Source organism: Microtus pennsylvanicus, chromosome 1 (genome assembly GCF_037038515.1).
Source record: "Microtus pennsylvanicus isolate mMicPen1 chromosome 1, mMicPen1.hap1, whole genome shotgun sequence".
In the NCBI taxonomy this organism is placed as follows: domain Eukaryota; kingdom Metazoa; phylum Chordata; class Mammalia; order Rodentia; family Cricetidae; genus Microtus; species Microtus pennsylvanicus.
In genome coordinates this window covers 80354090-80426178 of record NC_134579.1, presented here as the reverse complement: position 1 = coordinate 80426178, position 72089 = coordinate 80354090, and the positions used below count along the sequence as shown (strand labels likewise).

At 39.0% G+C, this 72089-nt stretch overlaps 1 pseudogene; it reads right to left on the bottom strand.

The window, feature by feature from the left end:
• Positions 1-11564: 11564 nt before the first annotated feature.
• Positions 11565-48456, bottom strand: LOC142845914 (vomeronasal type-2 receptor 116-like; annotated as a pseudogene).
• Positions 48457-72089: the final 23633 nt, after the last annotated feature.

Sequence of the window (72089 nt, the reverse complement as noted above, 5' to 3'; positions counted from 1 at the left end):
TATCAAAGTAACTCTTTTTTCAGACATATTTCTAGGTGTAGGGTGGAATGCTTGCTATGAAAATTGGGGTGGAGATATGTCATATGCAGAAAGCTAGAGTTAAGGGTAGGAAGTTTTTTCATAGAAGGTGCATTAGTTGGTCGTATCGGAATCGTGGGTAGGAGGCTCAGATTCATAGGAAAAAGGCTGTTAATATTAGGGTTTTTAATATGAAGTTTATGGTGTAGAGTTCTGGGTTGGTAAAATCATGGAATGGGCCCAAAAATACAATTGTTGAAAGGGCATTCATTAGGATAATATTTATGTATTCGGCTATGAAAAATAGGGTGAAAGGTCCAGCGGCATACTCTACGTTGAATCCCGAAACTAGTTCTGACTCTCCTTTTGTTAAGTCGAATGGGGCTTGGTTTGTTTCTGCTAGAGTTGAGATAAATCATATGATGGCCAATGTTCAGGCTGGGACTAGGAGTCATAATGGTTCTTGTGTATAGATAAGGGATTGGATTGAGAAGGACCCATTTATTAAGAGGACAGACAAGAGAATAATTGCTATTGTTACTTAGTATAAAATTGTTTGTGCAACTGCTCAGAGGGCCCCGAATATTGAGTATTTGGAGTTAGATGCTCAGCCTGATCATAGGATGGAGTATACTGAAAGGCTTGATGTGGCTAAAATAAATAGGATCCCTAGGTTTAGGTTAACTAGGGGATGTGGTATGGGGAGAGGGATTCATAGGCTTAAGGCCAGTGATAGAGATAATGTTGGGGCAGTAATGAATAGGGTTGTAGAAGTAGCTAGGGGCCGTAGGGGTTCATTAATGAATAATTTTATAGCGTCTGCAAATGGTTGAAGAATTCCGTAGGGTCCTACAATGTTTACGCCTTTTCGTAGTTGTATATAACCTAGGATTTTTCGTTCGACTAGGGTAAGGAATGCTATGGCAATCAGTACTGGAACTAGGAGTATAGGATATCGACGAAATACACTATTAGGGAGAGGATTTGAACCTCTGGGGACAAGGTTTTAAATCTTATGCAATTTCCTGGCTCTGCCACCCTAATAAAACCCTTGTCTAGGGTGTTGTTAAACAAACTTACTAAATTGAGATAATTTCATATATTAGTTTGAAGGCTCTTATATTAAGGAGGCCTCATTTCTTTTGTCCTTTCGTACTGGGAGAAATAGTTAATAGATAGAAACCGACCTGGATTACTCTGGTCTGAATTCAGATCACGTAGCTGCTGCACCATTGGGATCCAACATCGAGGTCGTAAACCCTAATTGTCGATATGGACTCTTGAATAGGATTGCGCTGTTATCCCTAGGGTAACTTGGTCCGTTGATCAAATAAATTGGGTCAATTGGATTTTTAGTACTTTGACTTGTAGGTCTTAGTTAAAATCATTCGGAGGTTGTTTTATTCTCCGAGGTCACCCCAACCGAAATTACTGGCTTACTTCTTTTTCTTTGGCCCATTAGGGTTGTTAACTGGATAATTAAGCTAGGAAATTAAAGCTCCATAGGGTCTTCTTGTCTTATTGTGGTATCCCTGCCTCTTCACGGGGTGGGGGGGTCAATTTCACTGATTAGAGGTAAGAGACAGTTGAATCCTCGTGAGGATTATTACGCAGTGGTAAAAAAAATGACATCTGGAAATTTGCATGCAAATGGATTGAACTAGAAAAACAATCCTGAGTGAGGTAACACAGACTTTATTCAAGGTAATCATGGTGTGTACTACCTCATAAGTGGATATAAGATGTAAGATAACCAGCCTATAGTCCATGGCCCAGAGAGGTTACGTAACAAGGTAAACCTTAAGAGAAACATACATAGATCACCCTGGGAAGGAGAAATAGACAAGGTCTCTTGAGAAAATTGGGAATGTGGGAGTGAAGGAGAAGGGAGGGCACAAGGGGGGGGAGGAAGAAAGAAGGGGAGCAAGAAGGAGAATATGAAGAAACAAAATGGTTGAGATGGGGAAAGGACAGGGAGGGAGAGCAAGGAAAGAGATATCTTGATTGATGGAGCCATTACGGGACAGGCAAGAAAGCTGGCACTAGGGAAATTCCCAGGAATCCAAAAGACAGCTAAGACCCTAAGCAGTATTGGGGAATGCCTGAACTAGCCTTGCCCTGTAGTCAGATTGATAATTATCTTAAATGTCACCATAAAACCTTAATCCAGCAACTGATGGAAGCAGTGTCAGAGAGCCACAACTGAGCACTGGGCTGAGCTCCTGAAGTCCAGTCAAACAGTGGAAAGAGTGAGAATATGAGCAAAGAGGTCCAGACCATGGTGGGGATACCCACTGAAAGTTTAACTGAGCTATAGGAGCTCACCAACTCTGGCAGGACAGGGAAGGAACCAGCATAGAACCAACTAGGACCTTAGAATGTTGGTGACAGTTGTATGGCTTTGTCAGACCTGGGGGAGGGGGCACTGACACTGTCAGCAGGATTTATCCCTACTGTTTGTACTGGCTTTTTAGAACCTGTTCTCTTTGGAGGAATACCTTGCTCAGTCTCGATATAGTAGGGAGGACCTTGGTCTTTCCTCAAATTAATGTGCCTTACTCTCTCTGAGCAGTGCATGGGGTGGGGTGTGGGAAAGAGAAGGGTATGGTAGGAAGGGAGGGAGTGGGAACTGGTTTTGGTATGTAAAATGAAAAAAGATAGTTTTTAATTAAAAAGTACAAAATGTTTTCTTGATTATTTTCTTGATTGGCATGTACTGTCCAACTTTATCTCCTTTCATTTATTCTAGTTTGAAATATTTTTTCTCAGATATGAGGATAGCAATGCTGATTTCTTCCAGGTCCTATTTGCTTGGAATATTTTTTCATCCTTTCACTTTGAGAAGATGTTTTCCCTTAGATCTGAGTTTCTTTTAGGCAACAAAATGATATATTTTGTTTCTTAATCCATTCAACTAATCTATGTCTTTTGAGTAAGAATTCAAGGCCACTAATATTTAAAGCTATTATTGAAAATTGTGTGCTGATTTCAGGCATTTTGTTGTAGTTTGTGTGCCTAGACTGTTTGTATTTCTATAGTTTTAGCTTTGTTTTCTTTCCACAGTCTCTTGCCTATATTTATTTCTCTCTTACACCAAATTTTTGCTTCCAGCATTCTCTACAGGGCTGGCTTGTTGCACATAAATTTATTTAATCTTTTGTATCATAGAAGTGTCTCCTATTGACATCAACTATGGTAGGTAGTTTTGCTGGGTATAGGAATCTAGGTTGGCAGTGTGTTTTACAATTTGAAGTACACTGCTTCAGGCTCTTCTGTCTTCCAAAGATTTATTTGAGAAATCAGCTGGTTTTCTGATGAGCGTTTTCTTTACTTGTGGCTTGTGTTTTTTCCTTCTGTAGTTTTCAATACTCTTTTTATGTTATGTATATTTAGTGTTATGCATATAGTAGAACTCGGGGAGTTTCTTATTTATTTTCATCTTGTCTATTTGGTATTCTGTGTATGGGCATGTCTTTCTTTAATTAGGGGAAGTTTTCTTCCATATTTTTTTTGATCTGGTCTATGCCATTGACCTGGACTACTCCCTTAGCAATGCTTATAATTTAAGTATTTTATATTTTCATAACGTCTAAAAATTCCTGCATACTTCTTTCTAGTATTTGAATTTTTTCATATTTACTTGTGTTGCCTAATTCCTCTACTTTGTAACATGATATTCTATCCTGTACTTGTAAGGTGTTTCCTGGTGTTCTGTTACTGGGATATTGAGTTTTCAATTCCATCTTCATTTCAGACTTAGCTCTCTTCACTGTTTGGTTTTCAAGTCCTGGATTGCTCTTTTATTTCATTCAGCCTTACATTTGTCTTTTCCTGGATATCAGTCAAGCATTATTCTCTTTAATTCTCTTTATTTGTGTCTTCTAAAAATTTATTTATTAATATGATTTAGTGTATGATAGTACTTTGAAAGATCTCTGTCCTGGGGTTTTAACTACATAATTCTCACTGGAGACCATTTCTAGAGGACAGGTGGGTTTGTGGACAGAGACATCCTGTTTTGACCTTTCATATTGTTTGTGTTTTTGTGAAGAGATTGAGTTATGTGTACTTTTTGTTGTTTGTGTGTCTGATGTGGACACAGCAAGCTGGGGCAGGAGCTGGGCTCCTCAGACTGTCCTGGGGTGTGGGATATGGTATTCTGGTTCCACTTTGAAGATTGTGGTGAGGGCAGGATTATGACTGTGAACTCAACAAGCTGGGCTAGACTTCAGGCCAGGGTCATCATGGAGGCAGGGTATGACATGGGGCATGACATGATAAGATCTGTAGGACAACAGTAGAAATACATATTTCATTTCTAACAGATATTAAACCATCTTTCTAATATCATGGGCAGGGTATTAATGGTAGTTACAAAGGTATAACTTTTATTTAGGGTAAGAATTAATTAAGTCCCTGGTATTTGGTCAGTTGATGAATTTTAGCTAGAGATAAATTTAATTTAGAATCTGCACTCTGTGATACAAAATCCAATTAAACTGCCTGTGTATTGTTTTTATATTTACATAATTAATTTTAGTTAATTTTGGATTTCCAAGGACCCATTCCTAGTATTTGGTTATTTTATCTCTATGTGTATGGTTCTATTTATCTTTATATTCACCACTTAGGAAGACAGATAAAGAGAGAAAGGAGACCACCACAGAAAGTTTGAATATAATTTAATATGAATTAATAATAACTTATACATGTAAACACAATAATTTATTTAGATTTTTATGTATATATGATCATATATGTATGTATGATCATATTTTGAAATAGTTCTTCCGTTATTTTTATTTTGAACCTTCATGGTTCTTATAGAACATATGGAGAAATAATTTTTGTACCTGCCTTGTACAAGCTTGAACTTACATTTTCTGCTGCTGGCAATGGTGCAGACACACTTGTCCCTGTCTGTTGTCTTTTCAGTTTGTGAAAACAGTATGGTATGTTGTTAGTTTTCTGGTTTCTGTCCATTCCCTTCTCATTTTAAGGATATCAGGAAGATGCAAGTTCACAGTTAGTGTTTTTGTATGATGCATTAGCTGTCACTCACATCATCAATTTACATCCTGTAAGGGCTGAGGGCCTTGTTTCATCTCAAAACACAGGACTGACAAAGTTCAAGTGTGTTTTGCTATATTTGAGTGTGATCAGTGCTGCTTGCCTTGTGGGTGAACTTGTTTTCCCAGCATGCTGGAAATCATATGTCTGGTTTAATTCATGTGCTCAGAGCACTTTTCTATGGATGCTTAATTTGTACTACAGCACCTTGTCCTCTATGGAGGCTCACAAGGCACAGAATAGGTGCAGAGGCTCCCACGAACTTCCCAAAGCGGTGGAGATCACTGGGTGCCTGACACAGCGTCATCCTTTTGCTGAACACAGACTCTTTAGCTGTAGTTTGCTCCTGTGGATGAGACTGGGATTATGCAGAGAACTCAGACAGATGTGGCTGGGAAGATGAGTTCCCACAGGGAAGAGGTGACAGTCCACCTGGGTCCTTCTATGTTGTTTTTTACAAACTAGGTAAGTTGAGTTTTCCCATTGGTAGCTCCCCCTTCTACATTCCCAGGCCAGGGCTGTCCTGGTGAAGAGCAGGACTTGACTAGCAGTGCAGTGGGGGAGGAGAGGATGGTGCACCCTCTATATAACCCTGCCTGGGGCCTCCCTTCACTTCATTCACAGAAAATTCTCAGGCTGCCTGGTGCTTATTTCTCTACTTCATTTTTATATTATACTTCCCCTTTTCCCTTCAGAAAGAGATACTTGAATCTAATCTCCTTCATTTAACTTTCTCTATGACTATAACCAGTAACAATTTGTAACCCTCCAAGTGATGACAAATATCCATAGCCCAACAAATGACCAAAAACACCCACTCCACCTCTTAGGAATGTAGGCATTGTGTTCTCTAAACTGCTTTTTGTTGCCTGTAGGTAATGGCATCTTTGGGGAATGAGAAAATAGGATAATGGTCAAATCCTGGTTAGAATAGTCTGTGAGGCTGGACCATCTCAGCCATCAGCCTTGAGGCTGTTCTGGATGCAGAATTCTGAGCAAATTGCAACAGAGGCACTTGGAGAGGTTGGATCACCTGGATCATTCATTTTCATTGGTGTCTTATCCCCTTGCTTTAAAAACACAAACTTTGTAAGGTAACATACATAACTGTATTAACACAAGGATGGGCTGTGTCTTGTATATAAACCTGCCAAAGATGTGTCTTCATTGTTTGTTCAAGCACGTAAAATATACGTTAACTATCTTGTAGTTATTTTAAGTTTATTTCTTTAAATCTGTAAGCAGACTTTCAGGGGGTCTTCACCTATCAAATTTGACATCTATCAAACTTAAGCAAATCCATAGCCTTTTGTTTTCTGTAGAAACAAAATCATAACCTCTTCCCCAAAGCAAGACTTTTTTGATTTTAATTTTAGAGTTAAGGCATTCTTAAAGTTTCCAGACTTGTTTATTTCAGAAATTCCTTTCATGGTCCTGTCTTGCAGCAGCTGTCATTTGCTTATAAGCAATAAAAAATTTAGACTGCACAGTAACAATAATAATAATACAGGATTAGACTCCCTGCATATTTCATATCTCTATGTGACTTATTCTTTCTTTAAAGAATTTTCTCTATTATTTTTAAATTACTTATTTTTTATAAGTGTCTATACCATTTTTTCCTTATGTCTACAAACATTTTTAAAGACACTGCATCTTGTTTAGAGGTTATTTTCCATCTGAACTTGTTTAATGCCTATATGTAACCTTTTTTGTCTTCAGGAGAAAAATCTTAGAATGTAGCTTCACTCATGGTGTGCTGGTAGCTAGCTCCACCTACTGAGTTTTATGAGATTCTAGCCTAATTGTGGAGGTACTGACCAGAGCCATGTTTACTGTCCCAACATTGGCAAGTTTTTGGGTCCACGCTGCTGCAAGCATTTCTACCTAGTCTCATGCCACCAAGTAGAGCGCTGCCTGATGCTCTACTTGGACCCCATTCAAGTGCTTAGTAGCAGAGCCTCTTAAAAGAGGCATGCCTCTGTAAACCACTAGTGCTGAGCCTATCTGAGAGACCATGGCTTCCAGGAGATCATGTTTGCAAGTTCTCTCTCTTTCTCTCTCTATCTCTCTTATTCTCTCTCACTGGAAAGTTATTTCCGGCCTTATGTAGATATACATGGCCCCACATTGGGTGCCATATGCTGCAAATCTTCCTCTGTCCTACCAGCCAGTTCCCATATCATGGCACGGAGACTTCTTATTAATTATGAAATCTTGGCTGATAGCTTAGACGTGTTTATTTTAATTAGTTCTTATAACTTAAATTAACCCATATCTTTTAATGAATGTTCATTATTGTGGCTTGGTTACCTTTACTTTGTGAAGCCCATGCTGCTTATTGTGCATCCCTGGTGTTTCCTCACAACTCTGCCATTCCTCTTCCTAGCATTTTCTCTGTACTGAAAATTCAACTTTTTCTTAAACCAATTATAGTGAAACATATTATGTACAAAAAGATTATTTTACAGCATTTTGAAGCCAGCCTGTGAAGGAGAACCAACCTAGAAAAGCAAAAACTTAGATTTTAAATTATAAATATTTGTGCATATGTATGTGTTTGCATTTATATGTTTATAGGTCATGAAAATATAAGGGATCATAAGAGAGAAGGAAATGATCTTAAAAGAGATGAAGAATGTAATGCATATGACATGGAAACAGAAGGGAAAAGAGAATCAACCAGAAGGAGACTGCATACAAAATGTGGAAAGGATGAGTAATGAGTGATTTAATAAGAATACTCATGGGTATGAAGATGCTGCAATAAACCCATTACTTTTTATGTAAATGTAAAAACAAAAAATGGGACCAACAAACTTTAAAAAACATACTGCCCTTACTAATATCCTTAGTACAGAGTAATGCTGGATTCTAAAAATGGGATTAGTTGTGATGGTTAACCTCCATTGTCAGCTTGTTGAGCTATAGAGTCAACTGAAAGATGGGTCTCTAGGCATACCTGTAAGGAGTATTTTGATTAGGTTAATTGAAGTGAGAAGACCTGCCCACTCTGGGTGGTATCATTCCCTGCTAAGAAGAATGTATATAGCCAAATATAATGGTTAATATTGATTGGATGGAATATTCTGTAGGAATATGCTAAGTCCATCTAATCTATGACATAGTTTAACTCTGGCACATCTTTGTTGACTTAGTTTGGATGACCTATCTAGTTTGGTATTGAATTCACTATTAATATCATATGAGGACTTGTTTTTCCATTTAATGTTTATTTTATGAAGTTGGAGTTCCAACATTTGGTGTGGTTGGTTTTAATGCTCTTGATAGAATGTCTTCTATCTTTTGATTTTATCAATGAGGTGTGTTTCTTGGAGACACTATAGAGTTGAATTTCATTTTTTCTTAAATATATGAATAGATTTTATTTTTATTTTATAAGGATTCTTTAGAGCTTGATGTTTACTAGAACACTGAGAGGAAGGCACAGAGGTTTCATTGTCCCCTTTCCCTATCAAGTGTAAGCCTCTCCCACTGTCAACATCCTCCATCACAGTGGTGTATTTGTTATAATCCACAATGACACATCCTCACCCAAAGTCTACACTTTAGTGTTCATATTTTCCATCTTATTCTTTTTTTAATTCAGGATTTTATCTGTATCCCAGATTACCCTTAAACTTGCCCTCCCATCAGTCTCCAAAATGCCACAAATACATGTGTTCATCGTCACACCAAACTAGGGTTCCTATTACTTTCAGTGGGTTTCCACCTGTGTTCACCACTGAAATACCATATAGAGTCATTTCACAGCCCCAAGTCCTCTACGTTCTTCTTAGTTGTACTTCCTCCTTCCCAACCCCTGTCAAGCAGTAACTTTACACCATTCTCCATATTCCTTTTACATTTTTTTTTGTTTTTTGAGACAGGGTTTCTCTGTGGTTTTGGAGCCTGTCCTGGAACTAGCTCTTGTAGACCAGGCTAGTCTTGAACTCACAGAGATCCCCCTGCCTCTGCCTCCCGAGTACTGGAATTAAAGGCGTGCACCACCACCGCCCAGCTTCCTTTTACATTTTTAATCCATCCATCTGGTCTGTAACATTATTGGTGAGTTGAGTCCATTACACAGAAATTATTGATGAGAAATAGCTATTAATTTCTGTTTTTTCCTGTCAGTTTGGTTATTGTCTGTTCTTTATGCCATCCCACATTCATATCTGGTTTATGTTGTTGGATATAATGGACTCCTTCCAGCTCACCTTTGTTCAGCTTGTCTGAACATGAAATCTATTCTTTCCTCTGAATTAGTGATTGAAATATCTTCCATTGCATATAGTATTCTTTTAGTGTCCTTTGCAGTGCTGGCGTGGTGTTACTGAACTCCCTCAGTTGTGTTTACCTTGAAATGTCCTTCTTTTTTCTCAAATTTAGAAGATACTTTCCTGGCATAGTAGTCCTGACTGGCAATTAATCTGCTTTTGGGACTTGAAAGATACCATTTCATGACTTTCTGGCTTTTAGTCTGCTAATATTACTCTGTTATTTGCTTTTGTAGGTGATTTGGTGTCTTTTCCTTGACAGCATTTAATATTGTTTCTTTGCTATGTATTTTTGACATCTTGACTGTCCTAGGCCATGGGAAGGTTGTTCTCTGGTCATGTCTGTTTGGGGTTCTAAATGTGTTTTGTGTTTGAATGTCTGAATGGTTTCTAGGCGTGGTATTTTTTTTGCTGTAATATTGTTGAGTGAATATCCTGCACCATTTGGGTTTATGTTACTCCTTCTAGTCCTGTGGGTTCTTGGGTTTGATCTCTCATGGACATTGTGGTCATGCTCATTTATTTTTCGATTCTTGGTATCTGCATTATTATATTTTCATCCTTCTCCATCTGGAAGTCTTTCTTTTGCTTCTTTGAGTCCATTGTTCATGCTTCCCACTCTGCTTTTTTTAATTTATTTTTTCATTTTCAATACTTTTGTTGTCCCTCCTCATCTCAGTGTCATTGTTGAAGTTTTCTCTCATGTTGCTGATTGTTTTCTGGTATATGAGGTACTTCTGTTTGTGTGTTGCTTTCATTGGTTAATTAATAAAGAAACTGCTTGGCCTGATAGGGCAGAACTTAGGTAGGCAGAGAAGACAGAACTGAATTCTGGGAGGAAGAAAGCAGAGAGAGAGAGCTGCCATGGAGCTACCAAGTCAGACATGTTAAATCTTTCCAGGTAAGCCATGACCTCATGGTAATACAGATTAATGGAAATGGGTTAAACTAAGACGTAAGAGTTAGCCAATAGAGGCTAGAGATAATGGGCCAGGCAGTGACTTAATTAATACAATTTCTGTGTGATTATTTTGGGGGTCAAACTAGCAGGGCACCCAGAACAAACAGCCTGTTCTTCCTGTTATAGTTTTCCTTTGTCTTGCTGCCATTTTCCTCTGTATTAATGACTTTCTTTATAGGTATTGAAGGTATGTATGGAATAAATCTGCCTATGGATATCCTCGTTCAGGTCTTTGATCTTTTGTTTTTTTTTTCAAGAAAAGTTCTGAAAAGTTCTGATCATTTACCTATTTCAGAATGTTGAGTTCACCAGTTGAACTTTTTCAGAAAATTATGTTGTCTTTCTTTGTTATGTTTCTTATATTTTGTGGTTATAGTCACAATGTGTAAGTTTGTACGTCTCTCCTGGATTTTGAAGAAGTGGTGGTGGTGAATTTCAGCAGCGGCTTAGATCATAGGGATAGTCAGCACCACAAGTTCACAGGTCTTCTTAGGAAGCTGATCCCACACCCCATTTTTTCCTTAATCAATTTTGTTACATGTTTAGTAGGATATTTGTACCACTGTAGAAAGCAGAGTAGAAGTTAGTAACAAAATTACAAAGAGAAGTACCATTCAATCCATCATACAACTCCTAGATATATAGACCCAGAAGGCATCTACAGAGATAATTGGACATCCACAATTATTGCTGTACTTTAGTTTTAGTAATAAAAGAAGCATGCAGATATCCATAAGCAGGTGAGTGGATAAAATAAATATGAAGCATATTCACAGTGGCATTTCTTCAGCCTTAAATAAGAGTAAAGCCATAACATTTAAAAGAAAAATTTTGGAACCGAAACTGTTTATTTGGTCACCTAAGCCATAGTCATAAGTATAAATACCACAAGGGGGGCTGGCATTCTCTCTCTCTCTCTCTCTCTCTCTCTCTCTCTCTCTCTCTCTCTCTCTCTCTCTCTCTCTCTCTTTCTTTCTCTTCCTTCATTCTTAAAGTGGAAGGATTCCAAGAAAGGAGTGGAAGTATGGAAGGTGGGAAGGGGCAGGGAGTAAAGAAACACACAAACATGAGTGTAAAAATGAGGATTGTTTTAAGATAAGGAAGAAACAGGAAGAGGTCAATAGAGGGGATGCAGTATCATTTTGTGAGACAGATGAATAGGAACAAATATATGTATGAAAATGTAATAATGAAATCTCCTTCATGTGCTAACTTGAAAGTTAATACTAAATTTATTAAGCCTTGTACCTATAATGTATTTTGTTCCTGAGACCCTGAATAGAGTTCATCTGTGGTCTGAACAAAATGATGTAGCACTTGGGGGCAAAGATACAACCTAGGAGCCCTGCGCTGGATGCCAAGATGGAGAAGACCTCCACAGCCACCATGACCTTCCCTTTGGTGCTGTGGTAGACAGGGAGGAAGGTGACCCAGACACTGCAGAACACCAGCATGCTGAATGTCAGGAACTTGGCTTCATTGAAGGTGTCAGGTAGGTTTCTGGCCAGGAAAGCCACAGTGAAGCTTCCCAAGGCCAGAGCTCCCAGATATCCCAGCACACAGTAGAAAGCAGTGACTGAGCCCTTGTTGCACAGGATGATAATGTGTTCACGCTCAGAGTGTGCATCTGTGTCAATGAAGGGGGAAGATTTTCCCAGCCAGACCCCACACAAGATAATCTGGAACGAGGTGCAGATGGGAACAATGAAGTTAGGTGCCCGTGTTACCAACAACCACCTGATTCTTCTTCCTGGAGCAGTGACCTTGTAGGCCAGAACCACAGTAATAGTTTTGGCTAAGACAGTGGAAACAGCCACAGTGAACAACACTCCAAATGTGGTCTGCTGCAGGATGCAAGTGGTTGTGTTGGGGTGGCCAATGAAGAGAAAAGAGCAGAGAAAACAGCAGTTAAGGGTGATGAGCAGGATGTAGCTGAGAGTGCGGTTATTTGCCTTCACGATGGGCGTGTCTTGCTGCTTCAGAAAGATCCCAAGAATGAGAGCTGACAGTGCAGAGAAGTACAAGGCTATGCATGACAGCCCTCTCCCCAGGGGATCGTCATAGTCCAGGAAGGTCGTAGATTTCTGGAGGCAATGGTTTCGGTCTGTGTTGGCATATTGATGATCTAGACACTTCACACACTGATCCGCATCTGGTGAAAGCATGTATATTTGTTATTTCAGGTTAGTTTTCTTTTGTCCTCTTTAACCACTCACTTGAGTAGTTTAGCCTAACAGACATCCCTTGTTACTTCAGACACCAAACGAAAGAATGCTTTATGGGGAATAACGTGACTACCATGTATTTCCTGCAATGTGACATGAACAAAGCTACAGTTTCTCCTCTTTATTCAATTGTGTGTTGTTTTGAATATTCTGATGTTATTATTTTCCACTTTTCAGAAACTTACATACTTACTTACAATATCCAACTTCAATTTGATCACAATATTGCATTCATGTAAAATATTTCCTGGGCTGGGGAGAGCTGATTCACTGGATAAACAGCTTGCTGCCTAAGCCTGATCATTTGAGTTTGGATTCCCAGGGTCCACATAAAAGCTGGATGCTGTAGCACAAGCCTCTATAATCCCAGTGCACCCCTGCTATAAGATGAGAGTTAGACAATATTTTCCAGGAGCTCGTGGGGCATCTGGCCTGGCTGATGCATCTGTGAAGAAACGTGATCTCAGGCAGAGGGAGGGTGATGACTGACTCCAATTCCATCTGTGCACCATGACACGTGCACACCCACACTCCTGGACACACACACACACGCACACACACACACACACACACACACACACACACCACACTCTTGATTTTGAAAAATAAGTTTAGTGAGGTAAGACGGGTCTTCTCAAGTCCTTTCTTTGTAGTGGTATTCTCAGATATGGGGTTCAAATGGAGCTACCCAGTGAACTGACTTCTCTGATTGTTTTTCTTCTATCTGAAGGTGTTTTAAATAAGTAAATATTGCATTTTAACAGTTTGCCACATGTCTGTAGCTCTTGCATTTGGGAGGTAGAATCAGGAGGAATAGGAGTACAAAGCCAGACTCAGCTACTTGGCAAGTTAGGGCATACCCTGGCCTTTGTGACATCTTTTCTGGCAACAAACAAAGGAGTTTAAAGGTGTTATCATAAAATTTGTCGGAAGGAATTAACTTCAAATATAAACATTGGATATTGGATTGTTTTTAAAGATTAATTTTTATTAAGTAGATTTAAAAATTTTAGTTTTGTGTATGTGTGCATGTGTGTGGGTTTGTGCAAATGATACAGATAGCCTAAGATCCCCTGGAGTTGCAGTTACAGATGATCTCCTACAGTGGTCTTCTATTTCCACATGCATGCCATGTGTATTGGGGTGGTTTGAGTAATAATGACCCTCAAAGGCCACAAACATTTGGATACTTAGATGCTAGGGAGTGGCACTACTTGGGAAGGATTAGGACATGTGATCTTGTTGGAGGAAGTGTGTCACTGGGGGTAGGTTTTGAAGTTTCAAAATCCAAGCCAGGCCAAGTGGTTCTCTTCCTACTGCCTGCAGATCCAGATGTTGAACTCTCAGCTATGCTTCCAGCACAATGTCCAACTTCATGCTGCCCTGTTTCTAGCCATGATGATAATGGACTAAACTTCTGAGCCTATAAGCAAGTCTTAATTAAGTGGTTTCTTTTATAAGAGTTGCTGTGGTTATGGTGTTGATTCACAGCATTAGAACAATGACTAAGACAGATGATGATACCAGGAGTGTGTTTTTTTTTTCTGTCATAGGACTGACCATGATGTTTGTTGGAGGATTAGAAGAGTGGTTGGATGATTTAAGTGGGGCTTAATGGGCCATCCTAATAGGAGCATGGAAGACTGTGGTGATGTGAGCAGTGTAGATTTGATGTCTCAAGAGGTTTCAGAGGAGAATATTAATAAATAGCTTAGAAATTTTTCTTGTATTTTGTAGAAGTATGTGGCTATTTTCTGCTCTTGCCCAAAAATCTGCCTGATGTTAAATTGAAGAGTTTTAGATTAATGACACTGGAAGAGGAGATTTCAAGACCACCTAAAAGTGATTGTGTTACATGGTTATTAGAGGTCACCCTTACGTAGATCTATAATAAAAAGGAGCAAGATGAACAAGGAAAAGTACAATATGTACACTTTGAGGAAAAAAGTGCACCATGAAGTGTAAACAAGCTAAATATAGTACTCAAGGGGATGGAGGTGGTTTGAATAAAAATGTCCCCTCCATAGGTCCATAGGTCCCTATTAGGAGGTTTGGCCTTGTTGGAATGGGTATGGCTTGATTGGAAGAAGTGTGTAACTAGGGGGTGGGCTCTGAGGTCTCAGTATGTCTCACTCAGTTCTTTTCTTGCTGCCTGCAGATCCAGATGTAGAACTCAGCTACCTCTGTAGCACTATGTATGCCTGTGTGCTACCATGTTTCCCATCATGATGACAGTGGACTAAGCCTCTGAACAATGAGCCAGCACCAGTTAAGTATTTTCTTTTATAAGAGTTGCCATGGTCATGATGTCTCTTCACAGCAATAGAGACTCTAATTAAGACAGAGATAAACATTTAAAGAAAGCCCCATGCTAAAATTAATAATGGGAGTTGTGACCCCGGGAAGACCTCACCCAGAAAGTCTTCCAACTTTTGAAAAGAAATGAAAGAAAAGCTTAAGCAGTGAAGGAAACCATAACAACAGAAAACTAGTACAAATGTAATGGAAGTAGGGGCCATGTTCAGGCCTAGCAAATAGTAGAACTTGTCAGCTTTGAATACATGGTTCTGACTTTTAGAGTCAAGGATATATGAAAGAGATATATCCTTGTGTGGTACCTCCCTCCACAGCTAAGGAATGCTGGTGAGATTAGGTGTGTGTCAGGGGTATGCATGGAAGCCCAGAAAGGCCATTGTATGAAGTTGTAAAGGTGAAGTCTAGATTTGTTGGAGACCCAAAGATGTTGGAGATGCCAGAGTTATAAGATACCTGCCGAGGAAAGTTGCAGACTGGGTGTGGAATCAGCCAAAGAGAGAGAGAGACAGGTGTGTTGCAGTTAACAAAGCTGGAAGGAGTTAGAGTGCTGAAAAGTGTTTTGACATCAGATATGGAGATGAAGAATTTAGAGTTGACTCTGTTGACTTTTGGTCTTTCTTTGGTCTAGTATTTCCTCAGTATGCTTCCTTTCCTCTCTTTTGAAATGGTAATGTACATTCTGTGCGATTGTATGTTGGAAGTATGTGACCTGTTTTTTATTTTAATTTTTACATGGGTTACAGTTAAAGAGATTGCATGAGTCTCAGAAGAGAGTAAACTTTGGGCTTGTAAACAGTATTAAGAATGTTATAGATTATGGTGTGGAGACACAGAACTGGCTTAGAGTTCAGGCTCCTCCTGGGACAGATAAGACAAAGTTGGGAAACGATTGCTTGGCAAACCAAGCACAGATGAAAGCAAACTTTTTCTGCCCATTTCTCAAACGTTCTGTCAGAATCTGTACCCTGGATAAGGAAGTGGCCTTTGAGCTCAGTTCTTCACGCTCTATCAGTTACAAAGGAGTGCTTTGCTTCTGTATACTTTTTGCCTTGTTTCTATGTACTTCTTCTCCATGTACTTTTTATTACTGTTATTAATTGAGGTATTGAATCTTGCAAGGAGAGGTAAGAGTTTCTCATGATCATGTACATGAGTAAAAGGGGGGTTTCAGAGTTGAGGCAATGCTTTTTAGTCTGCATAAAAGGCCATACAAAATAAAGCTTATTATGCAGTTGTTCACACTTTGCATCCCCTGTGTCCTGATTTGCATGAGACCCTTACCCAGGGACCCCAACGCACTAGACGTTGATATTATGGGGACTTTTAAAATTAGACTAAATGCATTTTACATTATAATATGGCTCCAACCCTACGGGAAGGCAGGGAGTGGAATGTGGTGGTTTGAAAAAGAATGACCTCATAGTCTTGAATGCTTAGTCATCAGAGAGGAGTACTACTTGAAAAAGATTAGGAGGAGTGCCCTTGTGGAGTAGGTATGGCTTTGTTGGAGGAAGTATGTCACTGGGGATGGATTGTGAGCTTTCAAAAGCAAAAGCCAATCCCAGTGGCTCTCTTCCTGCTTTCTGCAGATTCGGATGTAGAGCCCTCAGCTACTCTGCCTGCACCATGTCTGCTGGTGTGTTACCATGTTTCCTGCCATGGTTATAATGGGGTAAACCTCTGAAAATGTAAACAGGCCCCAACTAAAATGCTTTCTTTATAAGAGTTGTTGTGATCACAGTGTCTCCTCAGATCAATAGAGCAGTGAGCTAGACTTGTGTGCCCTTTATAACACAATTATACAAAAATACATTTTATGTTTTATTATTATTTAATTTTTCTTTAGGTTTATCTATTTTATATGTATGGGGGTTTTGCTTGTACCATGTGTATAGTTGGTGTCTTCAGAGGGCATCACATCCCCCAGAACTAGAATTATGTATGGTTGTATCTTATGTAATGAAATAAATAAATCAGGTTTCCAAAGACAATTATTGCATGATTCATTATTGCAGTCTAGATTTTACATGCACACACACACACACACATACACACACACACATACACACACACACACACACACACACACACACACACACACACACACACGGAGGTGAACTACTTGGCCAGAAGAAGAACTTCTAGAAGGAAGGAGGGGGACAAGGTAGGATGTGGATGTAAATATAGTCACACTGTATGTTATATGTGAACAAATATTCAAAAAACCCATTATATTCTACACCAAATATACACTAACAAAATACTTTATTTTGAGATAGTCTGTTGTGTTTACTATGTTTCTGAGGATGACCTTGGTCTTCTGATCCTCTTTTCTCCTTCTCTCAAGTGCTGGAATTAGGTGTGTGTCACCAAATACAGCATATACAGTGCTGGAGTTGAAACCTAGGCAAGCACTCTACCAATTGAGCTAAATGCCCAACTCCACTAATCAAAGACTTTAAAAAAATACATTAGAGAGCCTTCAAGGTGGCTTGCTGAAAAAAAGGTGCCTGCCACCAAGCCCACAACCTTAGTTTAATTCCCAGAAAGATGATTACACTTTTTATTTAAAAAGTGAATTTAAAGAGTTTACCATTATAGGCCAGGCAAAGTGGCATATGTCTTTCTTTAGTTCTGGTACTTGGAAGACAGAGGCAGTGGATCTTTAGAAATTTAGGGGCAGCTTGATCTACATAGTGAGTTGCAGGACAGCCAGGATTACATAGAGAGTGATGGAGGAGGGTCATCTGTCTATGTGTTACCTTCATTGGTTAATAAAGAAACTGCCTTGGCCCTTTGATAGGACAGAAAATTAGGTAGGCAGAGTAGACAGAACAGAATGCTGGGAAGAAGGCAATGAGGCAGACACTATAGCTCTCCTCTCCAAGATGGACGCAGGTTAAGATCCTTCCCAGTAAGCCACCACCTCGTGGTGCTACACAAATTAATAAAAATGGGTTAATCAAGATATATGAGTTAGCCAATAAGAGGCTAGAATTAATGGGCCCAGCAGTGTTTAAAAGAATACAGTTTCCATGTAATTATTTTGGGTAAAGCTAGCTGGTGACTGGGAGCTGGGCGGCGGGAAGTGGCCCGCTGTTCCATCTACAAGAGAGACCCTGTCTCTAAAAAGTTTTCATTATAGAGGTGATTAACCTCAGCATCACATCATTTATATTCATGCATTTGAACACTTAAAGGTATTAATCAGTAATTAAATATTGAAGAAATCAGTTGTCTTAACAATACAGTATATATTAATGAAAGTTAACTGGTTCTCACTGGATTCCTGCTAACATTCTATATCATGCCCCATTATCCATTCTTTTTTTTTTGAGTTACTGTAAATTTTTTTAAAACTTTCCCTGACTTCTATTTGAAATGAGATCCCTTTTGATACCTAGGATGGCCTTGAACTTGCAATAAACCTCCTGTCTCAGCCTCCTGAGTAATTGGTTATAACCTCACAGATATTGGTCTGCCTCTGTCTCCTGAGTGTAAAAGGTGTATATCACTACACTTTGCTTAATATCTTAGGCTAGGGAGATGGCTCAGTGTGTAAAGAGTTGGAAGTACAAATGTGAGACACTTCATAAAAATGCTATTAGTTAGAAGTAGAGAATTTTTCCATAAAACACACTTACCAGTCTCATTGGAAATCTCATTCTCTGGACACAGAGTGCAGTCAAAACAACAAGCCACATTTCCTTCTGGGAGGGATTTTCTGAATCCAGGACTACAACTTTCACTGCAGATAGACTGGGGAGTCTTAGGAAAATCAGTGAGCAAGTTATAATTCATATTTTCACTTACTACTATACTGAGCACATTATTCATAGAACTGGAACATTAGTGAACATAGTTTTTGTATCCATAAACAACCAATTGGATGGATGTTGCTGTAGCTTGGACATACACACTGCCTTAACAGTGATGACCTTCAGCCTATGATGCTGCTGAGACATGCTGAAGCCTGTAAGTGGAGAAGTATTGGGGTGGAGAAATGGTTCAGTATTAACAGCATGGGATGCTCTTGCAGAGGTCATGAATTTGATTCCCAGACTCACATTGCATGGGTCAAAATTGCCTGTTAACTCCAGCTACAGGGAATCCAACAGCCTCTTTTGGCATCCATAGGCACCTGCACTTGACATGCAGATAAGATAATGCCTTCCTTCACATTCATATAAACAGTAAAAAAATAAAAACAAAATGTTTTTTAAAAGGTGAGAAAGTTAGTGATTGGAGGCTTGCCATTGGAAGGTGTGTTGAGACAATGGACTCATCCTACCTCTAATGTTGCTGTCATGAGGTGAATGTCTTCTACTGTCACAAAGCACACCATAGTGCCTTCTCAGTCAAAAGTAATAGCTAAACAAGTCCCAGAAACCACCAAATTCAACCTAAAGATCTGTCAGTAATGACAACCCCCAACAGATGTTGTACATATTTTCATATGAAATGTGTGAGCATTTAGGTGCATATTGGTAAATGAACATGATCTCATTACATATGGTATATAAAAAATTCTCTTTCTTAAATTAGAAGTATAGAGTTTAAAAAGCACATACATGGTTCAAGGGATTGTTGGGTATGATAATGGATTAAAAGCTGCCTCTGTGAGAGTCAGTGAAAGACAAGAGTTACAAGAGTCACAGTTAAAACCAAATAGACTCTACTTTTAGCAGAGAAAGAATTAAAGGAAAATAAAATAAGCCTACATGACGCTTTTGTTTCCAAAGGAACAGTCAAGCTAGTGCTGCTTCACCATCTTGCTCGCACCAGGTCAAGGACAAAAGCATCGGTCAATGAGGGGCAGTTGGTCATGGACACTAGAAAACAGCAGCTGGAACATGTCAACCCCGTTTGCTAGCCGTGAGTGGATTGATGGGTGGAGAAAAACTGGGTGAGCAGATGGGAGCTGAAATGAGGCAGAGAAGCTTGAAGCTGAGATTCCTGCCTGGCATCCTGGAAACCATTGCCCGAGCAGAAATCACCCCTACCGCTGCTTTGGTGAACCGCTATGAAATATTTCCTCGACTATCATTCGTGGCCCTAAACCATGCACTGTGCTTCTTATTCCTACTTTACTCTCCATTTCTCCAATTCCTTCCTCAATTTACTATTGAAGGAATGATGGACACCCTTAGCTCTAAAATCTGCGAAGTATATCTTCTCCAATCAGTACTCTAATGATGCTGTCTCTGAACCATGTTAGGAAAAAAAGAAAATACAAAAGTGTCTTCTACTTCAAGTTAACATGAATATTTCTGTCAAATCTCTGTATTTGTTATTGTAATTGAATTTCCTCATAAAGATGTTAGGACATCCCATGCTCAAGGATTGATAGAAGTAATATTGTGGAAATGACCATTCTACCAAAAACTATTTACAGAATCAATGCAATACCAATTTAAAATTCCTACTTCATTCTTCACAGAAATAGTAGTATCCTTAATTTTATATGGGTCCTAAAAAACAACATATACTATTTCATATATTTATATTTTTAATATCCAGTAATATTTTTTAAATTTATATAGAAAACTTAAAAATATCAGTACATAAAAAATCACAAAACTGCAAGGCAAAAGAAAAGATTAAAATATATATAGTTTAGTATAAAACATTAAAAGACGTATTCACAGAAAATATTCTGATCATGTATCTTTCTTCCTTCAATTCCTCTTAAATCTCCCTATCTCACCCTTTGTTCAACTCTATGCCCTTTCTTTCTCTATGTTTACAAAACAAGGAAACAAAACAGAAAAGAGAAAACCCCAATGAAACAAACACACATAAAGCAAAAGACCAATAAAATAGAAAGTTTTCAAACAAAGAAATATGACATAAAAGTTCTACAAAAATAACATTGAGATTCTTGGGAATGGACTCTTCCCTGAAATGAGACTTTATTAGAAGAAATTACTCTTTTCTTTATAAGAAGGTCCATTGTAAATAGATTTTGGTTAGGAGGTCCTTATCAAGATTTGTTTTACTATGTGTAGTTAATTGTATTATAATTATACCCAACTCACCTCTGTAATTCCTGTGGCCCATTCTATCATGTCCTCAGATAAAGATAATTGTTGACCAAGTGGACCATATGGGGAAAACTGTCCAACTTTTACTTTAAGTCCTAGACCTTCTGGAAAGTTCCAATAGTTGAGAATGTCATACTCTGCATTCAGTTTCATTTTCTCATTCAAATTCACTTGTTCTCCAGCATGATTAGTAAACTGCTTGTCTTTTAGAAAAGGGTGCAGCTAAAAAAGATGTATTATTTTATGAAGTTGGTACCAGAGTGAAGACAAATAACTGAAGTGTTTGGGAAAGTTCTGTATAGTTTAAATTCTTGATGTATAAAGTAAATTTAACATAGGTATCAAGAATGTAGGGCAAATCGCAGCCTATGGATAGCTAATATATTATGATATTTTTGAAAATAACAATCTTGTTAATAGATAGTAGCTCTCAATAACAAGCACCAAGATAAAAAGTAAGTGAAAGAAAACCTGGCAATTGTCAGTTTGTCTAACAAAATTTAGTTGTAGTAGGAGGCCACTTGTTCATTTCCTGGCCACCCAGACTCCCTAAATAACCACACTGAAACTGTATTAATTAAATCAAGGCTTGGTCTATTAAATCTAGCTTCCTATTGGCTAGCTTTTATATCCTTTTTAAAATTTCTGTTTTTAGTTTTATTAAATATAAAACTTTGGAAAAGAAAATCAAATTCAAGCTGGATGTATAAGTTTAATTCAATACAATGAACAGTAGTATCTCTGAACAAGTTGGGGCCTAACTCTCTGAGTTTAGTTATTCTTTTTGTCATTAAATAAATAATGACCTCTCCAGGGATAATAACAAACATCAAAGCAAACAAAACAAAAACAACCAATAAACAAAAACACAAAAGCATCTTGAGAACACATAACTTAATAAATCCCTGAAGAAAAACTATGAGATATAAAATATAAATAAATATCATTTGGTGTGTATTTCTAAGAAAAAATAAACTCCTTGAGATGAAAATAGAATAGAAACAGAAACCACCTAAAATTGAAGTTTTTATTATTCATCATCCATCATATTTAGTAAGTAAAGGTATTAGGCAGGATTTTAAGAAATCATCACCCTTGGCTTTGGGGGAAAATAAATTAAAAAAAGCTTAATCACCGCATCGCCCAGCCCAGCCTGTCTGGGCGCTAGGTCCCAGTCCTCGGGGCGCCCGGGCGGGCTCCAGTTCCTTTGTTTCTGTGGCCTGCCTGCACCAAACAGGGTAGGCGCTTTGTTTGCAAGCTGCCCAACCAGCACGGAGGCCTGATCTCTCGGCCCCAGGAGAACCAGCATTGGGGTGAGTTTCTGGCCCGCGGCACCAGCCTGGGATGACGAGCTCAGGGGTTCCGAGGCCCCCTGTCCTTCGTGGGCTCTCTGCAGGGCCTCTATTCCCTGGGTACTGCCTCTTTCTTCCTGGCCCACCCAGCTTCCGTCCAGAGCCCCCCCACTTCGGCCCCACTGCCCTCTTTCGGCGCGTGGCATTGGGCGCTGGGTCCCAGTCCTCGGGGCGCCCTGGCTGGCTGCAGTTCCTTTGTTTCTGTGGCCTGCCTGCACCAAGCAGGGTAGGCGCTTTGTTTGCTAGCTGCCCAACCAGCACAGAGGCCTGATCTCTCGGCCCCAGGAGAACCAGCATTGGGGTGAGTTTCTGGCCCGCGGCACCAGCCGGGGACGGGGAGCTCGGGGGTTCCTTGGCCTCCTGTCCTTCTTGGGCTCTCTGCAGGGCCTCTATTCCCTGGGTACTGCCTCTTTCTTCCTGGCCCACCCAGCTTCCGTCCAGAGCCCCCCCACTTCGGCCCCACCGCCCTCTTTCGGTGCGTGGCATCGCCCAGCCCAGCCTGTCTGGGTGCTAGGTCCCAGTCCTCGGGGCGCCTGGGCAGGCTCCAGTTCCTTTGTTTCTGTGGCCTGCCTGCACCAAGCAGGGTAGGCACTTTGTTTGCGAGCTGCCCAACCAGCACAGAGGCCTGATCTCTCCCCGCTAGATGAGCCAGTGTTGGGCACGGAGACCTGATCCCTTGGTGCCAGGAGAGCCAACATTGGGGAGGCCGCGTTGGGTAGGCAAGGAGACCTGATCTGGTAAAAGAAGATCCATAAGGGAGCATTTGGAAGAAGAGATGGGCAGACGCCAAGGCAAGAATTCGCCCAACAAACTGAAAAGCAACATGAAGCCACCAGAAACCAGCGACCTCACAACGGAAGGACATGAACACCTTAATCAAGAAGGAGAAAAGATTGACTTCATGAAAGTGATTGACGCCCTTAAACAGCATGTAAAAAACGCCCTTATAGAAATGGATGAGAAATATAACAGAAAGTTTGAAGAATTGAATAAATCAGTGAATGATACCCTAGAAAACCAAGGAAAAACAATCAAACAGATAATGAAAACAGTTCAAGACTTGAAAACTGAAATGGAGGCAAAGAAGAAAACACAAACAGAGGGCCGGCTGGACATGGAAAATCTAGGTAAACAAATAGAGACTACAGAAACAAGCATAACCAGCAGAATACAAGAGATAGAAGAAAGACTCTCAGATTCTGAAGATACCATAGAGAAAATAAACACACTGATCAAAGATAACAGCAAGTCCAACAAACTCTCATCACAAAACATTCAGGAAATATGGGACACAATAAAAAGACCAAACCTAAGAATAATAGGAGTAGAAGAAGGAGAAGAAGTGTAGCTCAATGGTCCAGAAAATATATTTAATAAAATTATAGAAGAAAACTTTCCCAACCTAAAGAAAGATATACCTATGAAGGTGCAAGAAGCATACAGAACACCAAATAGGCTGGATCAAAAAAAAAACATCCCCTTGCCATATAATTATCAAAACACAAAGCATACAGAATAAGGAAAATATATTAAGAGCGGCAAAGGAAAAAGGCCAAATTACTTACAAAGGTAAACCTATCAGACTTACACCTGACTTTTCCATGGAAACCATGAAAGCCAGAGGGTCCTGGATAGATGCACTGCAGAAACTGAGAGACCATGGATGCGAGCCCAGATTACTATACCCAGCCAAACTTTCGTTCACTATAAATGGAGAAAATAAAATTTTCCAGGATAAAAACAAATTCAAACAATATGCAGCCACAAATCCAGCCTTACAGAAAGTAATAGAAGGAAAATCACTAACCAAGGAGTCCAACAATGACCACAATAACTCAGACTTCTAGAGACCCTTCATCAACACAAACCAAAGAAGGGAAACACACAAACTCTACGACTAAAAAAAAATGACCGGAGTTAACAACCACTGGTCATTAATATCACTTAATGTCAATGGACTCAACTCACCTATAAAAAGGCACAGGCTAAGAGATTGGATACGAAAACAGGATCCAACATTCTGCTGTTTACAAGAAACACACCTCAACCACAAAGACAGGCACCTACTCAGAGTAAAGGGCTGGGAAAAGGCCTATCAAGCAAATGGACCTAAGAAACAAGCAGGTGTGGCCATACTAATCTCTAACAAAGTTGACTTCAAACTTAAATCAATCAAAAGAGATGGAGAGGGGCATTTTATATCCATAACAGGAACAGTTCATCAGGATGAAGTCTCAATCCTGAACATCTATGCCCCTAATATAAAAGCACCCACGTACATAAAAGAAACATTGCTAAAATTCAAGGCAGCCATCAAACCGCACACACTAATAGTAGGAGACTTCAACACTCCTCTCTCACCAATGGACAGGTCAATCAGACAGAAACCTAACAGAGAAATTAGAGAATTAATGGAGGTAATGAAGCAAATGGACTTAACAGACATCTATAGAACATTCCACCCAAATAGGAAAGAATATACCTTCTTCTCTGCAGCTCATGGAACCTTCTCGAAAATCGACCACATAGTCGGTAACAAAGCAAACATCCACAGTTACAAAAAAATATTACTAACCACCTGTGTCTTATCAGATCACCATGGATTAAAGTTAGAATTCAACAACAATGCTACCCCCGGAAAGCCTACAAAGTCATGGAAACTGAACAGCCAACTACTGAACCATACCTGGATTAAGGAAGAAATAAAGAAAGAAATTAAAGTCTTCCTGGAATTCAATGAAAACAAAGAAACAACATACTCAAACTTATGGGACACTATGAAAGCAGTCCTAAGAGGAAAGTTCATAGCACTAAGTGCCCACTTAAAGAAAACAGAGAAAGCTCACATAGGAGACTTAACAGCCCACCTGAAAGCTCTAGAAAAAAAAGAAGCAGACTCACCTAGGAGGAGTAGAAGACTGGAAATAATCAAACTGAGGGCTGAAATCAATAAAATAGAAACACAGAGAACAATCAAAAGAATCAATGAAACAAAAAGCTGGTTCCTGGAGAAAATCAACAAGATTGACAAACCCCTATCCAAACTAATCAAACGGCAGAGAGAGAATTTGCAAATTAATAAGATCAGAAATGAAAAGGGGGACATAACCACAGACACAGAGGAAATTCAGAGAATCATTAGATCTTACTACAAAAGCCTATATGCCACAAAACTGGAAAATGTAAAGGAAATGGATACTTTCTTAGATAAATATCATTTACCAAAGTTAAATCAGGACCAGGTGAACAATCTAAATAGACCTGTTAGTCGCAAAGAATTAGAAGAGGTTATCAAAAACCTCCCTACCAAAAAAAGCCCAGGACCAGATGGTTTCAATGCGGAATTCTACCAGAACTTCCAAGAAGACCTAATACCTATACTCCATAATTTCACAATATAGAAACAGAAGAGGCACTGCCAAATTCCTTTTATGAAGCTACAGTTACTCTGATACCAAAACCGCACAAAGACTCAACCAAGAAAGAGAATTATAGACCAATCTCACTCATGAACATCGATGCAAAAATCCTCAACAAAATACTGGCAAACCGAATCCAAGAACACATTAGAAAAATTATCCATTATGATCAAGTAGGCTTCATCCCAGGGATGCAGGGCTGGTTCAACATATGAAAATCTATCAATGTAATCCATCATATAAATAAACTGAAAGAAAAAGACCATATGATCATCTCATTAGATGCTGAAAAAGCATTTGACAATATTCAACATCCCTTTATGATAAAAGTATTGGAGAGATTAGGGATACAAGGGTCATACCTAAATATAATAAAAGCTATATACAGCAAGCCGACAGCTAACATCAAATTAAATGGAGAGAAACTCAAAGCCATCCCATTAAACTCAGGAACATGACAAGGCTATCCACTCTCACCATACCTCTTCAATATAGTGCTTGAAGTTCTAGCAATAGCAATAAGACAACATAAGGGGGTCAAGGGGATTCGAATTGGAAAGGAAGAAGTTAAACTTTCGGTATTTGCAGATGATATGATAGTGTACATAAGCGACCCCCAAAACTCCACCAAAGAACTTTTACAGCTGATAAACAGCTTTAGTAATGTGGCAGGATACAAGATCAACTCCAAAAAATCAGTCACACTCTTATACACAAAGGATATGGAAGCAGAGAGGGAAATCAGAGAAGCTTCACCTTTCACGATAGCCACAAACAGCATAAAATATCTTGGGGTAACTCTAACCAAGGAAGTGAAAGATCTATTTGACAAGAACTTTAAGGCATTGAAGAAAGAAACTGAGGAGTATACCAGAAAATGGAAGAACCTCCCTTGCTCTTGGATTGGGAGGATCAACATAGTAAAAATGGCAATTCTACCAAAGGCAATATATAGATTCAATGCAATCCCCATTAAGGTCCCATCAAAATTCTTCACAGATCTTGAGAGGACAATAATCAACTTTATATGGAAAAACAAAAAACCCAGGATAGCCAAAACAATCCTATACAATAAAGGATTGTCTGGAGGCATTACCATCCCTGACTTCAAACTCTATTACAGAGCTACAGTGATGAAAACAGTGTGGTACTGGTATAAAAACAGAGAAGTCGACCAATGGAATTGTATAGAAGACCCGAATTTTAACCCACAAACCTATGAACACCTCATTTTTGATAAAGGAGGCAAAAGTATACAATGGAAGAAAGAAAGCATCTTCAACAAATGGTGCTGGCATAACTGGACTTCAACCTGTAGAAGAATGAAAATAGACCCATATCTATCACCATTCACAAAACTCAAGTCCAAATGGATTAAAGACCTCACTATCAGTCAGAACACATTGAACCTGACAGAAGAGAAAGTGGGAAGTACCCTTCATCAGATGGGCACAGGAGATCGCTTCCTATGTGTAACCCCAACAGCTCAGACATTAAGGGCAACATTGAATAAATGGGACCTACTAAAACTGAGAAGCTTCTGTAAAGCAAAGGACACTGTCACCAAGACAAAAAGGCAACCTACTGACTGGGAGAAGATCTTCACCAACCCCACAACAGACAAAGGTCTGATCTCCAAAATATATAGAGAACTCAGGAAACTAGACTTTAAAATGCTAATTAACCCAATTAAAAAATGGGGCACTGATCTGAACTGAGAATTCTCAGCAGAGGAAGTTCAAATGGCCAAAAGACACTTAAGGTCATGCTCAACCTCCTTAGCGATCAGGGAAATGAAAATCAAAACAACTTTGAGATATCATCTTACACCTGTCAGAATGGCTAAAATAAAAAACTCCAATGATAGCCTTTGCTGGAGAGGCTGTGGAGGATGGGGTACCCTCATCCATTGCTGGTGGGAATGCAATCTTGTGCAACCACTTTGGAAATCAGTGTTTCGGTTTCTCAGAATTTTTGGGATCAACCTACCCCTGGGCCCAGCAATACCACTCCTGGGAATACACCCAAGAGATGCCCTATCATATGACAAGAGCATTTGTTCAACTATGTTCATAGCAGTATTATTTGTAATAGCCAGATCCTGGAAACAACCTAGATGCCCTTCAATGGAAGAATGGATGAAGAAAGTGTGGAATATCTACACATTAGAGTACTATGCTGCGGTAAAAAACAATGACTTCTCAAATTTTGCATGCAAATGGATGGAAATAGAAAACACTATCCTGAGTGAGGTAACCCAGACCCAAAAAGATGAAAATGGGATGTACTCACTCATAATTGGTTTCTAGCCATAAATAAGGGACACGGAGCCTACAATTGGTGATCCTAAAGAAGCTAAGTAAGGTGAACCAAAGGAAAAACATATAGTTATCCTCTTTGCTATGGGAAGTAGACAAAGCTGCCAGAGAGAAAATTGAGATCTTGAGGGTGGGGTGGGATGGGGGTAAGGAGAGATGGGGAGAGAAAAGGGAGAAGGGGAGGAAAGGGGGAACTTGGAGAAAAAGGAGGATTGGGATAAAGGAAGGTTGGATAGGGGAGCTCGGAACCACAATTCTTAGTTAAGGGAGCCACCTTAGGGTTGGCAAGAGATTTGAATCTAGAATGGCTCCCAGGTGCCCAAGCCGAGGTCCCCAGTTAATTCATTGGGCAGCTGGGGATAGGCAACCTGAAATGACCCTATCCTATAGCAATACTGACGAATATCTTGCATATCATCATAGAACCTTCATCTGGTGATGGATGGAGATAGAGACAGAGACCAACACTGGAGCACTGGACTGAGCTCCCAAGGTCCCAATGAGGAGCAGAAGGAGGGAGAACATGAGCAAAGAAGTCGGGACCACGAGGGGTGCAACCACCCACTGAGACAGCGGAGCTGATCTATTGGGAGCTCACCAAGGCCAGCTGGACTGTGACTGAAAAAGCATGGGATAAAACTGGACTCTCTGAACATTGCGAACAATGAGAGCTGATGAGACGCCAAGGACAATGGCAAGGGGTTTTGATCCTACGTAATGTGCTGGCTTTGTGGGAGCCTACCCAGTTTGGATGTTCACCTTCCTAGATATGGACGGAGGGGGGAGGACCTAGGACTTACCACAGGGCAGGGAACCCTGACAGCTCTTTGGACTGGAGAGGGAGGGGGAAAGGAGTGGGGGGAGGGGGAGAAGGGTGGGAAGAGGGGGAGAAGGGTGGGAGGAGGGGGAGGGAAATGGGAGGCTGGCAGGAGGTGGAAACTTGTTTTTTTTCTCATTTTCTCAATAAAAAAAAGATTTAAAAAAAGAATGTAAAACAAAACAAAACAAAAGGTAATATAAAAAAGAAAGGCAATTATAAGACTGAATAAAATATTATGTCAACCCTGCAAAAAAAAAAGCTTAATCACCACTGAATTATAACGCAGGGTATATATACTTGGAGAAAATAAAAACATATTTGAATTCTCTCTTTGTGGTAGGTGTTTTTGTGATTTTTGAAATTTTATTCTTCTCTCATACATTACATCCCTACCACAGTTTGCCCTGCCTTCAATTCTCCCAGTTCCTTCCCCTTACCTCCCTTTTCTGCCAGACATCCTCCTCCTCCATTTCCCTTCAAACAAACAAGTAGCTGACCTCCCTGTGATATCCACCGAATATGACCTAACAAATTACAGTAAGACTAGGAAGAAAACCTCCTATCAGGGCTGGAGGAGATAGTCCAGTAGGAGGAAAAGGGTCCCAAGAGCAGGCAAATGAGTCAGAGACACCCCTAACTTTCACTGTTAGGAATTTCACAAGAGCACAAAGCTAATAACCATAACAAATATGCAAAGGATCTACCTCAGATTCATGAATGCTCCATGGTTGCCACTTCAGACTCTGTGAGCCCCCATAAGCCCTTCTTGGTTTATTTTATAAGCCATGTTCTCATGATTTTTTCCCACCTCTCTGGCTCATACAATCCTTCCTCCCTGTCTTCCTCAGGGTTTGGCTGTGGATCAAAGCCTATGCTCCCATCAGTTGCTAGATGAAGAAAGCCTCTCTGATGACAACTGTATAATTCATCAATATATGAATATAGCAGAATATGATTAGGAACACAGATTGCTCCAATCATAAGAGGTCAGTCAACAGCCATGCAGCTGGTGACCCCACTCTCTAGGACCTCAACAGTGGAACAAATACCTGGGCCCTCCACCAACTCCCCAGACTTTTCTAGCCAGCCAGCATGGAGTTTCTTGTAGGTAGGCACCCCTAAAACTGAAACCCAGCCAGCGGCCCCTACAAACTACTAACCCTACCCTGCCCCCAACCCCCCTAATCCTCCTGCAACCACAGTGGAACTCTGAAACACAGCTTACTCCAATACTGAGGGGACTTGAGAGGTTAGTGAACAGCCACATGGTGGGACAACCCACTCCCTAGGACCTCCACAGTGGGACAAATCTCCAGGCCCCTTCCCCAACTCCCAGCCTTTCCAAGCCAGCCAGCAGGTAGTTTCCTGTAGTAAACTCCCTGAAAACCCAACCCCATCCACTAGACCCACCAAGCTACTAGAGACACCCTGCCTATGAGCTCAGAGTTTGCTTCAATACTAAGAGGACCAAGAGCTTGCTACAACACTGAGAGAACCAAGAGAGAGCACCAAGAGAGTAAAACAGGAGAGAAGACCACAAGAACAGACTTATAGAGACCTCAGAGCTTCTTTGAGATGACATTGACAAAAGAAAACAGACTAAGAAAAACTCCCAAATGCTCAGACAGCCACTGCAAGGATCCAATCAAGATGCAAAGACACTCCTTACATCAACTGAAGGAAGAGATGGATAGGTGCCAATGCAAGAATTCCTCCAACAACCTAAAAAGCAACATGGCAACATCACAACACAGTAGTGACACAACAGGAAGACTTAATCATCCAAACCCAGAATAATCAGAAGAAAATGACTTTAAATATAATTTTTTAAAATGATGGAGACCTTTAAAGAGGAATAAAGAACTCCTTAAAGAAATGTAAGAAAAGACAAACAAAAATTGAAATAAATTAATAAATCCCTCAAAGAAACCCCCCCCCCCAAAAAACAATCAAACAAGTAAAGCAAACAGTTCAAGACTTGAAGACAAAAATAGAGATAATAAAGAACACACAAACTGAGGGAATTCTGGATATCAAAAATCTGGGTAAACAAACAGGAGCTACAGAGACAAGTATAACCAACAGAATACAAGAGATAGAAGAAAAATTTCAGGTGCTGAAGATATATAAAGAAAACAGACTCATTGGTCAAAGAAATTGTTAAATACAACAAATTTGTAACACAAAACATCCAGGAAATCTGGGACACCATGAAAAGACCTAACCTAAGAATAATAGGGGTAGAAGAAAGAGAAGAAATCCAGCTCAAAGGTACAGAAAATATATTGAACAAAACCATAGAAAAAAACTTACCCAACTAAAGAATGGCATCCTTATGAATGTACAAGAAGCTTACAGAATGCCAAATAGACTGGATTAAAAAAAATAGTCCCTTCACCATATAATAATCAAAACACAAAAATACAGTATAAAGAAAAATTAAGAGCTGCAAGGGAAAAGGTCAAGTAACAAGGTAAACCTATCAGAATTATACTTCATTTCTCGATAGAAATCATGAAAGCCAGGAAGTCCTGGATAGAAGTGCTACAGACACAAAGAGACCATGGATGTAAGCCCAGACTGCTATACCCAGAAAATCTTTCAGTCACCATTGATGGAAAAAACAAGATATTCCATAAGAAAAACAGATTTAAACAATATGTATCCACAAACCCAGCCCTACAGAAAGTACTAAAAGGAGAACCCCAACCCAGGAAAGATAACTGCACTCACAAAAACACAGGCAACTGATAACCTCCTACCAGCATAACTGAAAGAATGGATACACACAAACACTACTACCTAAAAAATAAACAAAATTAACAACTGCTGGTCATTAATATCACTTAATATCAATGGACTCAATTCACATATATTTTTAAAAAAAAACATAGCCTAAGAGAATGGATACAAAAACAGGATCCAACCTTCTGCTATATACAAGAAATACATCTCAGGCTCAAAGACAGATATTACTTCAGAATAAAGGGGTGGGAAAAGGTTTTCCAATCAAATAGAACTAAGAAGTAAGTGGGTGTAGCTATCCAAATATCTAACAAAATAGTTATCAAACTAAAGTCAATCAGAAGATAAGGAAAAGGACACTTTATATACATATTAGGAAAAATTGTCTTTTATATCTTAATTTAACACATTTCCATTATTTTATATATTTTTTATTTTTCACTTTTTTATTATTAAAAATTTCTGCTTCCTCCCCGCCTCTGCCTCCCATTTCTCTCCCCCTCCCCCGCTCTTTTCCCCCTCCCTCTCCAGCCCGAAGAGCAGTCAGGGTTCCCTGCCTTGTGGGAAGTCTAAGGTCCTCCCCCCTACACCCAAGTCTAGGAAGGTAAGCACCCAAACAGCCTAGGCTCCCACAAAGCCAGTACATGCAGTAGGATCAAAACCCAGTGCCATAGTTCTTGGCTTCTCAGCAGCCCTCATTGTCTGCCATGTTCAGAGAGTCCGGTTTTATCCCATGCTTTTTAAGACCCAGTCCAGCTGGCCAAAAACTGGGAATGGGGGGTGGGGTGGGATGGGGGAAAGGGGAGATGGGGAGAGAAAAGTGAGAAGGGGAGGATGGGAAGAACTTGGGGGAATGGGATGGTTGCGATAAAGGAAGGGTAGATATGGGAGCAGGGAAGTATATATCTTAATTAAGGGAGCCAATTTTAGAGTTGGCAAGAGACTTGACCCTAGAGGGGTTCCCAGGTGTCCAGGGAGATGTCCCCAGCTAGTTCCTAGGGCAGTTGAGAAGAGGAAGCCTGAAGTGGCCCTACCCTATAGTCATACTGACGAATATCTTGCATATCATCATAGAATCTTCATCTGGCGATCGAAGGAGATAGAGAGAGAGACCCACATTGGAGCACCGGACTGTGCTTCCATGGTCCAAATGAGGAGCAGAAGGAGGGAGAACACGAGCAAGGAAGTCAGGACCTGAGGGGTGCACCCACACACTGAGACATTGGGGCTGATCTCTTGGGAACTCATCATTATTTTATATTTTAATCACGAGACTCATGGCCTATGGGCAAGGTCCCAGCATGTCTGTTTCCAGGGTTGGCTCCATAGCTTCTCCTCACTCCACCTCCTCTCTCCCAGCATTCAGTTTAGAAACACAGAAAACAATCCAAAGAATCAATGAAACAAAAAGCTGTTTCTTGGAGAAAATCAACAAGATTGACAAACCCCTATCCAAACTACTCAAAAGGCAGAGAGAGATCCTGCAAATTAACAAGATTAGAAATGAAAAAGGGGAACTAAGCACAGACACAGAAGAATTCGAAGAATCATTAGATCTTACTACAAAAGCCTGTATGCCACAAAATTGAAAAATGTGAAAGAAACTGACATTTTTTTTAGATAAGTACCATATACCAAAATTAAATCAAGACCAGGTGAACAATTTAAATAGACCTGTAGGTCGTGAGGAATTAGAAGCTGTTATCAAAAACCTCCCTACCAAAGAAAGCCCAGAACCAGATGGTTTCAATGTTGAATTCTACCAGAACTTCCAAGAAGAACTAATACCTATACTCCTTAATGTGTTTCATATAATAGAAACAGAAGAGTCACTGCCAAACTCCTTTTATGAAGCTACAGTTACCCTGATACCAAAACCATGCAAAGACTCAACCAAGAAAGAGAATTACATACCAATCTCACTCATGAACAGCGATGCAAAAATTCTCAATAAAATACTGGCAAACCGAATCCAAGAACACATCAAAAATATTATACATTATGATCAAGTAGGCTTCATCCTAGAGAGGAAGGGCTGGTTCAACATATGAAAATCTATCAATGTAATCCATCATATAAATAAACTGAAAGAAAAAAACCATATGATCATTTCATTAGATGCTGAAAAAGCATTTGACAAAATTCAACACCCTGTATGATAAAGGTCTCGAAGACTTAGGGATACAAGGTTCATTCCTAAATATAATAAAAGCAATATACAGCAAGTCAACAGCTAACATCAAATTAAATGGAGAGAAACTCAAAGCCATTCCACTAAAATCAGAAACAAGACAAGGCTGTCCACTCTCTCCATACCTCTTTAATATAGTGCTTGAAGTTCTAGCAATAGCAATAAGACAACTTAAGGAGATCATGGGGATTCAAATTGGAAAGAAGTCAAACTTTCATTATTTGCAGATGATATGATAGAGTACATAAATGACCCCAAAAACTCTACCAAAGAACTCCTACAGCTTATAAACATCTTTAGTAATGTGGCAGAATACAAGATCAACTCCAAAAAAATCAGTCCCCTCCTATACACAAAGAACAATGGAGCAGACAGGGAAATCAGAGAAGCATCACCTTTCACAATAGCCACAAATAGCATAAAGTATCTTGGGGTAACTTTAACCAAGGAAGTGAAAGATCTATTTCACAAGAACTTTATGTCTTTGAAGAAAGAAATTGAAGAGGATACCAGAAAATGGAAGGATCTCCCATGCTCTTGGATTGGGAGGATTAACATAGTAAAAATGGCAATTCTACCAAAAGCAATCTATAGATTCAATGCAATCCCTATCAAAATCCCAACAAAATTCTTCACAGACCTTGAGAGAACAATAATCAACTTTATATGGAAAAACAAAAAACCCAGGATAGCCAAAACAATCATACAATAAAAGAATTTCCAGAGGCATTACCATCCCCAACTTCAAACTCTATTACAGAGCTATAGTAATGAAAACAGCTTGGTACTGGCACAAAAACAAAGAAGTTGACCAAAGGAAACGAATCAAAGACCTGGATATTAATCCACAACTTTTCACTTTACCCTCAGGGAGACTCTTTTGACAAGGGCAAAAAGCAGCCACATTCTTCACCGAAATATTGAGTGTGGTAACCCAGACCCAGAAAGACAAATATAATATGTTCTCACTCATAAGTGGCTTTTAGACATAAAGCAAAGAAAATCCAATATACAATTCACAAGCCCAGAGAAACTAGACAGCAAACAGGACCCTAAGAGAGACATACGTGGATCTAATCTACGTGGGGGAGTTGAAAAGGACAAGATCTTCTAAGTAACTGGGAGTATGTGAATAATATGAGAAAGTGAAAGGGGACAGGGGAGAGGAGTGGATAAAATATATAGCTCAATAAAAATAAAAAATAAATGTGTTAATTTAAATGTAAGAGCTGGTTGTAAGAAGTCTGACCTATAGGCCAAAAAGTTTATAAATAATACAAGCCTTTGAGTGATTACTTAAAAGTGGCTGCAGGATGGAACGAGACATAAAAACTTCTATTTATAGAGCACCTTACCCTGGGACAGCCACGCCCTTCCCTTCTTCTGTGGACTTTATGGTATGTTGTGAAGTAACGTGCCTGGGAACTCTACTACCTTCATTCATCTCCACTGTCCAGTCTGTCTGCACAGGCTTTGCTGCATCTTGTGGTAGTCCTGTGAAGTATCCCTTCTTTAGTCAACTCAGTCATTTCCCTTTTTTAAAGCTTCTTCTCCATGGATGGGACGCCACATACTTAAGATTAATACTCTCAGAAGGTTCCTTCCTCCAGCTTTTCTCTGCAGATTCCATTCTCCACATTTTGTGATTCCTTCCATGTGCCTAGGCACTCCACCCTCCACACTCAGCTCTGGCCTCTCAGCAAATGTCCACAGCCTCAACTGAATCCCATGGGACTCGCAAGATTACACATATTCTGTATTTTTATATAGAAATCTTTGATCTGGCAACATAAAATACTGATGTGGATTTAGAACACATTTTCTTCCTTCCTTTTAATTATTTCTGTATAAATCTTGACTTACCCCCCCTTTGTCAGTGTTTCTAGTAGTTTATTTTGTATTCTTAGAGATTCTAAGATAAGTAGTGTGGCCTCCTAATGAAGACATTTAGAAAAATCACATTGCTTATGTTATAAGCAATCCAATGGGAAACACATTACCTGCAGGCTGAAAACATCAATTCTTCTGCCTTTCTTAATGGTTTTACTTCTACTTGATGAAGAAGCATCTCATGAAGGCTGTGGGCCACAGCATACACAGCATTGTATGTATTGTAAGCATACTCGGTCATGACCTTATCAAAATGGTTGTTAGGTGAGTCATGCAAGGAAACATTAGGCACACAGTTCTCAACTGTAGTACAGTCATCAGCAAATGAGCAGTTAAAAAAGTAGAACCAGAACCTTTGAAGGTAAAAATCTTCTGGGTATTTGGAAGGGTGAAGTGTTTGGGTAAAATTTTTGAAACCAGAGAGTTCTTTGTGGTGATGTGAAAAAATGAGGCTCCCATGCAATGACTGCAAAATGAAATGCTTTGAATGGCTGATATCATTTCATTCTGAGTTCATGATCCACACTTTCCCTGTAACTAAAGTCTGCTTTAAATAAGACAGGAAGCCTCTCAGAAAGTCACTGTCCCCATAGGTGATGATCACATTTGCTGATGATTTCAGAACCCGTGTAGGATTCAATTGTTTCTGTGCCAAAAACGATACTTTACTGACTGGGATCATCTCCACAAAATCTCTACATATTCTGTTTCTGTCCATTTCTGCCCTCAGGTCTGAGATTATCTGAACACCTTTTTGTCCTTCAGATACAATCAACCCCACCCAATTCCACTGGAAATAATTCAACAATAAGACAATGCCACTGGCCAGAGATGTGTCCTTGGAGGCCATTTGATAGAGATTGGGAAACTGATCATGATTATTCAGGTTAGGATCAAAAGACCCAATGGTCAGCTAAAACGAAAAGAAGTAGAAGCAGAATTAAGAGGAGGAACCATAAAGCATGGGTCAAATCATGACAGACTTGTAGAATCAGCTAGAGTGATGAAGAGAATTTGCTCATCACATCTATATACATGTACACATGAGGTAAAAGGCTAATATTGGTACTACCTTGTCAATCTTCACTTTACTCTTTTTTTTCTTTTGAGCATAGGTCTCTAAGTGAACATGCAGCTCACTGCTTTGGCTAGCCTGACTTTCTTATGAGGGACTCTCTGCTTTACCAGAACTGAGGTTAAAGATATGTCTTGTCATGGCCAGATTTCATGTGCTAGAGATTCACACTCAGGTTCTCATGGTTGTGAATCAAATACTTTACTCCCAAAGTCACCTCTCTATATTATAATACCATTAAAATACTGGTATCCTACTTTCTGGGAGCTTTCTAGAAAATTCCTCATCACTCACAGTCCCAGGTAATCACTGTCTGCTCCTGCCTATCCCTTTTCTCTGTCCTAGACCATGGAAATATGGATATGTCGCCAAGTCACTGAACACTCACTTTTTGGGATTAAAAACTTTGTCAGATGTATAATCATAATTTTCTTTCATGCTCATTTTTCACCTTGGGATGATCCTGAACTTGTGTTTTTCATCTCTCTACTCCACTCGTTCTCACCTGTGGGTATTTGTAGAGTCCCAGCAGTGTTCCTATCTGGGCAGATATTATCCAGGATACTCCTGAGAGTACAGCAACAGACTTCATTTCTTTCCTGCAGTTGTAATTACTTATATATTTCTTCCCTGATAGCCACGTGATGCATCTATCCAATGTCGACCATTCACTATACAGGACATTATAGATATCATACCCCAGAGACACATTGGGTAAAAGATGAGGGTTCATGTTGATCTCCCCAATGGCAAAAACCATTGCCAGGACAATTTGGTAGTTATTTATATTTAACCTGAACAGAAGACACAAGAATATTTAGGGGTGCTGTCTTTCGAATGTCAAATATCTCCCACATATTCACATCTGAACATTCTGCTTTCAGTTGATGACATTGATGAAGGCTGTGGAACTTTAAAAAGTTTGAGCATTACTGGAAGAAGTCTTTCACTGGAGACGGGCCTTTGGACTTTATACTTTTGCTTCAGTTCCTGTCCAGTCTCTTGCTTTTGGAGTGAAAATACAATGCAACTAGTGAAATTCCAGCTCCTGTCATTGTGATTTCTCTTCCTGTTGCCATGCCTAAGCTAACACGACAGATAGTATCTCCTGGAAGTATAAGCCAAAATAAATCATTCCCCTTAGCTAGCTTTTTTTATGGTATTTTATCACAGTAATGGAAAAAATATTAGCAAGGGGAAATATTCAAGCCATGACTATTAATTTTGCATGCAAAAATTACTTTTAGAGATTAGATGTTTGCATCTTTATAACATCAGCATTTTAAAATTTATATCTATTTGGACTGAAATATTAATAATGTATTTTTAGGTAAGTGATGTTATCTGGTCATGAAAGTGGAGTCTCATAAATGACATTAGCATTTTTCTGAAGGCCCAGAGGCAATATTGAGTCATTGACTATGTCAGAGAAGAAGGTGGAAGCATGTTCTTAAGGAAAAAATTCAGAATAAATTTCAGACTTCAATGCAGAGTAGCTAGGTTTCTGCAAATACCAGTCCCTGTATTTGGAGTCTGTGAAGCACATTTTCATGGCTGCCTTATATATCAACATTTTATTTTTTTAAAAAATGTCAGTATAGGCAAAATATAAACAGTGTGCCAGAGTATGGGGTATGTGCATGGAAAGTCTTAAGCAGGGAATACTGTAGAAGTATGGTGAAAAGTAGGGGGATTAAAGGGATATGTAATCCAAAAGAAGAGGACATGAAAGCATAGGAATCTTTACAGTCTAACCTGAAAAACTAAGTAGAGGCCTGGTAGAACACATGTGGGCTTCTTCCTTTTTTCATTTTTTCCTCCCTTTCCTCCTCCCACCTTTCCTTCCTTCCTTCCTTCCTTCCTTCCTTCCTTCCTCCCTCCCTCCCTCCCTCCCTCCCTCCCTCCCTCCCTCCTCTCTCTCTCTCTCTTTCTCTCTCTCCATCTCTCCCTCCCTCTTTCCTTCCCTCCCTCCCTCTCCCTCTCTTTTTCTAATTAATTTAACCTACACTGAAAGACTAGAACTAAATATGAACATTTACACATACAAAACTTTTCTGTCCAATGCTTTGATGTTGGGTAAAGTCTGAAGCACAATGGCAGATTTTACCGTTTGTGCCTTTTCAGTCTCATCTGCTGTAGCTATGATGATTTCCAATTTGAATAAACACAAATTGTCATCTGACATTCTGATTATGACAGATGAAGCCCTACTGAAAGTTTTGTCACATTTATTATAGTCAAATGAATTCTCTTGAGTATTTATTGATATTGAAGAAATATTTGTTACAGCTAAATAATTCTGGGACAATTTAAGTCATTTTAGAGTAGATTCAATAATCTACCCTTTCAGCCTACCATATCTGTATCTCCCTTTTTTCCAAAACAAGAACCCTGAATCTAATATCCTTTGTTTAGCTTTTTTCCTGACTATTATAAACCAATAATAACTTGTAACCAATCTGCCTAAACAATGACAATATTCATAATTCAATGGAAGACCAAAATCCATCCACCCTACATTTTGGAAATATGGGTGTTGTGTTCTTAAATTTACTTCCTACTGTCTGGGAGTGATGGGATCTTTAGTGGATCCTGAAAGGAAAAATTTGGGTTAATTATCAAGTCCTGGGAGAGGTCGCTGTATCACTTGTTATCCAATCTCTGTGTAATGGAAAGTGCAGGGCTTTTCTCCAGTCTTAGCTAAAGTAGTCTGTGAGGCTAGATCATCTCTGCTAACTACCTTGACATTGTTCTGAGCAGTTTTTAGTCCAAAGTCAATCTTTAGGTGGTGTTTTTCAGCTTAGTGATGCCATAATAGTCCTCGTGGAATTGTGGATATGGGACCCCATCCTCCTTTTGGAGACTTCAGAGATTGCATTAAGTCAGAATGTTCTTTTCCTTGGATATTTTTCCTAATAGTCCCTTCTACTTTGGATTTTCTTTTTGTACAAATGTCTTTAAATTCCTAAAAATAATTGTTTTTATTTTCCTGGAAAGACAAAAGAAAACCCTATCCCAACCCTAACTTTGGAGAGGTTCCCTTTTCGCAAGTTACATCTGATCAAATAAAAAAAAAGTATGTTAGTTTTGTAGGTTAGTTTAGATTAAATGGCCATGCTGTTTGATGAATTATCATCTCTTCTAATTAAGAGATCTCTCTTGTTCATTTTGAATAGTTATCAATTTCGATAGTATCCATAAATTTTCATCCCCTATAGAATAAAAAGCAAAACCAACCCCCATGTCCCGGTTTCCATTCTAAGGTCAACACATCTTTAAAATATCCTGGCTGATTTAATTCCATAGGTTTTTCTATATCCAATGTCTCTCTGCGGTTGTTCCTTTCTCATTTAGAAAATTCAAAGTTAATAAAGCATTGGGCAATCTATTTCCGGAGGTCTTTGTTACCCGTTATGGTTTATTTAACACATCCTTTAGAGTTCAACTTGATCTTTCAATAACTGCTTGCCATATCAGATTGTGTGGCATATCTGAAATGTGCTTCATATTATCATAAGCAAAATGCTGTTTAATTTTCTTAGAGATATATTCTGGAGCATTGTTCACCTTAATTTGTACAGGTATATTCATTATGGCCATAATTTCTAAAAAGTGTATGAATCCCGAATCAGCCTTCTCTAAACTCAGAGCAATTGCCCATTGAAATACTAGGTATCACTGATGTAGTGTACATATTTTAATTTCCACAATTATACAAAATGGAACGCATCCATCTGCCAGATTTCATTCCTTTGAGTATCCTTTGGTTTACTTTCTACAGGTAGTGGTATTTGGTTGTATAAAAAACAAGTAGGATATTTCCTTGCCTTGTTGGCTGCTGCGGGAGGACCTTCGGCTCCTTCAGCCAATAGCCCCTGAAGTATGAGCACACTGTGCTGCGGGAGCCCCTTCCGTTCCTTCAGCCAATAGCTGCTGAAATACCAGCCCACTGGAGCATGGTCTATTTACCTTTAAAAAAGAGCAGCAAGCCTCGGCTTGCTCTCTTGGTTCCGGCGCTTGGTTCCAACTCCTGCTCCAATGACTAGGCTTCTTTCCTGATGGTGTTTTGTGAGTTTTACCCCCAAAATAAATACCCCTTTAAATCCTAACTGGTATGGGATTGTTTCGCGCATTAGTTGGCATATGATGGAAAAGTGTTTTTAAATCTTTACTATTGACATGATGTTTTTTATGAAATTCTGAGTCTTTCAGTGTATTTCCTTTCAATAATTGATCTATTTCTCCATTTCCTTTTGTTAAAGAACCTGGCAAACCTGTACGGGATTGGATGTGTGTTTTGTATTTGGGATGATTCCTAGTCCCGATTATATCTTGTAACTGAATGATTAATAAAGCCAATTCTGTATCATCTGGTATAAACTCAATGATTTCAATCCACAAAACAACTCTTTCAGCATATTGTGAATTGGTAACTATGGCGAGAGGGTCTTTAAAATCTCTTAGAATCCTGAGAATATCATATACTCCTGACTTTTGGAAAGAATCATAAGGTCTTTGAGCCACCTTATTTAAATTTTCTGATTTTTTTTTGTTTTGTTTTTCAGACAGGTTTTCTCTGTAGCTTTGGAGCCTATCCTGGAACTACCTCTTGCAAACCATGTTGGCCTCAAACTCAAGGAAATCCTTCTACTTCTTCTGCCCAAGTGCTGAAATAAAAGGTGTGCACCACCACCATTGGGCTAAATTTTCAGATCTGTAACCTGCCTTCCCTGTTTTATTTGCAACAGTATAGAATGTATGGGTTCCTGATATTGGTGTTTCCCTTACAATGTGAGGAATGATCCAACTAGCTTTCTTTATAAATTGAATACTCTTGCTTTTGGGATGATTGTTGTTAATTTCTCCCTCAAAATTACTGTATGTTCTTTATCAATGTTTACTTTCTATCCATAATTTGTCAATTTCATCATTGACAAAAGGTACTGTAATTTCTGCTGGGTCTATTCCCTTAACTGACAAAGTCTCAATTTTCCTTCTAGAATAAATTCAGAGACCTTTTCCACATAAGTTATTTTTTTTACTCTGTTTAGGTGGTTAAAAAAAGATCAATTCTAAAGTAATATCTTCCCTCTGCACTCAAATTCCATTTGGGGAATTCTTTGAGGGTAACATGATCAGAATACAGTTAAGTTTTGGATTCACATGATCCACATGCATATTCTATAATTTCTTTCCCACCAAAGCCAATTCTTTCTCAGCTTCAGCTGATAATTTCCTAGGACTATTTAAGTTCTTAAACTCCCTAAGGTTTTGAACAAATTACTCAGTTCATCAGGATTCACTTCAATAGGGGGCCATAGATTGGAAGTATCTCCTAGCAATCCTTGGAGGTCATAAGAGTCTGCTGGAGGATCGCTGGGTTTGGGGGCAGGATGGGGCTAGTAGTTTGTAAGGGCTCCTGGATGGGTTTGGGTTTTCGGGGAGCCTACCCACAGGAAACTCCCTGATGACTGTCTATAAAAGCCAAAGGAATAGCCTTTAATACATGGCACAAGAGACCAATTCCTAAATATAACCCCAGTAGCACAGACACTGAGAGCAACAAGAAATAAATGGGACCTCCTGAAACCGAGAAGCTCTACAAAGCAAAGAACACAATCAATAAGATAAAAAGACAGCCTGCTGAATGGGAAAAGAGCTTCACCAACCCCACATCAGACAAAGGATTGATCTCCAAAATATATAAAGAACTCAAGAAATTAGACATTAAAATTCTAAATAACCCAATTAAAAATGGGGTATTGAACTAAAGAGAGATTCCTCAACAGAAGAATATTAAATGGCCAAAAGATACTTAAGGAAATGTTCAACATCCTTAGTCATCAGGGAAATGCAAAGCAAAACAACTCTGAGATACCATCTTACATCTGTCAGAAAGGCTAAGATCAAAAACACCAATGATAGCTTATGCTAGAGAGGATGTGGAGTAAGGGGAACACTCTTCCATTGCTATTGGGAAGACAACCTTGTACAACCACGTTAGAAATCAATATGGCAGTTTCTCAGAAAATTGGGAATCAATCTACCTAAGGATCCAGCAATACCACTCTTGTGCATATACCCAAAAGATGCTCAATCATACTATAAAATCATTTGTTCAACTATGTCCATAGCAGCATTATTTGTAATAGTCAGAACCTGGAAACAACCTAGATGCCCCTCAACTGAAGAATGGATAAATAAATGTGGCACATCTACACAGAGTACTATACAGCAGTAAAAAAACAATGTCATCGGGGCTGGAGAGATGGATCAGCAGTTAAGAGCATTGCCTGCTCTTCCAAAGGTCCTGAGTTCAATTCCCAGCAACCACATGGTGGCTCACAACCATCTGTAATAAGGTCTGGTGCCCTCTTCTGGCCTGCAGGCACACACATAGACAGAATATTGTATACATAATAAATAATTATTTTTAAAAAATGATAAAACAAACAAAAAAACAATGTCATCTTAAATTTTGTATGTAAATAGTGGAATTAAGAAACACTATCCTGAGTGAGGTAACCCAGACCCAAAAATAATAATATGGTATGTACTCAGTAATAAGTGGATGCTAGCTATAAACAATGGACATTAAGCATATAGTTCATGATCCTAGAAACGCTAAGTTATAAGTTGAACCCAAAGAAAAACATGAAAATTGGAAATAGACAAGTTCACATGACAAAATTGGGAGCATGGGGACTGGGGGAGAAGGGAAGGTAAGAAGGGAAGAGGAGGAGAGGAGGGTTAAAGAGAACTTGAGGGAATGGGATAGTCAAGATGGAGAAAAGACATAATGAGAGCAAGGAAAGAGATATTTTGATTGAGGGAGCCATTATAGGGTTAGCAGGAACCTGGTTCTAGAGAAATTCACAGGAATCCTCAAGGCTGACTCCAGCTACGACCCTAAGCAATAAAGGAGAGGGGGACAGATCTTCATTAGCCCTGTAGTCAGACTGATAAATATCTTATATATCACCATAGAATCTTCATCCAGCAACTGATGGAAACAGAGGCAGAGACCAGCATCGGAGCACTGCCAAATTCCAGGTGAAGAGTGAGAGGAATGAGAATATGAGCAAAGAGGTCAAGATCATGATGGGTATACCCACTGAAGCAGTCTATCTGATGTAATTGGAGCTCACAAACTCCAGCTGGACTGGGAAGGAACAAGCATGGAACCAAACTTGTCCATCTGAATGTGGTTGACAGTTACATGGCTGGGGCAGACTGAGGGGCCACTGGTAGTGGTGCCAGGATTTATCCCTACCGGATGTACTGGCTTTTAGGGAACCTATTCTCTTTGAATGGATACTTTGTTCAGCCTAGATATCGTAGGGAGGGCCTTGGACCTTTCCCAAAGCAATGTGCCTTACCCTCCCTGAGGATTAGAGGGGATATAGTGAGAGGAGGGTGTATTGAGGGAATGGGAGGAGGGAAGAGAGGGGGAACTTGGATTGGTATTTTTTAAAAATTTAATAAATTTTGTAAAAAATCATAGTATTCCCCTTAGGTACATATAATTAATTTATTAATTATATCTAAAAATTTGAAAAGAATTACATGAATAGTAAAAATTATATGTTTTTAAATAAAATACATGACTATTTTGAATACCAAAAAAAGAATCTGCAATTGATCTCTCCTATTTTATAACTTTTATGGCCTATTATTTCATAAACCTATTTTATAGCCTAAATAACTAAAAGAATCTCCTCTTTATATTTTTTTTCAGGAAAAACTGTAATCCCAACAAGGAAAAATACTTTTTACTTTCACCAACATTCTAAAGTATTTACATTTGAATCAGATAATAAAATGCATCTATGTAAAGTATAAATTGAGGAAATTGTTGTGTATCATTTCAAATGGTTGATGTACAAATTATAGGCACAGGTTAAGGCTATTTAACATTCCCTGTGGGAGAATCTTCCATTAATATTCTCTAACATGCTGAGAATTATTATAAGTAGACACCATTAAGCAAATTTTTCTCTGTCTTCTTCTTGTAAAGGTATAGTGAAGATTCAACCTTTTAAATCAATAATTATAAGAGGTCATCCTTTAGGCAATAAAGAAGGCAATGGAATTCTAGACCATAGAGAGCCCTTTGACTGGATTACCTTATTAACAGTTCTTAGATCTGTTACCATTCTCCATTCTCCACATTTCTTTTTAACAACAAATACAGAATTACAAGGGCTGGTTGGTTCTTCAATAGGCTGAGCATTTAGCGTCTCCTTTTCCAGCTGTTCTAAGGCCTGCAGTTTTCCTGTTGTCAAAGGTCATTGAACAACCCATACAGGTTTTTCAACCATTTTAAAGACAGGGATGCTGATGACTTTAGAAGATCAGCAGCTGTTGTCCCCTGTTCTTGTACAATATGAATCATAGGTGACTTCTCTTTACAATACCTTCTAATATTTTCTCAGAATCATAAGTTAATATATTGTTTGTTTCTAAGATTGGGGAAATGTTAATATGAGTATTTCATTGCTATAACAAATCACACCCCTACAAATTCATTGCTATGTTAGCAACATATGGTTTTGATTTTCCAATCTGTCTTTGTGGCCGTATGCATTTGACCCTTCTCATGCTCTGTTTTACCTGAGATAAAGCTCCAATCCTCAAATGCATTTACCTCTTAAAGAGGTCAATTTTGATGCCAAGATTCTGTTACATGTATTGTTACATTCACACCTGTGTCTTCCAGACCTTCAATGGTAATGTCATTTATTTGTAATTTAATTTGGTCTTTGTTCATATAAAGTTTGGAAGTTTGCCAAAATACTTGCTTTATGGTTTTTCCTGAATTATTTGTTTTCTCTTCTATAGCTAGTGTATCATCCAGAGAAGTATGGTTTCTTACAATAGGCACCAGGTTCTTTAATTCTTTGGAAAGGAATTTCCTCTATGATGACCGAAAACAACTGAACTGAGCTTGGCTTGGGGCCATGTGAGATGCCCTTCAAGGAATTTCCTGACAGCAAAAGGTTACCTTAGATGTCATTAGTACAATGCCTGCCTTTGCCACACCTTCTGCATAATCCAGAAGGGAGGGACATTCTGTTTGAATTATGCTTAGAAAATAACACCGTTTATACTAACGCCCTGTTTTCAGTTCACATTAATGTTGCCTTGCTTGCCACAGTTGAAACACTTGACACTTAGATTTTTCTTCAGAACTCTGGAAATCACCTCTCCTATCGAAGCATCATCATGGTCATGAGATTTAATATGGATTATTTCTCAGACCCATTTCCCCAAGTGTTTTGATCTTACCTTTAAAGGCATAATTATCCTTTGCATTAAGAATTAGCATGTTCGAAAGCCAGAGATTCAATTATCATTTGTCTAGCTTCTGATTTTGGTATCATTTTCTTTACCACTGATATCAATCTTGTATGAAATTAGTGAAGGTTTCTTTTGGGTCCTGTATGACCTTAGTAAATTACTCAATCTTCTTTCTTTTGCAGTTCTGCCCCAAGCAGTCAGAGCTGCTGCATGGCAAACCGCCAGGAATTGGCCATCATATAGGAATTGCCTTTCTCTATTAGAAGCTAAAGATAAATAGTAACCCAACTGTAAACTCTCCCATATATGATTGTGACCTGCTTTCAATAAATGCTGGTACAATAGTAGCATAATGCTTTTGGAAGTAACCAACCAATATTAGGTTAGACTTAAGACCCACCCCACAAGATAGAGTCCAACCAATGCTGTTGGGTGGCAAATAACCTGAGATTAGATAGTCCAGCGACCCACATGAGAACCAAATATTACTGTTCCACTAAAAGAACAGCAATAAAATAACTCCCAGTGACATTTTATTGTACTCTTAGATGAGTGTCTTGTTTAGCCATCATCACAGAAGCTTTTATCCATAGGAAACTGAAACAGATATGGACACCATGTACCTAAAATTGGAAAATATGCAGAGAAAGTGTTCTTTTAACTTTCAGTCATAAATGAGATGTCTCCCTCAAATACATCTCCACAGGACTCAGGAAATCCTATGGAAGGGGAGGCAGGAGGATTTTAAGATCTAGAAGGCATGGAGGATACCAACAAAACAAGGGCACGTAGACACATCAGGAATGACACACATATGAATTCACATAGTCTGGCAGCATTCACAAGGCATGCACATGTCTAAGCCAGATAAGGTCTTAGCACTGAAAGGCAAAGTAAACACAAGTCCCATTCCCTAATCCAAAGGCTTTCTCCAGTTGATAACCATTACAAAGGAAAAAAATCAGTTTTTTTTCCAATGGAGTCTCATTGGGTATACAGTCCACACTTAAGGGCAGGTCTCATGTCCAGCAGAAGATGACCAACACAACATGAATCCCATAATATTTTTGGAGAATTTTTTGTTTTGTAATGCATTATCTGGGCATTTTCCACTTAAAGAACACTCTGTCCCTATCTGTCTGTCCATCCATCCATCTCTCTGTCTCTCTATCTTCACACATTGATACATACATACATATGTATGCATATATTTATCACCCATTGATACATAAATATATACATATATGTATACACACATATATTAATTTTCAATTTTGTTTATATGGGTTTTCTTTGTGGGTGAAAGTGTGTCTCTATGTCTGTAAATGTTTCTTATACTTTGTCTTTGACTCTTTTGACTCTGTTTTTTTTTCTATTGGGTTTTAAAGATCTTATACTATTATTTTATAATAATATTATTGTTTTGTTTTCCAACTAAAAAGAGAATGAAAGGTATGAATTTGGATAGGTGGGACAGTGAGGGGGGACCTTGGAGGAGTAGGGGAAGGCAAAACCATAATTAGAATATATTGAATAAAAAAATCTATTTTCAATAACAAAACAATAACATCAAATACTAATAGAATCAATTCTCCAATTAAAACACACAGATTGACCTGACAGATTAAAAAACAAAGTCCATCTATCTTTGATTACCAAGAGACACATCTTGTTTTTAAAGATATTTACCAGCTTAAAGTAATAGACAAAATTACTCCAAAAAAAAGGGACCAAGTAAGAAACAGGCATTGCTAAACTAGTATCTGACAAAAAAGACTTCAAACTAAAACTAATGAGAAGAGATGATGAAAAACACTTCATTCTAATAAAGGGAAGAGTTAACCAGATCTTTTACTACCCAGAAAAAGAATGTTCCTTATACTCATTAGAGATATTCCATGCCAAGGATGGTATTGTGATTGTAGATGATAATAGTGGGTATAATTCAGTGACAGCACAGTATGAAAGAGGGTTAGGAATGTTTTAATAATAAGGAGAGAATTGAGTCTCAGAAAGGAGAAGCTAGAATGAAGAAAACTAGAATAATTTTGTTCTCTTTGAAGCTAAGAAACTAGTAAATAGAAATAAATTAGAAATAGTTATTGGGATATGGAGTAGAAGGAGTAATATGGAAGATGTAGGCAGCACTGATGTGTGCACACAGAGTATTTCTAGGCATTATCTATTTGAAAATAAGACAAAAATAAAGAAATGAAAAAATGAACTTACTGATGATAGAGGCTGTCACTGCTTGGATCTTCAGTGATGGAATCATATACAATAGTATGCAGTGGGAAAAATGCAGTAACCACCATATCCCCACCCTTATACACACTGACTCCTGTCTTTGTAGAACAGTGAGAACGGTCAAAGGAGTAGGCAGAGCTGTAATACTGCAGAGCCGGAAACATAAAAAGCAGAGGGAACATCATGGAGTATCTATAAAGTCAAACTCTGTAGAGTTTGAATTTTCAGAGCCAGTAGGTATATATATATCCCATGTATCTGTGCCTTTTATGTAAATTCCAATTTTACTTGAACCACTCTCATTCCCAAAGCTCCTTCTACTCAGATTTCTAATATTCCCCTGACAGATCCTGAAAAACATTCTTCCTTGGAGGATCACATCTGGGGTCCAACTTCCAGGTTAAAAATATTACCACATAATGGAAAATATGATTGAGGCTCATGTTCTCCAGTCCCTGGTGCCATGATTTCATCTAGTTTCACTAACAACAGGGCATCCCCGTGAGATGAATCACTCCTGGAAAGACTTGACCAAGCTTGTGTCAAAAAAATTTTCCCTTCAGCTATAGATGAAAATATTGTCATGAGGGATGGGGAATGGTTAGTTATGAATAGTCAGTGGATAGTTATGTTTTTTATCATTCACAAAGCCTTGGGTTTAATCCCTGGCAGTACATAAGCTGAGCATTGTTATGAGCATCTGTAATCTTAGCACTGGAGGATCAAGAGAAAGGAGAAGCAGGGGGTCAAGATTATCTTTATATACTTAGGATGCCTAAGATCTACCTGTACTAGAGATTATGCTCCAAAAAGTGTTCTTATAATCCATCTATAAATCCACAGCACTTATTTTGCCTAATGTTGTGGTTTTCTTATAGTATGTGGTGTACCTGTCCCTCCCACCCTCTAAAACCAACAGAAAATCAACAGGAAACATTAGCAAATTCTTCTACCACTAAGAACATTGAAAACAAAATATATAGACATATATCTGTTGTCCTTGAGCAAGGGAAAATATCAGGGAAGTGAAATAACTCAATGTCATATTGTAGTGATATATTATGTCATCATATACTTTCTAAATAATGATGTATCCTACTAGGTTTATAAAATGTGCCAAGTTCTAATCCACATAAATTATTAATAATATGAGAAATAGCATGGCTAGGATAAAGCACGGAGTATATGGGACCTATTTGTCCTTTGTTTTCTACTTCCTCTCAGCCTAATGATGCTTTACAAATAAAGGCTACTAGCTTTTTGTGTATTTATGTGTGTCTGTGTTTGTGTGTGAACATCATGTGAAAGCCAGAGGTTGTAATTAGATGTCTTTCTTAACTCCTCTACATCTTAGCTTTTCGAAACAGAGTTTCTTAGTGAAACCAGAACTCTCTAATTTAGGTAGACCAAATGGGCAAATGCCTTCACAAGGAAGTACTGGGATTACAAGTGTTCAGTTTTTTTTATGTCAGAACTAGTGACTACAAATTTTTAAAAAATAATACTTTAAATGGGTGGGTAGTGGTGGTGCACACCTTTAATCCCAGCACTCAGGAGTTAGATGCGGATGTCTGTGAGTTCAAGGAAAGCCTGGTCTACAAGAGCTAGTTTCAGGACAGGCACCAAAGTTACAGAGAAACCTTGTCTTGAAGCCCCCCCCAAAAAAAACCTTTAAATAGCTTTTACTTGGAAACATGTCAATATTATTCTTTCAAAAGGCATCTATCACAAAGACAGAAAGGTATAGAATAAACAATGAATTCCAAAAATTTTTTTTTGTGAAAATGTTGATTTGCAACACTTTAATTCTCTACAACACTGAATATTGAATAAAGATCCTCTTGCATTCTAGGCAGGTGATTTTCTAAGGGATATTACCAGTCCATAAATCCATATTTGTTTCATGCTATGATGTTGAAACTATGGGTTTATAGGTTTAAATTACTGCTAAGCAGTAATGCTTTTGTACACTAGAAAGATTTGTCAATTGCATTGTTTTAATAAAATTTTGATTGTCCAATAGCCATGCAGGAAGTATAAGCAAGACAGCCAGACTAAGAGGATTCTGGGAAGAGAAAAGGCAGAGATTCAGTCACCAACCAGATGCAGAAGAATCAAGATGAGACGACCTCACTGAGGAAAAGTAACAAGTCATGTGGCTAACCATAGACAAGGATTATGGGTTAATTCAAGTTGTAAGAGCTAGTTAATCATGAGCCTGAGATAATAGGCCAAACTGTTTATAATTAATATAAGCCTATGTTTGTTTCTTTAGAACTGAATGGCTGTGGGCCTGGGTTGGACAGAAATTTCCATCTACAAATGGTACCAAAATGATTGGCAAGAATTTTCACATAAAGTCTGAGAAACCTTTTTTCTTTTTTTTTTTTAATGAGGATTCTAGACAGACAAGAACAGAGTCAGGTACAGCTTTTTGGTAACAATCTTTTCTCCAGTAGGCTCTGTTTTCTAGAAAGAAGCAGAGATGAGGCTCCTTTTAAAGAGTCTTCCTTACTCAGCTTTAGTTGAAAAACTTCACAGTTTGTTTAAGAGGCCTTTCCAACAAACACTTAAATGGTGTTTATGAGCAGCTGGCAGCATTCTTCTTTGTGGTGGCACGAACCAAAAAACAGAGTTGTGGCAATAAATCTGGCTCCTGCCAGTAACTCCATTATGAAACCAGAATCATCTCAGAAATCTCATGTATGTGGTGGAGCCTGCTGCCAAGGCTGCTGCTTTAATCCCAGTTCTGCTGCTTAGCTGTTTAAGGATTCATGTTGTCAGAAGATGGTAGAGACATACTCTAAAGACTCTATATTTGGATGGAAAAATAACCTTTAAGTGATCTACAGTGTTTTGAAAATAGACATAGGGTTGGGAGAGAAAGGAGCAACAGCTGCTGAAAGGCATTTGATTATAAATCTGCTAAATTAATCCACCCTATATATTTAAAAAATGCCTTGACAAGCCGGGCGGTGGTGGCGCACGCCTGTAATCCCAGCACTTGGGAGGCAGAGGCAGGCGGATCTCTGTGAGTTCAAGGCCAGCCTGGTTTACAAAGGGAGTTCCAGGACAGGCTCCAAAGCTACAGAGAAACCCTGTCTCAAAAAACCAAAAAAAAAAGCCTTGACTTCAAAATTTAAATAAAAAGATCTGTTACCTTGGAGAATAAGTTTACATTTGTTTCCAGAGAAAACAAGAGGCTGTGGATTCATTCTTGGTTAAGAAAAATATGTTTGATTGAAAAATACACCCTGAAATATTTCAAAGCACCTCTGTTGCAGTTTCTTCTGAGTTCTGCAAGGAGAACAGCTTCAAGGCTTCTGGTTGAGATGATGCAGTCTCACAGAATATTGCACCTAGGACTGGACCATGATACTTATTTTTCGTTGAATCTCCATAAGATTACCATAGCCCCCAATCAGCAGAAAAAAGCCTAGAAAACTATGCCCATATTCCTAAAAATTAGATTATGGATGTTTGTCTTTGCTTAGTATGTTAGTTACAAATTGTTATAGATAGTAGAGCAGACCAAGATAGGAGGGACCACACACCCAGTGCGGCACCCCACTCTCCAGGCCCTCCATATTGAGGCATAACCCTGGGCCTCTCTCCCACCTGCCTCAGCTTTTCTAGCGATCCAGAAGGCAAGCTTCCAGCAGGTAGGCTGCTCCAACACCCAAACCCATCCATTGGACCCTGCAAGCTGAAAGTCCCACTCTGCCCCCATACCCTCCTAACCCCCGTGACCACAGAGGAACTCTGAAATACAGGCTGTAACTATATAGACAGGACTAAATGGGGAGTGGCCCCCCACCTTGTGGGGCACCCCACTATCTAGGCCCTCTATAACAGGACAAAACACCAGGCCCCTATCCTACCTGCCTCATCTTCTCTAACTAATCAACAAGCAAGCTTCCTGGTGAGAGGCTGCTCTAATAACTCCACCCCATTCATTGGACCCTGTAAGCTACAAGCCCTACTCTACCCCAAACCCTCTTATCTTTTGTAACATCAGAGGAATTCTGATACACAGGTACAACTATACACAGTGGACCAAGAGGTAGGTGACCACACACCCAGTGGAACATCCCAATCTCTAAGCCCTTCATACCTGGGCAAGACCCTGGACCTCTCCCCTAACTGCCACAACTTCTCAAGACAGTCAGCAGGCAAGCTTCCTGCAGGTAGGCTGGTCCAACACCCCATCCCATCAACCAAACCCGGCAAGCTACAAGTCCACTCTGCTCCCAAATCCTCCAGTCCCCAACAAGCTCAGAGGAACTCTAAAACACAGGAACTATACAGAAAGGACCAAGAGAGGAACTCTGAAACATAGGTGTGGCTACCTAGAGAGGACCAAGAGAGGAAGACTGAGGCACAGGCTGCGACAGGACAGAGAGGACCAAAACAATGATCCAAGAGAGCAGACCAAGAGAGACCTCAGCATTGACACAGTGATGTTACAGACCAAGAACAGTTCCCAAAGACACAGACAACAACTCTAAGGATTGGATCAAGAGGCAAAGACCTAGCTGGAGCCAACTGGAGGAAGAGATAGGTAGGTGCCAATGCAAAAATTCATTCAACAACCTAAAAAGCAAGATGGTGATACCAAAGTCCAGTGGTCATTCAACAGGAAGACATGATCATTCTAATCCAGAAGAAGCAGAAGAAAATCAGGTTAAATATAAATTTATGAGGATGATGTAGAACTTTTAAGAGGAAATCAAAAAATTTCTTTAATGAAATGGAGAAAAAGACAAACAAAAATTGGAAGAAATCAAAAAAGTCTCTTAAAAAAACCTCATGAAAGTCAAGAAAAAAACAATCAAAGAGGTGAGTCAAACAGTCCAAGTCTTAAAGAATGAAATAGAGGCAATAAAGAAACACAAACCAAACAAATTCTGGAAATGGAAAATCTAGGTAAATGAATGGAAACTACAGAGAAAAGCATAACCAACGGAATACGAAAGATGGAAGAGAGAATATCAGGTGTTGAAGATACTATTGAGAAAATAGATTCATCAGTCAAAGAAAATATTAAATCCAATAAATTCTTAACATAAACATCCAGAAAATCTGAGACACTATGAAAAGTCCAAACCTTTGAATAATAGAGATAAAAGGAGGAGAAGAAATTCAGCTCAAAGGCAAAGAAAATATATTCAATAATATTACAGAGCAAAACTTTTCAGCCTAAAGTATGATATTCCTATGAAGGTACAAGAAGGTTTCAGAACACACACACACACACACACACACACAAGATCTCTTGCCATATAATCATCAAAACACAAAACATACAGAATAAAGAAAGAATATCAAGAGCTACAAAGTAAAAATGTCAAGTAACATATAAAGGCAGATCTATCAGAATTACACCTGACTTCTCAGTAGAAACCATGAAAGCCAGAAGGTCCTGGACAGATGTGCTGCAGAAACTAAGAGACCACTGATGCAAGCTCTGACTACTGTATCCAGGAAAATTTTCAACCACAACCAATGGAGAAAGATATTTCATGACAAAACCATATTTAAACAATACCCATCCTCAAATCCAGGAATACAAATATACTTGAAGGAAAACTCCAATGCAAGGAAGCTAACTGCTCCCACAATAACACAGGCAAAAGATAACCTCACACCAGCCAACCCCAATGAAGCAAAACAAACTAACCATACCACTGAAAAAAGTAACAAGAATTAACAATGGACTCAATACAACTATAAACAGACACAGGCTCAGAGAATGGATATGAAAGCAGATTCTTCCTTCTGCTGTATACATACCTTAACCCTAAAGATGGACACTACTTCAGGGTTGTGGTTTGTGAAAAGATTTCCAATCAAATGATCCTAAGAAACAGGTGGGTGCAGTGATCCTAATATCGAACAAAATAGACTTCAAACTAAAATCAATCAGAAGGGATGGAGAACTCATCACAGGAACATTCCATCAAGATGAAGTCTCAATTCTGAACATCTATGCCCCAAATACAAAAGAACTCATATATGTAAAAGAAACATTTCTATAGCTTAAACCATACATCCAACCACACACACTAAGAGTAGAAGATGTCAACACTCCACCCTCCCCAAAGGGCAGCTCAACCAGACAGAAACTCAACAGAGAAATAAAAGAACTAACAGATATCATGACTCAAATGGGCTTAACAGACATCTATAGAACATTTCAACCAAACACAAAAGAATATAACTTCTTCTCAGCACCTTATGAAATCTTCTCTAAAATTGACCACATACCCAGTAACAGAAAAAAACTCAAAAGATAAAAAAAATGGAACAACCCCCTGTATCTTATGGGATCACCATGGTTTAAAGTTAGAAGTCAACAACAGTACAATTTTTAGAAAGCCTACAAACTCATGGAAATTGAACAATCCTAATTGAATCAACCCTGGGTCAAGGAAGAAATAAAGACAGAAATTAAAGACTTCCTATAATTCAATGAAAATGAAGACACAACACACCCAAACCTATGGGTTAGTATGAAAACAGTGCTAAGAGGAAAGATTATAAAACTAATGTGCATACATAAAGAAAGTGGAGAAATCTCACAATAGTGACTTTACAGCACATCTGAAAGCTCTAGAAAAAAAAACAGACTCACCTTGGAGGAGTCAGTGACAGGGAATAATCAAATTGAGGACTGAAATCAATAAAATATAGAAACAAAGAAAACAATACAAAGAAGCAGTGAAACAAAGAGCACCTCAAACAAAAAATCAATAAGATAGACAAATTCTTATCGAGATTAATCAAAAGGCAGAGAGAGAACATCCAAATTAGCAAAATCAGAAATGAAAAGATCATAACAACAGACACCATGGAAACACAGAGAATGATTAGGTCATATTTCAAAAACTTCTACTCCACATAAATGGAAAATTCTAAAAGAAATGAGTAATTTTCTGGATAGGTACCAAATACAAAATTAAATCAAGACAAGGTGAGCAATTTAAATAAACACATGGTCTGCAATGAAGTAGAAGCAGTCATCAAAATCCTCCCAACAAAAAGTAAGTAAATAAAAGCCCAGGGCCAGATGTTTTCAGTCCAGAATTCTACTAGACCGTCAAAGAAGAGCTAATACTTATACTTGCTGTGGGACAATGATCTGTACCCTGTCAATTGTATTTTAATAAATTGCTGATTGGCCAGTAGCCAGGCAGGAAGTATAGGTGGGACAGCCAGGCAGGAAGTATATGTGGGGAAACAAGAATAGGAGAATTCTGGGAAGAGGAAAGATTCAGTCTGCAGTTATCACCCAGCCACAAAGGAGGCAAGATGAGAATCCCTTGCTGATAAAGGTACCAAGCCACATGACTAATACAGAAAAGAATTATTGGTTAGAATATAGGATGTCAGAGTTAATAAGAAGCCATAGTTACTAGGCCAACCCGTTTATACTTAATGTAAACCTCTGTGTGCTTATTTGGGACTGAACTGCTGTGGTACTAGGCAGGACAGAAATCTCTGTCAACATATGCTTGTCAGAGTGTTCCACAAATAAGAAACATAGCCATCCTTTTTATGAAACTACAGTTTCCCCGATGTCAAAACCACACAAAGACTCAACCAAGAAAGAAAATTACAGAACAATCTTCCTTATTAACTCAACAAGACACTAGCAAGTTGAAACCAAGAGCACATTTAAAAAAAAATCACACACCATGATCAAGTCAACTTCATTCCAGAACTGCTGGAATGATTCAACATTGGAAAATTTATCGATATAATCTACCATATAAATAAACAGAAAGAAAAAAGTATATGATCATATTATTAGATGCTGAAAAATCATTCCACAAAATCTAACACTCTTTCATTATGAAGGTCCTCAAGAGATCAAGGATAAAAGAAATATATGTAAATATAATAAAAACAATATAGAATATGCTGTTTGCCAAAATCAAATTAAATGGAGAGAAACTCAAAATGATTCCACTAAAATCAGGAACAAGAAAAGGGTGAACACTCTCTTTATATCTATTCAAAATAGCTCTAGAAATTCTGGATAGACCAATAAGACAACAAAAGGAGATCAAGGGAATTCAAATTGGAAAGCAAGAAGTCAAACATTCACTATTTGCAGATGATATAATAGTATATATAAGTGACCCCCAAAACTCTACCAGAGAACTCCTACAGGTGATAAATATCTTCTGTAATGTTGCAGGATACAAGATCAACTAAAAAAAAAATCAGTAGCCCTGCTATAAACAAAAGATAAAGAAGCTGAGGCATAAATCAAAGAAACATCACTTTTCACAATAGCCACAAATAACATAACATATCCTATGGTAACACTAACCAAAGAAGTTAGAGACTTGTTCAATAAGAACTTTAAGTTTCTAAAGAAAGAAATTGAAGAAGATACCAGAAAATGGATAGATCTCCCAAGCTGTTGGATAGGTGGGGTGAATATAATAAAAATACCAACCCTACCAAAAGAAATCTATAGATTCAATGCAATCCCCATTTAAATCCCAACACAATTCTTCACAGACCTTGAAAGAACAATGATCAACTTCGTATGGAAAAAAAAACAGGATAACCAGAACAATTCTGTACAATAGAGGAACTTCCAGAGACATTACCATTCCTGAATTCAAGCTCTATTATAGAACTACAGTAATGAAAACAGCTTGGAATTGGCAGAAAAACAGACAGTTTGACCAATGAAGTCAAATTGAAGACCCAGATATTAATCTACATGCCTATCAATACCCAATTTTTGACAAAGAAACTAAAATCATATAATGGAAAAAAAGAAAGCATTCTTCAAAAAATGGTGCTGGCATAATTGGATGTCAACATGTAGAAAAATGCAAATAGATCCATACTTATTCCCATGCACAAAACTCAAGTCCAAATGAATTAAAGACCTCAATATAAATCTGACCACGTGAACCTTATAGAAGATAAAGTGGGAAGTAACCTTCAATGAATGAGCACAGGAGACCACTTCCTAAATATAACACTAGTAGCACAGACACTGAGGACAAAAATAAATAAATGGTACCTCCCAAAACTGACTAATTGCTAAAGACATCTATTTTCTTGCAATTAGTGACTTTCACTGCAATCTACTCTGAAACATATTTCATGATAGCTGCCTAGTTACCCATGGATGTTAGACCTCACTTTCCTCCTTAAGGTCTATGTTTATTGACCCACAGGTCAGGAGGCAAGATCATAAAAATTTCTTTGTTCAGATCTAATGCTTGGTGCCCCTGCTGTAAAAGGTGGGCTCAGAAACTAGCCTTTTGCCACAGCCTAACAAATATTATCTCTGGCTGTGGTCTCAGCTAGTTGATAAGCTTCTGTGCCCCACAGTGTTTTTTATTTTTATTTTTAAGTTTGCTTCTGGTTTTCCTGGGATCTGGTTTCTGGAATAAAATTTGCTTCTGGTTTTATTAGACTTGGTGGTGTTCCCATCTTTGTGCAACCCCCCAGTATCCAACAATCCCAGCTAAGACCCTAAGCAATAGAGGAGAGATTGCCCAATCTTGACTTGCCCTATAGTAAGACTGATGAATATCTTAAATATCACCATAGAACCTATATCCAGCAACTGATGGAAACAGAGGCAGAGAACCACATCGGAGCACTGGCCTGACCTCCCAAAGTCCAGTTGAAGAGTCAGAGGAATGAGAATGTGAGCAAAGAGGTCAAGACCATGGTGGGGACACCCACTGAAACAGTCTACCTGAGCTAATGGGAGCTCACCAACTCCAGCTGGACTGGGAAGGAACAAGCATAGGACCAAACTAGTCCCTCTGAATGTGGCTGACAGTTGCATGGATGAAGCAGACTGAGGGTCCACTGTCAGTGGCACCAGGATTTATCCCTACTCTACGTACTGGCTTTTGGGGAACCTATTCTCTTTAGATGATACCTTGTTCACCCTAGGACCTGCCCCCAAAGAAATGTGTGTTACCCTCTCTGAGGATTGCATGGGGATGGGGTGGGACTTTATATAGAGGTATGGGATGAGGAGAGGGAGTAGGAACTAGGATTGGTATGTATAATATAAAATATAACTTGTTTTCTTTTTTAAAAATAAAGAAAAAAGAAAAAAATTTAAAAACTAATATTGGAATTATTTCAGAGACACCACAGTCAGAAAGAGGGTTAAGAATGGTTGAATAATGAGAAAATTGAGTCTCAGAAAGGAGAAGCTAGAATGAAGAAAATTAGAATGCTTTTGTTCTTTTTGGAGCAAAGAAAGTAGAAATTAATTTAAAAAAGTTCTTGAGATAAAGAGTAGAAAGAGCAGTATGGAAGATGTACATAGCGCTGATGTATGCACACATAGTATTTCTAGGCATTATATATTTAAAAATAAGACAAAAAATGAAGAAATGAAAAAATGAACTTACTGATGATAGAAGATGTCATTGTTTGGATCTTCAGACACGGAGTCAAAGAAAATAGTATGCAGTGGGAAAAATGCAGCAACCACCATATCCCCACCCTTGTAGACACTGACTTCTGCCTTTGTTACACAGTGAGAATGATCAAAGGAGTAGACAGAGCTGGAATACTGCAGAGCCAGAAACATAAAACGCAGAGGGAACATCATGGAAGTATCTATAAAGTCAAACTCTCTAGAGTTTGAATTTTCAAAGCCAGTAGGTGTATACATATCCCATGTATTTTTGCCTGTTTATGTAAATTCCAATTTTCTTTTTGGCTATGATGACCACTGTCATTCCCAAAGTCCCTTCAACTCAAATTTCTAATATTCCCTTGATGGATTCTGAAAAACATTCTTCCCTGGAGCATCACATCTGGGGTCCAACATCCAGGTTTAAAAATAGCACATAATGGGAAATAAGTTTGAGGCTCATGTTCTCCAGTCCCTGGTGCCATGATATCATCCAGTTCCACTGACAACAGGGCTCCCCACTGAGAAAAAGATCTTCTGGAAAAAGATTGGCCAAGCTGGTGTACAGAGACTTTTGCCTTCTGCTATGGATGAAAATATTGTCATGAGGGATGGGGAATGGGTAGTTACGGATAGTCAGTAGATAGTTATGTTTTTCTATCATACGAAAAGTCTTGGGTTTGGTCCCCAGCACCACATAAACTGAGCATTATTATTAGCATATGGAATCTCAGCACTGAAGATCAAGAGACAGGAGAATCAGAGAGTCAAGGTCATCTTTATATACTTAGGATGGTTAAGGTCTACCTGTACTAGAGATTATGATTCAAAAAGTATTTTTTTGCGATATGTCCGTAGCATTTATTTTGCCCATTTTTTGTGGTTTTCTTATAAGATGTGGTATATCTGGCCCTCATCCCCTCTGAAATAGAAGAAAATCAACAGAAAATATTAGTAAAGTCTTCTACCACTAAGAACATTGAAAACAAAATATATAAACATATATCATTTGTCCTGGAGCAAAGGAAAATATCAGGGAAATGAATTAATTCAGCATCATATTATAGTGGCATATTATGTTATCACATCTTTACTAAATGATGATGTATTTTGTTTGGCTTATAAATTGTGCCATGTTCTAATCCACATAAATTATTAATAATATGAGAAACCACATGGCTAATAAAGCATGAAGTGTACGGAACTTATTTGTTCTTTGCTTTCAATTTCTCCCAACCTATAATGCTTTGAAAACAAAAACTACTAGAGTTTTGTGTGTGTGTGTGTGTGTGTGTGTGTGTGTGTGTGTGTGTGTTTGTGTGTGGACATTATGTAGAATTAGATATTTTTCTTACCACCTCTACACCTTAATTTTTTGATAGTGTTTCTTATTGAAACCAGACCTGCCTAATTTAGGTAGACCAAATAGGCAAATGACTTCACAAGGAAGTGCTGGGATTACAAGTGTTTTTTTTTTAATGAACTAAACTCACGATCTAATTATTTTATGGTCAGCTTATTCTACAGAGTGAGTTCTAGGACAGCCAAGCATACACAGAGAAGCCCTGTCAAAAAAAAAAAAACCCCAAAATTGAAGAAAAAATTATAAAAATTTAGAAAAACAAACCCATGCAAAGATGGAAAATACAGAGAGGGGTGAGTGTCTGCCTGCCGGGCAGGCCTGAAGGTCTCCGCAAGGGAGTGCAGGCACCTTCAGCTTGTGCTGCAGGGTCTCCCGTGTCCTACTCGACCCTGCCCTGCTCGCCACATTCACCCTTTTGTCCACGGTGTTCTTGGGCTATCAGGCGTCCCTGTTTCAGTCCTGAGGAGTTCCATCTGGACGGGTGAGTGTGTGCTATCCCGGGGTGGCCTGTCCCAGAAGAGAGCACAACCCTGTCTTCCTCAGTTCCTGCTGCCGGGATGTCTTTGTTACACACGACCCAGCCTCCTCCAAGCCTGCCCTGTAGTCTGCATGGTCCTTGGCTCAGGAACAGTTTCCTGTTCCTACACTAAGGCTACCCACCCAGAGGGGTAAGGGTCTGCCTGGTGGGCAGGCCTGAAGGTCCCAGCAAGGGAGTGCAGGCACCTTCATCTTGTACTGCAGGGTCTCCTGTGTCCTACTCAACCCCGCCCTGCTCTCCACATTAGCCCCTTTGTCCTCCGTGTCCTTGGGCTACCAGGCATCCCTGTTTCAGTGCTGAGGAGATCCATCCAGACAGGAACAGTTCCTGCTCCTGCACTGAGGAGATTCACCCAGAGAGTCAGTCACAGCAAAGACTGGACCAAGACACCAGGCCTCTCCTGGCTCCATTTGAAGGAAAAGATGGGCAGGCGCCAATGCAAGAATTCCTCCAACAACCTGAAAGGCAACATGACATCACCAGAATCCAGGGATCCCAAAACAAGAAGAATTGAACACCCTACTCCAGAAGAAATAGAAGAAATCGACTTTTAACGGAACTATATGAAAATAATAAAGGACCTTAAAAAGGAGGTGAAAAACTGCCATAAAGAAATAGAGATGACAAACAAAAAGGTAGAGAAAATGAATAAATCTCTCAAAGATACCCAAGAAAAACAAGAAAAAGCAATCAAACAGGTAAGGGAAACGGTTCAAGACTTGAAAAGTGATATGGAGGTAATGAAGAAAACACAAACCGAGGGAAGGCTGGATATGGAAAATCTGGGTAAATGAACAGGAACTATAGAGACAAGTATTACCAACAGAATACAAGAGATAGAAGAAAGAATCTCAGACACAGAAGATACTATAGAGGAAATAAACTCACTGATTAAAGAGCAAAACAAATCCAACAAATTCTTAACACAAAACATCCAGGAAATCTGGGACACCGTGAAAAGACCAAACCTAAGAATAAAAGGGGTAGCAGAAGGAGAAGAATTACAGCTCAAAGGCCCAGAAAATATATTCAACAAAATTATAGAAGAAAACTTTCCCAACCTAAAGAAGGATATTCCTATGAAGGTACAAGAAACATACAGAACACCAAATAGACTGGATCAAAAGAAAGCATCCCCATGCCATATAATAATCAAAACACAAAACATACAGAATAAAGAACAGATATTTAGAGCTGTAAAGGAAAAAAGGTCAAATAACATATAAAGGGAAACCTATCAGAATTACACCTGACTTCTCCATGGAAACCATGAAAGCCAGAAAATCTTGGATCGATATGCTACAGACACTAAGAGAACATGGATGCAAGCCCAGACTACTATACTCAGCAAAGCTGGCATTCACCATCAATGGAGAAAACAAGATATTCCAGGATAAAAACAGATTTAAACAATATGTTGCCACGAACCCAGCATTACAGAAAATACTAGGAGGAAAATCACAAACCAAGGAAGCCAATAATACCCATAATAACACAAGCATCTGACAACCCTCTACCAGAACAACTCAAAGAAAGGAAAGACACAAACTCTACCACCAAAAACAATAATCGGAGTTAACAACCACTGGTCATTAATATCACTTAATATAAATGGACTCAATTCACCTATAAAAAGGCACAGGTTAAGAGAATGGATACGAAATTAGGATCCGACATTCTGCTGTTTATAAGAAACACACCTCAAACTCAAAGACAGACACTACCTCAGAGTAAAGGGTTGGGAAAAGATTTTCCAATCAAATGGACCAAAGAAACAAGCAGGTGTGGCTATACTAATATCTAACAAGATTGATTTCAAACTAAAATCAATCAGAAGAGATGGAGATGGACACATGATACTCATAACAGGAACAATTCATCAGGAGAAAGTCTCTATCCTGAATATCTATGCCCCTAATATAAAAGCACCCACATACGTAAAAGAAACATTACTAGAACTCAAAGCACACAGCAAACCCCACACTCTAATAGTAGGAGATTTCAACACTCCTCTCTCACCAATGGACAGATCAACCAATGGACAGAAAATTAACAGAAAAATAAGAGAACTATTGGATGTAATGAACCAAATGGACTTAACAGACATTTATAGAACATTCCACCCAAACAGAAAAGAATATACCTTCTTCTCAGCATCGCATGGAACCTTCTCAAATATTGATCACATAATTAGTAACAAAGCATACATCCATAGATACAAAGAAATTGTAGTAACCACCTGTGTTCTATCGGATCACCATGTAATAAAGTTAGAATTCAACAACAAGTCTAATCCCAGAAAGCCTACAAAATCATGGAAATTGAACAGTCAACTACTGAACCACCCCTGGGTCAAGGAAGAAATAAGGAAATTAAAGTCTTCCTTGAATTCAATGAAAATAAAGACACATCATACCAAACCTATGGGACACTATGAAAGCAGTGCTAAGAGGAAAGTTTATAGTACTAAGTGCCCACATAAAGAAAACAGAGAAATCACACATTAGAGACTTAACAGACCACCTGAAATCTCTAGGAAAAAAAGAAGCAGATCACCCAGAAGGATTAGAAGACTAGAAATAATCAAACTGAGGGCTGAAATTAACAAAAATAGAATATCTTGCATATCACCTTAGAACCTTCATCTGGCGATGGATTGAGATAGAGACAGAGACCCAAATAGGGGCACCGGACTGAGCTCTTAAGATCCAAATGAGGAGCAGAAGGAGGGAGAACATGAGCAAGGAAGTCAGGACCACGAAGGGTGCACCTACCCACTGTGACAGTGGAACTGATCTATTGGGAGCTCACCAAGGCCAGCAGGACTGGGACTGAATAAGCATGGGATGAAACCGAACTTTCTAAACATGGCTGACAATGAAGGCTGATGAGAAGCCAAGGATAATGGCACTAGGTTTCGATCCTAATACATGAACTGGCTTTGTGGGAGCCTAGCCTGTTTGGATGCTTACCCTCCTGGGCCTGGATAGAAGTGGGTTGACCTTAGACTTCCCGCAGGGCAGGGAATCTGGACTGCTCTTCATTCTTGAGAGGGAGGGGGAATGGAATGGGGGGGAAGTGGGAGAAGGAAATGGGAGTGGGGAGAGGGGACAATGTGTGGGAGGAGGGGGAGGAAAATGGGAAATGGGGAGGAGGCAGAATTTTTTTCAACAACTAAAAAAAATAAAGAAAAGAATAAAGAAATAAAAAATAAAAATAAAAAAGAAGAGAAACATTTAAATTATATCCCCGCCCCAAAAAAAAAGAAAATGGAGAAAGCACACATTAGAGATTTAACAGCACAGCTGAAAGCTCTAGAAAAAAGAAACAGATTTACCCAGGAGGAGTAGAAGACTGGAAATAATTAAACTGAGGGCTGAAATCAACAAAATAGAAACACAGAAAACAATCCAAAGAATCAATGAAACAAAAAGCTGGTTCCTGGAGAAAATCAACAAGATTGACAAACCCCTATCCAAACTAATCAAATGGCAGAGAGAGAACATGCAAATAAATAAGATCAGAAATGAAAAGGGGGACATAACCACAAACACAGAAGAAATTCAGAGAATCATTAGATCTTACTACAAAAGCCTGTATGCCACAAAATTGGAAAATGTGAAAGAAATGAACACTTTTTTAGATAAGTACCATATACCAAAATTAAATCAAGACCAGGTGAACAGTTTAAATAGACGTGTGAGTCATGAGGAATTAGAAGCTGTCATCAGAAACCTTCCTACCAAAAAAAGCCCTGGACCAGATGGTTTCAATGTAGAACTTCCAAGAAGACCTAATACCTATACTCTTTAAGGTGTTTCACAAAATAGAAAGTGAAGAGTCATTGCCAAACTCCTTTTATGAAGCTACAGTCACCCTGATACCAAAACCACACAAAGACTTAACCAAGAAAGAGAATTACATACCAATCTCACTAATGAACACTGATGCAAAAATTCTCAATAAAATACTGGCAAACCGAATCCAAGAACACATAAGAAAAATTATTCATTACAATCAAGTAGGCTTCATACCAGAGAGGCAGGGCTGGCTCAACATATGAAAGTCTATCAATGTAATCTATCATATAAATAAACTGAAGGAAAAAAACCATATGATCATTTCATTAGATGCAGAAAAAGCATTTGACAAAATTCAACCCAGCTTTATGATAAAGGTCTTGGAGAGATTAGGGATACAAGGTTCATTCCTAAATATAATAAAAAGCTATCTACAGCAAGCTGACAGCTAACGTTAAATTAAATGGAGAGAAACTCAAAGCCATCCACTAAAATAAAAAACAAGATGAGGTTGTTCACTCTCTCCACACCTCTTCAATATAGTCTTGAAGTTCTAGCAATAGCGATAAGACAGCATAAGGAGATCAATGGGATTTGAATTGGAAAGGAAGAAGTCAAACTTTCGTTATTTGCAGATGATATGATAGTGTACATAAGCGACCCAAAAAACTCTACCAAAGACCTCCTACAGCTAATAAACACCTTTAGTAACGAGGCAGGATACAAGATCAACTTCAAAAGATCAGTTGCCCTCCTATACACAAAGGATAAAGAAGCAGAGAGGGAAATCAGAGAAGCATCACCTTTCACAATAGCCACAAATAGCATTAAGTATCTTGGTGTAACTCTAACCAAGGAAGTGAAAGATCTATTTGAGAAGAACTTCAAGTCTTTGAAGAAAGAAATTGAAGAGGATACCAGAAAATGGAAGGATCTCCCTTGCTCTTGGATTGGGAGGATCAACATAGTAAAAATGGCAATTCTACCAATAGCAATTTATAGATTCAATGCAATCCCCATCAAAATCCCAAAAAAATTCTTCACAGACCTTGAGAAAACAATAATCAACTTTATATGAAAAGAAGAAAGACCCAGGATAGCCAAAACAAATCTGTACAATAAAGGTACTTCCGGTGGCATTACCATCCCTGACTTCAGACTCTATTACAGAGCTACAGTAATGAAAACAGCTTGGTATTGGCACAAAAGAGAGATGTTGACCAATGGAATAGAGTAGAAGACCCGGATTTTAACCCACAAACCTATTCATACCTGATTTTCGACAAAGGAGCTAAAAGTATACAATGAAAGAAAGAAAGCATCTTCAACAAATGGTGCTGACATATCTGGATGTCAACTTGTAGAAGAATGAAAATAGATCCATATCTATCACCATGCACAAAACTCAAGTCCAAATGGATTAAAGACCTCAATATCAATCTAAACACACTGAATCTGATAGACGAGAAGCGGGAAGTAGTCTACAACACATGGGCAGAGGAGATCACTTCCTACGTATAACCCCAGTAGCACAGACATTAAGGGCAACGTTGAATAAATGGGACCTCCTGAGAATGAGAAGCTTCTGTAAAGCAAAGGATACTGTCATTAAGACAAAAAGATAACCTACTGACTGGGAAAAGATCTTCACTAACCCTGCAACAGACAAAGGTCTGATTTCCAAAATGTATAAAGAACTCAAGAAACTACACTTTAAAATGCTAATTATAACCCAATTAAAAATGGGGCACTGATCTGAACAGAAAATTCTCAACAGAATAAGTTCAAATGGCCAAAAGACACTAAGGTCATGCTCAACCTCCTTAGCAATCAGGGAAATGCAAATCAAAACAACTTTGAGATATCATCTTACACCTGTCTGAATGGCTAGAATCAACAACATCAATGAGTCTGTGGCCTGCCTGCACCAAGGAGGGTAGGCGCTTTGTTTGCGAGCTGCCCAACCAGCACGGAGGCCTGATCTCTCGGCCCCAGGAGAACCACCGTTGGGGTGAGTTTCTGGCCCGCGGCGCCAGCCAGGGACAGGGATCTCGGGCGTCCCTTGGCCTCCTGTCTTTCTTGGGCTCTCTGCAGGACCTCTATTCCCTGGTTACTGCCTCTTTCTTCCTGGCACACCCAGCTTCCGTCCAGAGCCCTCCCCACTTGCCCCCCCCTGCCCTCTTTTGGCGCGTGGCATTGGGAGCTGGGTCCCAGTCCTTGGGGCGCCCGGGCGGGCTGCACTTCCTTTGTTTCTGTGGCCTGCCTGCACCAAGGAGGGTAGGCGCTTTGTTTGCGAACTGCCCAACCAGCACGGAGGCCTGATCTCTCGGCCCCAGGAGAACCAGCGTTGGGGTGAGTTTCTGGCCCGGCCCGCGGCGCCAGCCAGGGACAGGGATCTCGGGGGTCCCTTGGCCTCCTGTCTTTCTTGGGCTCTCTGCAGGACCTCTATTCCCTGGTTACTGCCTCTTTCTTCCTGGCACACCCAGCTTCCGTCCAGAGCCCCCCCCACTTCGCCCCACCCCCCCCGCCCTCTTTTGCGTCCAGGCGGGCTGCAGTTCCTTTGTTTCTGTGGCCTGCCTGCACCCAGCAGGGTAGGCACATTGTTTGCGAGCTGCCCAACCAGCACGGAGGCCTGATCTCTCGGCCCCAGGAGAACCAGCATTGGGGAGAATCAGCATTGGGACGAGCCAGGGTTGGGCACGGAGACCTGATCCCTTGGTGCCAGGAGAGCCAACATTGGGGAGGCCGCGTTGGGTAGGCAAGGAGACCTGATCTGGTAAAAGAAGATCCATAAGGGAGTATTTGGAAGAAGAGATGGGCAGACGCCAAGGCAAGAATTCGCCCAACAAACTGAAAAGCAACATGAAGCCACCAGAAACCAGCGACCTCACAACGGAAGGACATGAACACCTTAATCAAGAAGGAGAAAAGATTGACTTCATGAAAGTGATTGACGCCCTTAAACAGCATGTAAAAAACGCCCTTATAGAAATGGATGAGAAATATAACAGAAAGTTTGAAGAATTGAATAAATCAGTGAATGATACCCTAGAAAACCAAGGAAAAACAATCAAACAGATAATGGAAACAGTTCAAGACTTGAAAACTGAAATAGAGGCAAAGAAGAAAACACAAACAGAGGGCCGGCTGGACATGGAAAATCTAGGTAAACGAATAGAGACTACAGAAACAAGCATAACCAGCAGAATACAAGAGATAGAAGAAAGACTCTCAGATTCTGAAGATACCATAGAGAAAATAAACACTATGATCAAAGAAAACAGCAAGTCCAACAAACTCTCATCACAAAACATTCAGGAAATATGGGACACAATAAAAAGACCAAACCTAAGAATAATAGGAGTAGAAGAAGGAGAAGAAGTGCAGCTCAATGGTCCAGAAAATATATTTAATAAAATTATAGAAGAAAACTTTCCCAACCTAAAGAAAGATATACCTATGAAGGTGCAAGAAGCATACAGAACACCAAATAGGCTGGATCAAAAAAAAAAACATCCCCTCGCCATATAATTATCAAAACACAAAGCATTCAGAATAAGGAAAAAATATTAAGAGCGGCAAAGGAAAAAGGCCAAATTACTTACAAAGGTAAACCTATCAGACTTACACCTGACTTTTCCATGGAAACCATGAAAGCCAGAAGGTCCTGGATAGATGTACTGCAGAAACTGAGAGACCATGGATGCAAGCCCAGATTACTATACCCAGCCAAGCTTTCGTTCATTATAAATGGAGAAAATAAAATTTTCCAGGATAAAAACAAATTCAAACAATATGCAGCCACAAATCCAGCCTTACAGAAAGTAATAGAAGGAAAATCACTAACCAAGGAGTCCAATAATGACCACAATAACTCAGGCATCTAGAGACCCTTCATCAACACAAACCAAAGAAGGGATACACACAAACTCTACGACTAAAAAAAATGACCGGAGTTAACAACCACTGGTCATTAATATACTTAATGTCAATGGTCTCAACTCACCTATAAAAAGGCACAGGCTAAGAGATTGGATAAGAAAACAGGATCCAACATTCTGCTGTTTACAAGAAACACACCTCAACCACAAAGACAGGCACCTACTCAGAGTAAAGGGTTGGGAAAAGGCCTATCAAGCAAATGGACCTAAGAAACAAGCAGGTGTGGCCATACTAATCTCTAACAAAGTTGACTTCAAACTTAAATCAATCAGAAGAGATGGAGAGGGGCATTTTATATTCATAACAGGAACAGTTCATCAGGATGAAGTCTCAATCCTGAATATCTATGCCCCTAATATAAAAGCACCCACGTACATAAAAGAAACATTGCTAAAATTCAAGGCAGCCATCAAACCGCACACACTAATAGTAGGAGACTTCAACACTCCTCTCTCACCAATGGACAGGTCAATCAGACAGAAACCTAGCAGAGAAATAAGACAATTAATGGAGGTAATGAAACAAATGGACTAAACAGACATCTATAGAACATTCCACCCAAATAGGAAAGAATACACCTTCTTCTCTGCAGCTCATGGAACCTTCTCGAAAATCGACCACATAGTCGGTAACAAAGCAAACATCCACAGTTACAAAAAAGTATTACTAACCACCTGTGTCTTATCAGATCACCATGGATTAAAGTTAGAATTCAACAACAAGGCTACCCCCGGAAAGCCCACAAAGTCATGGAAACTGAACAGTCAACTACTGAACCATACCTGGATTAAGGAAGAAATAAAGAAAGAAATTAAAGTCTTCCTGGAATTCAATGAAAATAAAGAAACAACATACTCAAATTTATGGGACACTATGAAAGCAGTCCTAAGAGGAAAGTTCATAGCACTAAGTGCCCACTTAAAGAAAACAGAGAAAGCTCACATTGGAGACTTAACAGCCCACCTGAAAGCTCTAGAAAAAAAAGAAGCAGACTCACCTAGGAGGAGTAGGAGACTGGAAATAATCAAACTGAGGGCTGAAATCAATAAAATAGAAAGACAGAAAACAATCCAAAGAATCAATGAAACAAAAAGCTGGTTCCTGGAGAAAATCAATAAGATTGACAAACCCCTATCCAAACTAATCAAACGGCAGAGAGAGAATTTGCAAATAAATAAGATCAGAAATGAAAAGGGGGACATAACCACAGACACAGAGGAAATTCAGAGAATCATTAGATCTTACTACAAAAGCCTATATGCCACAAAACTGGAAAATGTAAAGGAAATGGATACTTTCTTAGATAAATATCATTTACCAAAGTTAAATCAGGACCAGGTGAACAATCTAAATAGACCTGTTAGTCGCGAAGAATTAGAAGAGGTTATCAAAAACCTCCCTACCAAAAAAAGCCCAGGACCAGATGGTTACAACTCGGAATTCTACCAGAACTTCCAAGAAGACCTAATACCTATACTCCTTAATGTATTCCACAATATAGAAACAGAAGGGTCATTACCAAATTCCTTTTATGAAGCTACAGTTACTCTGATACCAAAACCACACAAAGACTCAACCAGGAAAGAGAATTACAGGCCGATCTCACTCATGAATATCGATGCAAAAATCCTCAACAAAATACTGGCAAACCGAATCCAAGAACACATCCGAAAAATTATCCACTATGATCAAGTAGGCTTCATTCCTGAGATGCAGGGCTGGTTCAACATACGAAAATCTATCAATGTAATCCAGCATATAAATAAACTGAAAGAAAAAAACCATATGATCATTTCATTAGATGCTGAAAAAGCATTCGACAAAATTCAACATCCATTTATGTTAAAAGTCTTGGAGAGATTAGGGATACAAGGGTCATACCTAAATATAATAAAAGCTATATACAGCAAGCCGACAGCTAACATCAAATTAAACGGAGAGAAACTCAAAGCCATCCCGCTTAACTCAGGAACACGACAAGGCTGTCCACTTTCACCATACCTCTTCAATATAGTGCTGGAAGTTCTAGCAATAGCAATAAGACAACATAAGGGGATCAAGGGGATTCGAATTGGAAAGGAAGAAGTTAAACTTTTGTTATTCGCAGATGATATGATAGTGTACATAAGCGACCCCCAAAACTCCACCAAAGAACTTTTACAGCTGATAAACACCTTTAGTAATGTGGCAGGATACAAGATCAACTCCAAAAAATCAGTCGCCCTCTTATACACAAAGGATATGGAAGCAGAGAGGGAAATCAGAGAAGCTTCTCCATTCACGATAGCCACAAACAGCATAAAATATCTTGGGGTAAACCTAACCAAGGAAGTGAAAATCTATTTGACAAGAACTTTAAGGCATTGAAGAAAGAAATTGATGAGGATACCAAAAAATGGATGGACATCCCTTGCTCTTGGATTGGGAGGATCAACATAGTAAAAATGGCAATTCTACCTAAGGCAATTAATAGATTCAATGCAATCCCCATCAAGATCCCATCAAAATTCTTTACAGATCTGGAGAGGACAATAATCAACTTTATATGGAAAAACAAAAAACCCAGGATAGCCAAAACAATCCTATACAATAAAGGATCTTCTGGAGGCATTACCATCCCTGACTTCAAACTCTATTACAGAGCTACAGTAATGAAAACAGGGTGGTACTGGCATAAAAACAGAGAAGTCGACCAATGGAATCGTATAGAAGACACGGATTTTACCCCACAAACCTATGAACACCTCATTTTCGATAAAGGAGCTAAAAGTATACAATGGAAGAAAGAAAGCATCTTCAACAAATGGTGCTGGCACAACTGGATGTCAACCTGTAGAAGAATGAAAATAGACCCATATCTATCACCGTGCACAAAACTCAAGTCCAAATGGATTAAAGACCTCATTATCAGCCCGAAAACACTGAACCTGATAGAAGAGAAAGTGGGAAATACCCTACAACAGATGGGCACAGGTGATCGCTTCTTAGGTATAACCCCAGAAGCACAGGCATTAAGGGCAACATTGAATAAATGGGACCTCCTGAGAATGAGAAGCTTCTGTAAAGCAAAGGACACTGTCACTAAGACACAAAGGGAACCTACTGACTGGGAGAAGATCTTCACCAACCCCGCAACTGACAAAGGTCTGATCTCCAAAACATATAGAGATCTCAAGAAACTAGACTTTAAAATGCTAATTAACCCAATTAAAAAATGGGGCACTGAACTGAAAAGAGAATTCTCAACAGAAGAACTTCAAATGGCCAAAAGATACTTAAGGTCGTGCTCAATTTCCTTAGCAATCAGGGAAATGCAAATCAAAACAACTTTGAGATACCATCTTAAACCTGTCAGAATGGCTAAAGTCAAAAACAACAAGGATAGCCTTTGCTGGAGAGGCTGTGGAGGAACGGGTACCCTCATCCATTGCTGGTGGGAATGCAATCTTGTGCAACCACTGTGGAAGTCAGTGTTTCGGTTTCTCAGGAAATTCGGGATCAACCTACCCCTGGACCCAGCAATACCACTCTTGGGAATTTACCCAAGAGATGCTCTATCACATGTCAAAAGCATTTGTTCAACTATGTTCATAGCAGTATTATTTGTAATAGTCAGAACCTGCAAACAACCTAGATGCCCTTCAATGGAAGAATGGATGAAGAAAGTATGGAATATATACACACTAGAGTACTACGCTGCGGTAAAAAACAATGACTTCTCGAATTTTGCATGCAAATGGATGGAAATAGAAAACACT